This window comes from Oenanthe melanoleuca, chromosome 1, assembly GCF_029582105.1.
Source record: "Oenanthe melanoleuca isolate GR-GAL-2019-014 chromosome 1, OMel1.0, whole genome shotgun sequence".
Lineage (NCBI taxonomy): Eukaryota > Metazoa > Chordata > Aves > Passeriformes > Muscicapidae > Oenanthe > Oenanthe melanoleuca.
In genome coordinates, this window is record NC_079333.1 from 42326913 (window position 1) to 42399001 (window position 72089).

General features: G+C 39.4%; 2 protein-coding genes and 1 long non-coding RNA gene across 6 annotated transcripts in view; 2 read left to right on the forward strand and 1 right to left on the reverse strand.

Moving 5' to 3' along the window:
• Window positions 1-2377: 2377 nt before the first annotated feature.
• On the reverse strand, window positions 2378-39709 carry RDX (radixin). Of its 2 annotated transcripts, XM_056492600.1 has the most exons (14): window positions 39457-39709; window positions 31330-31401; window positions 22606-22689; window positions 17682-17777; window positions 15217-15491; window positions 13946-14029; window positions 13351-13497; window positions 11800-11896; window positions 10997-11160; window positions 10245-10375; window positions 8033-8193; window positions 6991-7083; window positions 5899-6141; window positions 2378-4826 (listed from the first exon to the last, which is right to left on the reverse strand). In XM_056492600.1, the coding sequence occupies exons 2-14, from the start codon at window positions 31339-31341 to the stop codon at window positions 4662-4664; spliced, it is 1752 nt and encodes a 583-aa protein (XP_056348575.1). In that variant the 5' UTR covers window positions 31342-31401; window positions 39457-39709; the 3' UTR covers window positions 2378-4661. The 2 variants fall into 2 exon arrangements, with proteins under 2 accessions (XP_056348575.1, XP_056348585.1); XM_056492610.1 differs by lacking the exons at window positions 15217-15491; window positions 17682-17777; window positions 31330-31401; window positions 39457-39709 and having other exon boundaries at window positions 22606-22664.
• Window positions 39710-55279: 15570 nt separating this feature from the next.
• On the forward strand, window positions 55280-59258 carry LOC130253751 (uncharacterized). 3 transcript variants are annotated; one of them, XR_008840603.1, is made up of 3 exons: window positions 55280-55661; window positions 56225-56339; window positions 56729-59258. It is a non-coding gene; the product is annotated as an uncharacterized LOC130253751 (long non-coding RNA). The 3 variants fall into 3 exon arrangements; XR_008840605.1 differs by having other exon boundaries at window positions 55280-55644; XR_008840604.1 differs by lacking the exon at window positions 55280-55661 and adding an exon at window positions 55931-55981.
• An 8932-nt stretch (window positions 59259-68190) lies between these two features.
• FDX1 (ferredoxin 1) overlaps window positions 68191-72089 on the forward strand; it is a 13657-nt gene continuing 9758 nt past the window's right edge. The window contains exon 1 of the mRNA XM_056492639.1: window positions 68191-68498. Coding sequence (XP_056348614.1) covers window positions 68332-68498 — 167 coding nt within the window. The 5' untranslated portion in view covers window positions 68191-68331. The remainder of the gene's footprint in view (window positions 68499-72089) is intronic.

The window sequence follows — 72089 nt, forward strand, 5'->3', positions numbered from 1 at the left end:
TGCTAATTTTGTTGTTTCCTAAACTATGAGCTATGTGGGCATAATCCGTCTCTTCCTTAGGCACTGCTGCAAGTATTGTGGTCCCTTCTGAAGAAATGTGATAGCTTGGTGAGAAAGCCTTTTGGGCTTGGTGAACCCACTTCATTCACATTGAACAAAACATATACATTTGATATGGCAGCAATCTCTTGGGTGGAAGGAAGTAAAAAAATAAAAAAGCAAAGCAAAGCTTCTTTAACAGCACTCCAAAGTGGCAGTTCATCAACTCAGACAGTAAAGCGAACACAAGCAACAAACTCCATGAATCAAAACAAAACAAGGCAACTGACCTATGCCTTTGGGTCTAGACTCACCTCAATGAAATGGAAAGTGCAACTTGCTCCAGAAAACTGGCTGCTAAATGTGCTAAACGGATTATTGGTCACACACCTGCCACAGGACTACTCTGCAAAGGAGTACTCCACACAAGTAAATAAAGAAGCAATTAAGGGAATCTAGTGCACATTTGCATTTGGGATTTTCTCCCCTCCTTGAGCCCTCTACCATCACACCAGCTCTTTCTTTAAGTTACCCCTTGCTGCTGCCTGGGTCCCCAAACTGGGAAAAGGAGCAGCCAGGCAGAACTCCCCTGCCTGCAGTCCTATTTTGTGGGGAGGAAAGGCACTGGACTGTGCTGCTTGGGAACGGAGCAGTGGGACACAGCCCTTGGCCAGAACCATCTCCTCAGCCACCCAGGCAGCACAGCACTCCCACTGGGAAGCAGCTTCTCTCCACCTACAAACACAAGCAGCAGAATGTGCCCCAAGGGAGTCAAAGAAATCACCACAGTTTGTATGCTGATGCATTGATATGTATTACATTTTCCAGGAAAATCTTATCTCCCAGCCAAGATAAATTAAATTATATGTATGAGATAACTTCTATTAATAAGTGAACTTTGCTCTTTTGTACGGAAGCTTTCAATTTTATGTTTCTATTTTTACTCCAAGTACATTCACAAACACCAGGATCAACTACCTCAGCCCACTTAGATACATCATCTTTGTTAAAATCCCTGATCTTGGGCAGAATATGTAAACAGACATGGAAAATGCTTGTATAAAAGTTCCTCTTCAAAAACAAAAGGTTTTAATTAATTATTATCTATATTTTCTTTAAAGATTTAGAAAATATTTGTGGTACTTTTTCTTCAGAAGTTTGAAATCTCTCATTTAGTACAAACCTTCTTTTTCGCCAGAGGCGCTCAAAGCAAGTAATTTGAAAAACTCTAGAGAACATGCTTTAAGAAAAAAGCAAAAGCACAATAATGCTTTCCAAACTGGTAAAAATGACAGAAAATGTAGGTTTTGATGTGTAGAATGGACTAGTTCAAGAAGACAGTGTATCTTCTTGCACAATGAGGCACTCTGTGTAATAGTCTGCAAATAGTGGCACTATTTTACATCCTTTTCACCTCAAGAGCATATTTCTGAAAAAAAAAAAAAGAAATCTTTCAAAGCACTTACCTCCCCCTTCAAGAACAATATTGGGAAGCTACATACCTATGCAGAAGCTCTCTAACAAGTGAGAAACCTCAGAGCTAAGGCTTCAGCAGGAGGGGCTCCAACAAAGGGAAGTATCAAACTAGAAATATGCACATTTACAAGTACCAAGTTTTAATTCCTCATGGTAATTCTGCCCTATGGAGCAACAGAAATAGACATGTGCTTATACTTATATACATGTGCAAGGCCAAACAAATTCAAGAATGGAATGGCACCTAAGAGGAGGTCTAATTTATGTGAGAACATTTTAGCAAGTTATTTGTACACCTATTTACATGGGACTGTTCCTGCCTTTTTCAAGTGTATTAAAGAAACTAAAAAGGCCATTACCTTTCCACTGCTTAAAACACGTGGCCATGCATGTGTTTGACAGCACTGTCCACTACAAGGCGCAGTAACAAAGACAAAAACCCAACAAACAGATTAAGGTTTCGTAATAATTAAGATATTGAGCTATTAAACTACTAAATTTCATTTAACCTGGGGCTAAGCAATACGTAGGCAGTGATTGAAAGTTCTTACATTACCCACAGAGCTCTTTTATGGCCAAATTACCCTCTGTTCTCAAGAGAGCAAATTTGCTGTGATGATTCACATCCTGTTTTGAATCGACAAACACCAGTGCTTCCTCCTAACTGTATGTGGTAATTTCTTAAGCAAAATACCATTCTTTAGGGATATAATTTGATTTTTTATTTCATTCTGACCAGAATGTGAAACAAAAAGATGATAAAAATTTCTACTCTACTCTGGAAAGAGAGGCTATTGGAGTGTGCTCAGTAAAGCTGTCAGAAAAATAGGGCATTAAATAACAACAATGGACCTCAGAGAAATTAACTGTATCTCTTTATTGTTAACCAATGAATGTTATCCAAAATAGTAGATGTAATTGTAGCTTAATTGTACAACACAAAACATGATGCTAAAGGAAAAAGCATGTGGAAAATTACTTCACCAAGTAATCATTAGATGTATTCTTAGTATTTCTGCACCAGTAAGTGTTCCCAACTGCTGATGACAGCAGCTATTACCACTTTGTTCATTGTGAAAACCTGTATTACAAATGGTTGTTCCTGGTTGTTTGAATTTTAAAAAACCAAAAAAAAAAAAAACCCAAAAAAACAAAAACACACAGCTTTATAAATGGATCTAATCCATTTAGCCCTACCCTACATTTTGTAGAATTATAAATAGCAATCTTTACTGGTGTTTTTTCCCAACACTGAAACTGATGGATCAGTGTTAGTGCACACTTTTCAGGGAAAAATGAAAACTCACTGGAAGCACAGTATTTCACCTGCCATGGCAAACTGTTCAAATACTTCCAAAATTTGCTTAAGCTTCGGTGCATGAAGCCTGTGAAACAAAAACTGTTCTTAAAATGCACTGCAAGTTGAAACACCAACTTCCACCAAGCAGCATTTTGAAGCATGTGCACAGCATCTGCACATCAGTCTTCAGGATCAAGCAGATATGTTTAGCCCCACAAACCAAAAATATATTAACGTATCTTTATTTAATTTTCATGATGTCACCCCACATAGCCAAACTTCTACTCCACAAAATAAAAAAAACAAATTTAGTCAGACTGTTCATGAGAAATTTAGACCTGTTGTGCATGAAAAAAAATGTTTAATAAAATGGCAAATTTTAATAGATAAGTGTAAATTTATGAGTGCATAATATCAAACAGAAAAAAAAGCTGAACCATCCTCAGAGAAGCCTAAGTTCTTCCACTGTCGATATTTACTGGGGTACTCTAACATAGGGAGTAACTGAAGTCCACATTAACTGTGAAGTTATTACTAAAGTTCAATTTCTAAGCAAATTTCTCAAAAGAACAGGTTTCCTTTTCAAGAGGGAAAGGACTTAATAATCTGACATCAGATACAACAATTAAGATACTAGCTTCACTGAAAACTGAAGCTACAAACACTTTCACTCCAATTCTGGGAAGTTTCATTTTGTATTTGAAACCCAAACTGACTGACACATACATTCTACACCCCTCCCAGAATATAGTATACCAGTGACAGGTTACAGCTTTAAAACACACCAGATGCTTTTACAATTTAAACTCAACAGAAGGCAGTTAGACAGTATTTAGCACTATAAATCCATCATAAACTCCAAAATAAAATCCTAGGAGTAAGGGCTCCTAGAAATCTTTCATGTTACTGTGTAGTGACAGTCAATTTAAAAAGTTTTTTTCATGGTGTTTGAAGGACCAGTCATCATGTACATAGTAGTGAGGTAGGATACTGTCCCCTCCCTGGGACTGATGTTTTCATATGCTCCCTTGCCAGAAAGGTCCAGGTCTCCCTACTGCAAATAAAATAATTACAAGCAAATAGCACATTAAGCTTGTTTATTTTTTCCCCTCTTTGCTGCATTGGAACATTTTGCACATCTAAAAGAATCACCTAGGAAAAGCAAAACTTACTCAAGCGCCTATCAGCAGCCATGTGCTGCACCACAGGTAGTGTTCCATTTAAAAACATTTCCTGGAACTACCACCTGCCATCCAGACCTTTGTGAACAGGTAGGCAAAGAAAACCATCAATGATGACAGGACATGAAACACCAAAGAATTTCACATGGGAGAAAAAAAAAAAAACAAAACAAACATAAAACCCCCCAAGACATAACAAGATAAAAACCAACCAAAAGTGAAAGTGAGCAATATCAAACTCTTAATGGAGTAGCTTTGAAAACTAATTTCAAAATTCGTACTTTAATTGTACCTATTCAGTTTAGGTACAGTTCAATTCTTCTATTTCTTATTGTTTAAGCAACATATACACTTGTCAGTCATTATATACTTCACGTCTGTTTCCAAAGGGGGGGGAAAAACCAAATAAACAACGAAACTGAAAACACAACAGGAAAAAAACCTGCTATTAACCTTCATACCCTCCCCACACCCAAAACCTAGGGGTAACAAACTGCCTTACTGTTGAATAGCTTCCCCTAAATTTGTCTTCTAGTCACTGTAGTCAACCTGGTATTAAGTGCTTTGGCAAAGTGGGGTGCAATCCATCAAATCTGCAAAGGCCTGCTTTTTTTCTCTGTTGGTGGTTCAGCTTTAGGAGGAACATATATGCAAAATACCAGCTCTCACATTGCTTCAAACTCATCAATACGCTGCTTTGTATTGCCTTGTCGGATTTGCCGGAGAGTCTTGTACTTATCGCGGCCTGCTTTAACATTCTCTGCATGAAGGACATCATTTTGTGTTTTCTTGGTTTCATCTCTGGCTTGAGCCAACTCTGAACTTAAAGCCTGTTGAATAAAATATTTAAATTTAAGTGCTTTGATGAATGCTTTAACAGTTCTGGAGTTTCTGATAACAACTATTCTGCAATCTGGATAAAAACTTCTTGAATGCCAACCTATGGAATGCTTGTTGTACTCCTCAGTAACTGAAGTTGTGAGGTCTATCAAAAGGAATGCAGAAGGAAAGATAAGGAGAGCATATGATTCTTTTCTTACATGAGTGTAAGCATCAAACTATTAAAAACAAAAAACAAAAAACAAAAACAAAACAAAAAAAAAAAAACCCAAACAAAAAAAACCCAAAAAACAAACAAACAAACAAAAAAAAAAAAAAAAACAAAAAACAAGCCTCATACACCATGAAATCCAAGAAGAAAGTGACCAGCAGCATAAAGCAGGAAAACCACCTAATTTTTCAATTTTTGGTTAACCAAAGGCTTATCTCCCTGATCTGGTCAGTGACTGACCAAGCAAGAATAATACATGTACATGCTACTAAGACAATGCTGCCAGATAAAGTAGCAGCTTTCTTTTTCTTCTGTTTTTTTCCCAAATAAACATTCTGTAACCAGAAAAAGGGCTACCACTACTATAGATTATTATGCTTTGAGGAGTAAGACACAGCCTGGGAGGAATTGCTCAGTTTCAGGGAAATAAGAGCAATCCAAAGTGCATGCAATTTGAGTTTTTGCATTTACAACACCTGTGAGTGGCTACAAAGACTACCAAGCAAGCATCTGTTCATACCACTCAATGAGTTTTGGTATTGAAAAAGGAAAGAATTGTATTTTAACATGCAGAGTTCTGGAAATGATATAATTATTAGAAATGCTTACTGGCTAATGCAACAGCATACTCACACTTTTAAGCTATAAAACAAAATTTTACATCCAATCTTTCTATATATTCCACTTTTAGAACATTATGAATGATATTGGTTGGTAAATTGGTAATAAACCTAATAAATCATAAAGAAGCTGTTCCCTTGGCAGACCATAACGTCAGTGAAATTTCTTACAAAAGAAGGATGAAAACCCAAAGCCTGAATTGTGCTGATACAACTATGAATCTTCATTACCTGGAGCTGTTTCTTAACACGTTCATTTTTCTGTGTTTCTGTTACCCGTTCCTCCTCACTCCTGTGATTCATGACACCATCAGAAGACAGTTCTGCACTGGCTTCAGCATTGTTCTCATCATGTTCATCGTGTTCATTCTCTGTTGGAGGAATAACTGGTGGGGGTGGAGGTGGAGGAGGAGCAGACATGACAGATTTCAATTCTTCTTTGGTCTTTTCCAAGTCCTCTTGGGCTGCAAAAGCCTGAATACAGTAAACAATACTTAGCATCTTTTAAAATAATTTATCAAGAGTCAGAAAAATAAAAATATATATTTGAGATGTTCTCAAGACACACGGGTGTTCTTTTTAAGGGACATGAGTAGCTTACACACTGAAAATTGTCAAATAGAGACACAGAGTAAAAACCAGATATGACTCAAAATAAGCTGTACTAGGGTCCAGCTATTTCTGGAAGTAGACAAGAGAAATGTGAAAGAATAGGGCAATAATACCAATTGTTCTCCAGCTTTCCTAGCCTCCTGAAACTTAAGGTTCAGGGATTTCCCAGATCAAAGGTGATGTCTTCAAATTTCATACCTAACCAGAACTCATGAAAATTTGTTCAAAACCTTTTGGAACCCATGCACAGTAACTATTCACATTGCATAGCTAATTACAGATTTTATGAAGAAATACTACTTTGCTTTAAATTTTTGTCCAGCTGCATTTCACATGCCTTTGTTAAACTGTTCTGGTTCATCTTTCCATCACATCTCATGATTTTATACACGTCCGTCCTGAGGTGTTTTCCTCTCTAACACAAAGCTCCAATCTATTTCATCATCACACAAAAGGATGCCATTTCTAGTCTTTGACCACATCTTTGTGATGAGAATTTCCCCCCCTTCATGACTATGTAATATCAAGAAATGAGTTAAACAGAAGCATAAGCTGGCTTTCAGTAGACTAGAGGACAAAAACCTTTAAGAAAAACTTTTCTGAAGCCTAAGGGAAAGAGAAATTTGACCCCATGGACTTCTAGTGAGATTTCCACACTCATTTCCCTTAGTTTCTTTGAAGTTCTGACTTCACACAGAATGGGCTCATTACTTTGTGCTGCCATTCTGAAGCTTCCTCTTCTTTCTTTTTCTTGGCCTCCTCTAGAAGTGCAATCTTGGCTGTGAATTCAGCAATTTCTGCTGCCTGAAACAAACAGAAGAAGAAAGTAGAAGTTTTAATTTGGTATCAGCCTGACTTTGCAGTGGAAGAAAGCAGAGCCTTTGCTATGATCCAGCCTGAAAAGGGTTAGTTACCATCCATCACTTGTCTGTGAAAAACAGAAATTTTAAGCATACATGACAGAGGGCACACTTGGCTAACCGAAGTAAGTCCAGAAAAAAAAAATTATCTTCTGCACTTCCAAAGCTTGCTGGAAAACAGCAAGCTGTTGATATAAGCTAGCATTTCAGGCTGTTTCAGTATCATACAACTTCAATGGTCCCACCACTAAGATTATGGCTCTGGATCATAATCTCAGTACTAATAAGGTAAATCTTGTCATCAGAATTATATACTAACTTTACGGAAGATCAAAAGCTCATTTACAGTTGAGAAATCATGTCTTCTGTTTTCATGCCTTACTTGATTATTATGCACAAATCTTGAATTATAAGTAGTCTAAGACAGAATGTGAGAAGACACTGCAAATACTGGCAATGGAAGGGGAAAAGCAACAAAAATACCCCAACAAACCACAGTGTCACTAACTTCCCCCTACCACCATCAAGCTTCAGAACAGACCTGCCTCAGAGAACAGGCTTCCCAGTGGGCTGCAGAAGGAAGCTACTCTTGTTCTCAGCTGGATAAACCTGAGACTATTAGAAAGAGAATGTAATGAGTGTTGCCAGTCTGAAAGGCGGCTGTCATCTTTTAATCACCTACAGATCCAGAGTTTTATTTTTGTCTTGCAAGGTAGTGGCAAGTCTAATTCAGTTTTCTAAAACAGTTCCCACAACACTATCTAACAGTATCTCAAGTACTTTTGTTTTTCAATGTACTTCTTCATTTGACATAAACAAGGGTAAAGGCTAAGTCTTCAACTGTCTTTTCCAATTTTAACCCTATTTTGAGGAAAAAAACCAAAGTTTCTTACTAGCTGCTCCTGGTTCTTCATTTGGTCAGCTGCCTGTTTGGCTAGAGCAGCTTTGGCTACTTCAGCTGCTCGACGCTCTTTTTCCAAGCGTTCTGCTTCCTCTTTTGCACGCTTCCGTTCTTGATCCAGTTCTAGAGCTCTTCGAGTCTGTTCCTCTAACTCTGCCAAGAACAAAGTTTGCAGACAAGGTATCACTACCTAGCTCTTCCTCATATGCATCACAGATACCAGCTGTAATATGACCAAAATGAAGTAGCCTAGAACAATAATGAAGATTTACAAGACCATCTCAAGCTAAGAAAAGCTGTTGAGCATGTTACCCAGAGCTCTGCTCCATATCTGGTTCCCCCGCCACTTTAAGACACTCATTGGGTATACTCCATCTCACCTGACATTTCTGACAGCCTAGTGTTTCAGAAAAGTGTCACCTCACTGATAAAACTAAACATCCAAATACATACATGCACATGCTCCTACTATGAGGGTATTTTATGTACACTAAATCACTCTCTTAAAAAGAGCAAAAAAACCTCTTTATGGAAATGTCTGACAGATTCCTTAATTGTAGCTGAAAATTTAGGCACATGCCTCTAGCAAAATGACTTAAGACCCAATGGAAGGGTTTGTACATCAGCAGAGGAAAACTTTAAATCAAGGGAGAGATAATAGCCGCCTGCATAGCAAAATATTGAAATCTAAAGGGCAGAACCCCTAGAGAAATAGGAAGAAGCAATAATCTAGGTGTACTGCAAGGTTAGATTTGCACATAATTATTCTCTCCCCTGATGAGAAAAGGTAACTATGAAAAAAGTCTTTCTAAAGCTCTTTGCTGACTCTAATGATAAAATTTCCACTATGTTCTTTGCTAGGCACTATCATGGACTGCTTCATAAAAAACCTAAACAACTACTCATTTTTTCCAATAATCCATTTGCCTTCACCATATGCTTTAATACTATAAAAGCACCTCCCCAGGTATGCTGACACATGCTTCATCTTTGCACTTCTAGTTTTAAGTAGTAATGAAACCATTATTCTCCAGTTGACTTCCCAGACCTATTACAACTTCAGTTATAAAATTAAAGTAACAGCATCACAAGTATGTGGGGCTCTACAAATGCAGTGTCCAGAAATTAAATAAAACACAAAACTATTTAAAAACACTACTCAAACAAATCCTCCCATAAAGATGGAGAACACAAAACTAACACAGACCATTTATGTCCTTGTCCAGGTATGCATAGAAGGCTAAAAAGACCAACACCACATTAACATTTTGTATTTCATCAGAAATTAGGATACATTGCTCACAAAATGTGAGAAAATGTGTATTGTGTAAACCTCCAGAATCACCCTGACATCATTTAGACCTGGGTGAAATAGCTCTCCCTAAACAATTCCATGGCACAGTCAGTGTGTTAATTGTATGTATCCAACCTTTTCTGCATAGAAAGACTGAAAAATGTAGGGGTAGAGCTGGAGAGCATTCCAGGCATATGTAATTTATTTGCATAGAGTTGATCAGTGATTCTCTTTATGATTTTTGAAGACAAGAGTAAAGGAAAGAAAGGAGCAACAAAACTTTTATGAATGTGAGCCAAACCTGAAGTAGGGAAAAAAAAAAAAACAAACCAACATGGAGAGGAGGGACTGAGAAGTCATGGAAATAGGGACTCTACAGGGTGATTTAAACACAGAAAACTGATCTGTGGTGAAACTATGTTTTGTCACTCATGTCTGACAAGACTTTACTTTTCAGTCTTTCAAATCTTACAAGGGAATAGGAAATGAGGAAAGAACAAGGAATTTCCAAATGAAAAGCTAAATTTAAAAAATCCTAGAGAAAGTACTTCAAATCTCTCCCTCTAATTTCCCTGCTCCCTTCAACTCCAGGTGTTCAGCACTTTAAGCATTCCATAATTCTGAGTTGAACTGCATATATGCATTAAATTTCTTCTTACTAAATCAAAACTTTTGCTATATTAGAAATTGGTTTTATATTAAGATACAGACAAAAGCATGCACATTATCATTATACTGAAAAATAGTATCTCTCATATCAAATAAAACCCACTAAATTCTTGTCACTATTAATAAAAGAAACTTAGGCTCCCCCCCACAAAGTAACAAAACACACTGACATACAAAAAGAATTGTAGAACTGAATTACCCAGTTAAACTGTCACTAGATTTAAGAAATCTATGACCTCACCTTTCTGAGCTTTCATTGTTTGCTCCTCAATTTGTCTTAAGCGCTCCATTAATTCCTCCTTTTCACGCTCTATTCTTTCCTTTTCCTTTTCTGCTATCTCCCTTTTTTTCTTCTCATTTTCTAACTGTGCCCTGAAAAAAAAAAAAATAGTAAAAGGTTTTTTTTACTCTCCAGTATATTAAATGCTACTCTTTGGATGCAGGTAGCAAATTTTTCAGTTTACTCAGCTAGCAGGGAAGGACAATTTTAAAGTCTTCTAATTCAGTTTCTGCTTCAAAACACCATAGAGAAAAACAATTTATGAAGAGAAATGATAATCAACCTTGGTTATGGTTCAGCCAGGTAAATCCACAATTATATCTGCGTTTTAGGCATGATGTTTCATCTGGGTTAGAAATGGCAACAGTATTTTTTAAATACACAAAAGGTAAGCCAGGACATTCTTCACGGAACTTGCTTTAAGGGTTCACCCGGAGAGTATAAAATTCTCTAGGAATCAAGCAACAGAGGGGTAAGACTTGCATAAAATACATAATGGGGAACAACAGTACAGCTTCCATTACATTGCTGCAAGCTCATAAAGAGTAATGTTTTTATATTAAGACAGGGCTGCCATGCCAGTTCACAAACCTGCTTATATAGTGCAGAAAGAAAAACAGTTCTCTCTTTTCTAGAATTCTAAGATACACGATATTCTATGACTTCTTAAAAAGGTAGAATTTCTTTCTGTTTCATGGAAGTTTGTTAATTACCTTTCCAATTGTTTCTGATGTTTCTCTTCTCTAGCTTGGGCCTTCATCTGTTGCACTTCAATTGTGTCAGGTTTCCTCCGCCTCATGTACAATTCATGATTTCCCATACACAGTGCCAAAATTCGCTTGTTAATTCTCAGACGGGGTGCATAAAAAACAAAATCCTAGGAAAAAAGTAATTCCAGTATATCCATTAACCTAAAAAAAACACACTTATGACAAGATTCAAAGCATTACTGCATTCTGGCATTGGTTAAATGAGCACTTAACAAGTATTTTGATATTTTGAGCAAGCGAACATCATAATCTATAAATCTAGTTACACCAGAAACTTGTAAGATAAATTCAAAATTGCACCTAGAATACTCCAAAATTAGTTGGTTTATATAAAATTGTTTAAAAATGTAAAAAATGTGATTATTTTCTACTCTATTCTGAAATAATTTGACCTAGAAAGTCTCATGAACTGTGTTGTTGTAATGAAAAAAAAGGAAAAAAAAAGAAAGAAAAACAAAGGAGGAAAGCAGTAGAGAATTTAGCATGTTAGGCTGTCTTTGCAACACATCACAAAGTATTAGTTGACTTTAAACCCCCCAAGAATTTAGAGGTATCAAACACAATGAAAAGAGAGAAAATAAACATACCATATTTCAAAATGAACATTTTCTTTTGCTTACTGACTATTCTATTAGTAAAAGTAATAAATGTTACCAGTATTCATTCAGGCCTTTATGCCAGAGCAAGCCCCTGCAAGCTTAAAATCCCTTCATATAGCAAGTGATACTACTGTACACAGTACTTACAGGGGCCTTTTTGTCAATTGGCTTTATGACAAATTTTTTGTCATTAAAAGAGATGTTTCTTATTTCGCTCCAAGGAAAACCAATCTTGGGTGTCAGCCTTCAAAGAGAAGTTCTCATTAGAAGCAGCAAGGATGTGCACTGCATATATGCATGAATTCAATAAGGATTATGTCTGTACCATTCTCACTATTACACTTAGCTACATTTAGAATATTACATTTACAACATTATGTTTTAATGTCAACATTCAACAGTTCAAGCATATTTTGGCATATTTTTCTTTTTACAAATATTCCATCAAATTAATTACATTTTTATAAATTACACAAAATTGTAACAAAAGATATTTTGATTTGTGACTTATTCTACTAGTTTACCTAGATGCTAAACATCATGATCATGTAGTCATTCTTTATATGGCATTGGTAACTGTATTTTCACTTGAAAAAGTAACTATTTAAATGTGAGAAATTGACATTTCAAATACTGAAATTAAAGTAACTTTCAGTCATGCTGTATCTCTGTCTAGCTCAGATTTGTGTTCTCACATTTTCAGAATTCAAGTTAAATTTATTTCCCTTGCATCTTAAGCAAAATAAATTCAGAAATTGTTATAATGTTATGCATCAATTGTATAGCAGTAAATATTTTTCTGTCAACACAGAAGCTTTTTCAATTCATATTCTCTTAATTATAAATATCAGAAAATACTTAAGTATTTGATTGCTAACTATCAGGAGACAGGAAATGCCAAAAATTGCTTCATAGCTCAATCTGATCTGAACATTTTGAATATTTCCTGCTTTCAGGAGTTATATTGCCATCTAATGGCAATTAAGGCTTACAGAATTTTGTTGCAGAGTATATACATCTAAAGTTGACTGCTCCCATCTGCAGTTTGACATATCATGTGTAACTTCAAATCACTGTGAACAGTCTGTTGACATCAGATACTCCTAACAAGTGCTAGTAAAGAAAGAAAAGAGTAACTCTGTTGTTCTATTTCTAAATGCTTTGTATTTGCTACATTTCAGCTTTTCCCTCTTCAGGTAGAACAGATTATTTGATCTCTTTATCAGGACACATAAATGATCTATTTTCTTTGGTGCCTAAAAGGTTTCATTTTTAAATATCTGAAGTTTTTCATGCTCCAACATCTATAACCCTTGTCATGGCTCTTAATAAAAGTTTCTCATTAAATACATTGCTCAGCTTTAAAATATCCTTTTCATCCTGACCAAAGGGAATGTTGTGAGTGAAAGGTACAGGAAGAAACCATATAAAGATGGTCTAGCTGTAGTAATCTATACAAAACAATACATATTTAAACTTCCATAGAACTGCTCTTCCTTTCCCTTCTTTTGCATCCCTAATGTTTAAAATTCAAACATTTTGGCAGTTAACATCTCTCTCTCTTATTCTACCTCTTACATACATTAGAAGGTGAACTTGTTTTGCCAGATCTTACTGAACACACAGTAAGGTGGGGGGTGTGCAATCTCAGATAGCAACTCCTAGGACAGCACTGCAAAATGAGTATTTCCCACTTACTTATCATCGTGCTCATAAATATTCAGACCCAAAGCATCAACTCCTAGCCACAATTCAGTTCCTTTTTTATTCTTTATTTCAAAATAGTTGACTCCATACATTTCCAAGTCTTGTGCTATCTTAAGGTATTCCATCATAGAATCTTCCCTGATGAAGAAGAAAAATTGGTATAGTTTAGACAACAAATCATAAGTACATTGTAAGAATAAGGGAACTGCAGAATAAACAGCTGGGGTAAAATTTAGTTATGAATTAAATCGCTCTCTCAAATAGTTTGACTCAGATACTTTGAAGAGTTCTACACCCTAACATCCAAATACTGTCCAATCATTGCACTTTATCTTTCTGCCCCATGAGCTAAGGAAATACTAAAGGTATTTCAGAGGCAGGCAACTGTGGACAATGGTAGTTGACAGCCTTACCAGAAATCATGTAGGTAAAACCAACCACCCAACTGGAAACTCAATTCTCAAGGAAGTCTTTCAGAACTACCTACCCTGGTCAGAATAAAAGAAAGCCACTTTCCAAACAAATACCTCCCAAAATACATCCTGATAAAAATGAAAGGTGCAATGAACATTTTTTACATAATTACCTTAACATTCCCCTGTGCTCTTCATGCCAGTTCTGTATTCTTTCTTCCCACTGTTCTTTTGTCAGTTTGTGCTGTTCTAACACACTGTGAATAGAAATTGTTGCTATTAAATGACACTGACAACAAACTTTACCACTTTTGTTGCACAGCACAACATATGCTTTAACAGAATACCCTTAAAAGATGACTTCCTATATACTGCTCATATTTACAGCACAGAAACAGAAACTTTGTATTTCAACAAATTCCCTTCTAAGATAGTGTGAAAGTGTCCTCTTTTTTCTTGCTATTCTATATTCTTTGTAATATAAAAGTCACGCCATTGCATACCTCAGCTAAGTCATAAAATGTAACGTTTACAACAGCTGAAAATGGACACCTATAGAATCGTCTGGTAACAATGCTGCAAATTCATCTCTAGTTGTGCAAAGATATATTCAAGCCTTCATTCTGCTGTCATTTGAAAGAAAAGGTAAGTCTTTACAACGAGTTAGCAGACAACCTTTGTGAGAGGTTTCTTTGTGCTTTTCTATTTTTCCTTTATGAATAAAATCAATAGGGAAGCAGCTTCAGAAAGCCATTTGATGATTAATCTACAAGAGGCTGCAATTACATTTTGAGGATGGAATTACATTTTGGCCTACTAGAACTTTCAATGTAGTAATGCAGTAAGAAATCAAAAGTATATGATAACTTTATTATGCTTTCATTCCATGTACCCAGCATTTCAAGTGTTTCTGGAGAAACTGTTTTAAAGGACAATTAAAAAATCATCTGAGCATTTGTCTACTGAAAAGGAACACCTTAAGTACATGAATTTGTGTTGTACTCAAGCACTGCAATATATTTTATTTGTAGTATGCTTACTTTCAGGAAATTATTATCATTTAAGTGTACAAAAACATGAACACTGAAGAAAATGAGAGAGTCAAATGAATTTTAGTTATGTCTATATTGAATATTTTGATTTTAATTTAGCAAAAGCAGGCCTCCAATAACGTTACCTGATTTTGGAGTACTTTGGAAATGTGTACAACTAAATCTGTGCAGTTGTTTGTGGACAGGACAGGAAATACATCTCAAGAAACCTGCAGCTGTGACGCTTCCTTGTTATTTAAAATCTAAATTAGCATCCCTGACTTTTACTAGCAAAAAGAGGAATTCTAAGAAAGCCACCATTAAATGCATGTTATCATTTAATATTTTACTTATAAAAATATGCTACAGTTACGTTTATGTGCAGCAATTGGTGCAAAACTCATCTCACTCACCGCTGGGGGAGAAGCCTGTCATTGGCTAGGTAGCCCAGTTTATGGATCTCCTTACTGTAATCTCCATACTTGGACTGGACAGCATAAGAAGCCAGAAGAACTGCAGTTTCTGGTGGGCAATATATTTCATCATTTAAGATTGACTCTTTGACTTGCAGGAAGAAAAGTCTCTGAGTTATTTCCTGAATTAATTCTTCAGATACATCCTCTGGAAAAAACTTGGCCCTGAACTTAAACTGCAAAGGATTTTCTTTCCGTACATCTTGCTGTGTTACCTGAGGGAGAGGAATAAAGAGAAAAAAAGAGCACTAAATAGTAAATTAAATGTGATTTATATATGTGATTCATATAACTCTCTAGCTCCTCTTCACTGAAACCCAGAGCTTCCTGACAAGCCCTCTGTGGAACTCACTGAAAGGTTCACATGGTGCAAACAAGTACGGCAATTTGAATAAACCAGACAATTTTGAAATATTACTAAAATGTTGATTAAGAATTTTTTTTTTTCTTTTTGGTAGGCTTCTGTGAATTTTCATTTATCACAATAAAGGCCTGGAAACTAAAAAGTTGCAATAGACATTAAAAATATCAATACTTTATCCATGGATGATTTGCAGGAAGTAATAAACTAGGTAAAGAACAATGGTTCTTTAGCAAGAACTACACCATATTTCTTTAATTTGAGTGTGAAGTTGGATTCTTTTAAAAGTCTTTTGACTATTGGAATAAATATATGTGCTTTTTCCCAGTGCAAAAGTCTTAATTCCTTTAATCCCATTACTTTTCTTGAATGGATAAGCTTTAAAACTGATTTCTGCAAAGAAATCAGATATGGTTTTCAGATTTCTTCTACTTCAGATTTCAACAAACACTCATTTTTATGTAGAATTGTATTTCATTTGTGCTCAGCTTGCAGCACCAATTATGGTCAAAGCAAAAACATTCAAAATCAAACTAATTTTAACAAAAAATAGTAATTGTTAAAATGTACATTCATAGTGAAATAATTCTCATACATCCCAGTTCACACAATGTGTAATAAAGTGCTTGAACTGGGATGTATGTTTTATGTGCACTATTAGTCCCACTAAAACCTCTGTTATGCATTAAATGATGTATCTGTTTGCTCGACTCGTAGGAAGTCTCAAAGAATATAATAAATGTAATAAATACAATAAATATAATAAATACAACCTTTTAAACACCTAAGACAGCATAAGCACGTACATACTCAACATTTGAGATGTCAGTTTTAAAAGTTTTGCTCACTTTTCATTATTGTCATGCATTATTTACAGATGCAGCATTTCATCTCACCAGTGAAAAATTAGTTGTGCTCACCATAATAAAATCCTATTTGCACATCTATTCTTTACCAGGTTTTATCTGCATATACTGAAAATACGTAAATGGTAATTCAAAAGTGAGAGACAGTTAATTTCATGCATTTCAAAATAAAATGTTACCAGGTTTTTTTAAGAAAAGATAAATAACTGTCTTTGTAAAGTTTAAAAAATGAGCACACCCTCAGCTGCTTCTGAACTGAACCAGAAACTTAACTTGCTAAAGGTTTTCATAGAGCAACGTCTTCTGTATTTTTCACAACTGATGCAATAAATCCCATAGTCTCCAACCACTTGAGACAAGCCATTATAGTTAAAGTATCTGTAGCACTACAATGTTAATAGTGAATAAAACAAGCACATTAAATTGTAGGACACAGATTTAGTTGTTAGCAGGCTTAACTCACTGGATTTACCACAGATTAAGTAAGTGTAGACAGTGGGACTTGCTCCTAAAACTCTCCCAATTTGCCTCAATATTGAAGATAAGAAAGGTATTCTTGATTAGGTTGAACTAAAAAACAAGTATCTCCATTCTAAACAGTGACAAATAATCTGACAGCCAATAATAAAATAAGGAGTGACCATTCCAATTCATAAATACAATTTAAAGTAAAATGACCAAGTTCCCAGTAACTAGGAGATACAAGGTACTCAATGCCATTTGGAAAAGAAAAATAATTATCCTACAATCTACCTATTAGATACCTAAAGTTTAGAAGCTGGTTATTTTGCCTTGTTTAAAGATTCATAGCTGTATGCATACAAATTCCTGAAGCTCAAATATTTCCCATACACGTGCCCAAACTGTAAAACAATAATTATATTAAGTTTTGCTACATAATAGAAATTAAAATGGGACAATCATATTAATTCAAGTTTTCCTAATGCATGCATGCATTCCACAGTATTGGAAACTCTCTTTAAATTAAATATTGATGCAGCTTTGCATATTCTTTATAATTAATCTTAGCTTAACACTATTTTGTCATTTAAAGCACATGAAAAGCAAATTTTCAACTAAATTTGAAGCCAGCTATACCACACTTAAGATATTAAATCAGAAAAGCTTATAAAATATATTCAAACTGTACACTTGGCTAAATATCTGGGAATTTTTACCTTTTTATTTAGCTTCAACCAAGTTGAGTAGCCTTTGCTGTCCACATACTGCAGTCCAAAAAACCAGACTTCACGAAGACCAACAGTTTTCACCACCTAAAGATAAATGAGCCATAATCATCAGTAATCACTACAATACTTTTTTTTTTTTTTTTTTAACTGGTATTGTGTAGCTTAATAAAGCCACATAAACCATTTCAAACTGAAATGTAATCTAGTCTTGCAAGAATAAAAAATTATAAAATAGTAGCAAAACATCCAATTCAGGGAACCCCCAGAGTTCTAAATAAACTCAAACACTCCAAGCTACCAACTGGAGCGTGCAGCTCACTGTGTACATCAGCACCTGAGGAACAGAAGGTAGTAACAGGACCCTGAGGTTATAAAGTACACCTGGGAAGTGACCTGCAGCACTATGGAGAAGTGACTACACTTCAACAGAAGACAACCAGTGAAGCAATAATAAAGAGTAACATTTGTGGACAAGTACGATGCGATGAGGATGAACTGCCTCCTTCAAATAGTTCTGCCATCTTCTAAGAGTTAATGATAAAAGGGGTAAGGATGATCTACCTAATTAAACATATATGACTTTCTTTTCAGATCAGGTCTGTCACCAAAAGCTACTAAAGAAGCAAAATTGTCCTCAAATGGAGAGAAGGTTGTTTTATGGATAGACTGCTTAAAAAGACAGACAAAAAAATACAAGCTGTTTTCATAACAGAATTATAATTTAACCACTAGAGAAGTCCCCCAGGACTTTAAAAAAAAGGATGAAACTGATGTGACAAAAATCTGCTGTAAAAAACCTTCCATAAATATTTGTGAATAACAGTAATACCTTAAAGATCTGTGAATAACCGCAATAAAAGATCATATTTAATAAAAGCAAAACACTGTACATAAAAGATATCAATTTAAATTATGTGAACAAAGTTCTAGTAATGCAAAAAGTCAAGAAAGTTATTACATTACTATACACATGTATAGTATTCATAAAGCTCTAATTTTACATAAGACTGGTCACAACTTATAGAAAAGAATGCTGCAGCACTGGAAATGTTTCAGAAATGTTGAAAAGAATGATCAGTGACTTGGAACATTTTCTGCAGAGCTAAGACAAGAACTACGGCTACTGACAGAAATAAGGAAAGATATGACACAGGTCTATAAAACTTGCATGGCATGTAGAAGGAAATAGGGAATGATTGGTCATTATTTCTTATAACATAAGAATTAAGAGAATCAACAGAAATCATGACATAGCAGGCTCAAAGCAAAGAAAAAGAAGGACTTTTATAACAGAGTATAATGAAACTCTGGAACAATTTTACAAGTCTTTTGCACAGCAAAAGCATGTGTGGATTTAATAAGCAATTAATCAGAAAGGTCCAGCGAAGATTATTAAATGACTGTAAACTCTGGCTCCAAAGATCATGTACGGTAGTACTTACATATGTCCTCAGGTTGGAACATGGTGCCAAGCTGCTTTACTGAAGGCTGTTTTATGGAAGCATTCAGATGCATGTGAAGTAAATAGAATTTTACACATAGATCCTCCTCCATTTTAAAGTAGTACTATCGGGTTGCAAAATTAAGATTTTGAAAATTAGAAAATGTCATAAGACAATTATGCAAACTTACTTCTGCTGCCTTGCATATTTGCATAACCACTTATCAACCATTCAACTGTGTACCTTTTTTCCTCCTTTATCATTTCACCTTCAAACTCCAAAGCACAAAATGGACAAAGCTTGTGGATCCAACCTGATTGATGCCTTGAGTGAGCACAGTTATTTCCTCTAGAATTCCCACATCATTTCCTTTAGATCATAAGAAATGCTAAGAAAAAGTGTATCTTACTAGTATGGTCCCAAGCAGCATTAAATTTGGAGCCCCACTGCAGGAATTCAAGGTTTGCTGTTTCTTTTGGCACATATCTCCTATATAATGCTGACCAAACTACTTATAGCTTTATCAGATGACTGAGAATGCTCTTTACTTAGCAGCTGTCCAAGCTGAGCCCCTGTACCTTATCAGCTCTCTGAGCTGCAAAGAACTGCAGATGCTCAACCACTCTGCCCGTAAGGCATAAGGAGACATGTGCCTATGCTCACGTCAAAACATTCTGCTCTCATCCCAATAACTACAGCCCCTGAGATGCACATGATTTAAATACAGACAACCTGGGTACAGCAGTGCAGAGCTACACAAGTTTGCAAAATCAACACTAAAACCAGCAGAATCCACAAATAAGGAAAAATGCATTGCCTACACTGCCTTTCAGCTCAAAGGAAAGAGCTGAGAAACTTTGTAACAAGATAACACATGCATATGCTTGAAATGAAAAGTAGAGAATGAACAACTTAGGACTCTGATTCTGGCTCAAAACTTCTATTAAGTAACTTCAGACAAGTGTTCATCACATCTGGAAAACAGATTTATCCACCACCACATCCTACAACTTGCCTATTATTTATTGTCTATTTACAGGCAATAAAAATTTCTTGGAGAAGAAAAGCAACCTGTATGTTTGGGCAAATCACAACATCCACATAAGACAACCTAACAAAGATTTCATACAGTCACCTTCCACAAGATTGTAAGGAAGGCTTTGGAGACATCTGGAAAGGACAGTGGGGTACAACACCAAATACAAGAGACAACTCTCACATTCCTTCTGAATGGCAGCTGGAATGAACTAAAAAGCTACTAATGCACAGTGTAATAAAACAATTTCCCCACAATTACCACCAGTGTGTGGAAACATAACCCTCACAGGGTTCTTCCTCTCCCAAGAAAGCTATAGATGCTTAACTGGCTGACTACAGGAGGACAGATCCCCTCTTGCCTACTCTGACCACTGACAGGATAGACAGAGGGACCAATGGTAAGTATGTTAGAACACCTTCTGAAATACATGGTAAAAAAAAAGAGAAAAAAAAAGCCTTTGCAATAAAGAAGAAGTTTACTGAATTTGACAATGGAAGAGAAAGCCACAGATTTCAAATGCTGAATTCTTGTCTAGCTAGCAGATGAAGACGACGAGAACGCACATATGGAAGGGGAAACAAATCAACAACTCCAGAAAATGCCAATTAAAAGCTTAAAAGAACACTGGCTGGTAAAAGGTTGAAAGGTTGTTCACCAAAAATGTAGAGAAGCACTAGGTAACAGCTGAATTCATGGAGAGGTTATTTTCTGCAAACAATAACCAACCCGTTTGTCATGTTCACCACTTCTGCACAAACTCTGAAGGTCAAACCTTTCAGTAACAGCGCTATTCAATTCCCTTTCTACAGAGAAACAGGATAACTTTTTGTCTGAAAATTTCATGCTGGTTTCACAACACAGCTCAGCTCTTGATGTTACACTTTGGAACTCACATGAATTTAAGATCAGGCTAAAAATGTTTCTCAAACACAACTGTTCTGGTTGATTTTTTTCCATTTAAAACTCCAGAGGTAAGAGTTGGTGAGATACTATAAACCACACAGAGAACTGAGGAACAAAGAAGAGAGCATGACAACAAATTCAGAACTGTATCTTTGTTCCCTGTTTGTGAATGCCCCAATTTGGATGAGCCTGATTACCTGAGCACAAGACATTACATAGCAGAATGTCACCCCACCCAACAGTGCACAGCAGAAGATAGCAAAGGCTGGCAGAACACAAGTAACAGCTTGAGCCTTCTACACCACAGAATACCATACTTTTATTTGATGGTGATGATGCTGGTTGGACAAAAAGCAAGACAGCCTCTTTTTTCAAGAAGTCTTTTTAAGTGTTATGAAGCTTATTCCTTCATAGGGGCTGAAGATACACTGCTACTGATGCTAGACAACAGGGCAGGCAGGCAGTGTTTAGAATCAGTCATTTCAAACAAAAACTGCAAAGGCAATTTCATTTATCCAAAAGTTCAGTATTAAAACAACTAGTATTCTCTTATTTTCAATTTATATAATAAGGCATTTCATTGACTCTAAAAGATCAACTAAAAGTTTAAAGACATTTTTCAATGTGTTGCTTTCTCTTAGTACTCATCATATACTTCAAGCATCTATAGTGGAATGGACAGAAACAACTACTAGCCTTAATTGTTGATCTACTTAAACTATTTTTGAATAGTAATTTCAGATATTTCCACATTTCCTAAATAAAGGCATGCATCTTGGCTCTAGATAAAACATTTATTGGTATCTTGGAAAACGACACAACATATTGACAAGATTCTATTCTTAAGGTTTCCTACACCACCCCACAATACAGGTCAAAAAGTCATCAGAACCTCGAAATAAGTACCATCACATGAATGCAAGAACAATCCTGTTGAAGGAATCATTCACTTGGTCCATTTGACTGATATACAACACACAACATCAAGTGACAGCGTGCAGTTCTGATACATTTGCAATCCATAAGCACATTAAGGTCATAATTTTCAACTATTCTTTTTTCCTTTCATTTTTTTTAAACATAAATTCCAAACTGGTTAATAGGAAAACAGTATTTAGTTCTAGCATTGGGAAGTGAAAAACCATCTTACAGTGTCTATTGATGTAAAGCAATTGTGTTAGCTTTCATTAATGAACTTACTGTTACATACATATTTCTAAAATATGCACTTCTAACAACCATATTGCAGTAGCAACTATAATATTAGACTTAAAACCCAGAGTTAATTTCAAAGTAGCTCCATACACCATTTATCTGAAGCCTCACTGGTAACAAATTTAGAGAGTTGTATTTAAATTCAATATATTCCATGAGAAGTAATGAGGAAATACACACTAACTCATAGCATAGCTTATATAACATAAGGAAAAACAATTTGTACATGAGAACTACTACTTTTTCAGACTATGCCATACCACAATACTCTTATGTGCTTTTACTCATATATACATAGAGACATGTAAGTTACCTGATCAAAGAGCTGCTTGCCTGTTGTATTGGGCTGGATGGCAAATTCCAACTCTGCATCCATTGTGGTTACTCTGACATTGATCTACAGAACACAAGGAAATATTTAAATCATACTGTAACAGTGTGATGCTTTATATCTTGTGATTAGCCTGTAAGAAATAATAAGTTCAACAATTCTAATGGTTTTGTGTACACACAGAACATAGCAGTAAGAACAACAGAAAATCCAAATCTAAAAATTCTCATCTTTACTTAGTGTAAAAGCATAATCAGGATAGTATTTACCAGTAGGTTGGAAGCTTAAATTAGAGAACAAAGCTCAACATTAATTTAATGGGAAAGCTGACATCACTACTGAACAGATGAAGAACATTGGGACATTCAGCTACTGGGCACTATCTTTTAGAAGGCTTCCCAAATGCATGCAAAAGAAAAAGTTCTTTGTCACGTATATCTATCTCACTTTAAGGCATTTATGCCTAGCAATATAAAAAGACATGCAGCCCCCTGCTTGCCATTTCTAAAATCAAGCAGTTTGGTGGTGGAAGTATTTAGGACTAGAGCTTGTACATTTCAGGACAGACTAGAAGCAGGTTTTCATCAATGGAAAGAAAAACTACAGAAATTAGCTGTCCTTAGTGCCAACCTCCTTCTACTCCCTTACTACAGGGGTAAAAAATCACCACCATTCAATGAACCTCCTTCTCCTGAAAGGGAGGACCATTTTCCAGATGACTCTGACAATCACTGGGTTCATTTGTTATAAAACAAGAAGTAAATACTGCAGGAGATAATTGGAAGTCTTACTTGGAAGTACAATCTTTTTCAATTTCTCTTCAGCTGGTGCATATAGAAGTGAGAATTTTCATGAAACAGAACGAAGTATTAAATGCACAGCACTGTTTTCTCAGTGTTAGAATGGTCCTCCACTCCTACTACCAGGCTATCACATTTTATTCATCTTTAGTGCACAGGAATATATAAGTGTCAAAGGTCAAATATACCGCTTTATAAATGCAAAAAAAACAAAACTCACACAGATATATTCTAATTTCTCTCCACTGTAAAAAAGGAAACAGGAATAAATTAAGACTTGTATTACAGGTTCTTACACTACTTGATCTATGCATGTGTGAACCATTTCCATTAACTATTTCCCTAATTCTGCCACCAGGTGGAATACTTTGAGAAGTGATTGTCTGGAAAGAAAGACAAAACATGTAAGGGAGATCTAAGGTGGGGAAGAGAAAACTGCAGAGCAGTGTCCACATGCAACAGATGAAGCCTGATCACTGCTCCCTTCAGCATCAAGGTAAACATGAGGGAGATATACAAGTTGAGTAGCAGGAGCCTGAGGATGTCTAGGTTATAGACTTGCAAACAAGAACGATAGAGGGGGCTTAGCCAACTTTACTGTGTGTGCAAACACTGATAAAGAACAGGAGTTGAGGACTTTGTAGTAAAAGATAGTTTAGTTTTATCACAAAAAAAAATTAAGATAGAAAGTGTGTGTCAAAAAGAAGGAAAAATATGTTTTCTGCAGATTCTCTCAGTCTGTATATTTCAGGAGAAAAAAAAAAAAAACCTTACAGAACATAATTCCTCTAACAAAATAAGTCCTTTTAAATGGTAGGTCTAACTCATTGCCAGTTGCACAGTTTAAGCATGAGGGATTGCCCTTTAATTACAAAAACTTATTTCTTTAAAACAGTTTTTCTATTTAAAAAAAAATGAAGCCTCCTTTAGGGCAGTCACAAGTATGCAAGTTACAAAGAAGAAGGCCAAAAAATAATTTTATTAAATGCCAAAGTGGTCTCTTATATAACAGCACCATTGCCAAAACAAGAAGTGTCACACAAGAGCTACAAAGCACAGCAAGTTCAAAATGAATTGCAGCAGCAGGCAGCAGAAACTTCTTACATAAATATCCTTACAACAAATGTCATCTACAAATGCAAGAAATACTACCTGAGAGCTTGTTCTCCACAAGAACTAGAATACCCAAACAGTAAAATAATAGCTGTAATACAATACAGCTCTAAATTCTGTCTGCTTCTGGATGTTACTACCCCAAAAAATCTGAGTGCTCTAAAAGTACAGAGCTTCTACACCTGCAATAGATACAGACAAATATTAAGAGCACCTGGCCATTTATACACATTACTGTAACTGCTTAAGCCTGTAGCATTTCTGTTTATCTTTGAACTTTCAATTAACAGATCACTCAGCAGATAATATTCACACATTCAATTCTAATAAGAAAGCTGCAAATTAAAATGATGGCAATGTTAAAATGTTACCTTTTGTGATAATTCACATCAGAAGAAGAAGAATTCTTAGGACTTCATCATTCATAAGAAGAGACAAAGTTAACATTAGACATTAATTTTTTTTCCAAAGGAATTTGGACTGACTTTGAATATCGGCATACAGATAACCAGGCTTCTACAAACTTGTAACATTGTTTTACACCTTCAATTATTTCTGGGCACGAACGTTACTTTTGTCAAAACCTTAAGACCCCAAAGGTCTACTTATCTAATTCATATCCTGATAACAGGGCACCCTCTGAACAAAAATCAAACCTCTGGCATCAGTTGCATTGTTTGCAAAATAAAGCTATCAAACTACATTAACAAGACTCATGGGCAAAGTTTCCACATCATCAATATGGCAGCAAATTGAGAAAACACAGGCAGAGAAAAAAGGTCCAGGAATTTCAGCAGTGTTCTGCCACTCATGTAACCTCTGCTGGGTATCCAGCTACTTTGAAGCAATTCTCTTCACATGACATTGGTGATAGGGGAAATGAACTGAACCACAAATTACGAGGACAGGCACTAATCTGAACCAACTTCACCACACAAGTATGGAAACAGGAAGGAGCTCTCACAATACTGACAAGAGAAATGCATAAAGGTTTCCTGTAGCAAGTACTGGAAGGCTACCACTACACATACCACAGGATCCATTCAGTGCCTGCTTTTCAAAGTTGCCCTCACCAGGATCCCACATCTTTGTAACAGAATCTGACAGCTCTCTTCTTCACATTAGTTCAGTCAATTACTATCTCAAGTTTGCACGTTAAACAGAATCACAGAATAGTTTGGCTTGGAAGGGACCATTTAAATCCCCTGCAATGAGCACAGACACCTTCCCCTACATCAGGCTGCCCAGAGACCCATCCAACTTGACAAACATTTCCAAGGATGGGGCATCTTCCATCTCTGTGGGCAATTGCTACTTTCACCTCCTGCAGCATAAAAATTTTCTTACTTATATGTAGTTTGAATCTATATCCTTTTAGTTTGAAACCATTACCGTTGTCTTGTTGCAACAGATCCTGATAAAATGTTTGTACCCACCTTTCTTATAAGCTCCCTTTAAGTACTGGAAGGTCACAATAAGGTCTCCCCACATCTTTCTCTCCCCCAGGCAGAAAAACCCCAACTCTCTCAGCCTTTCCTCAATAAGGACGAATGCTCCATTCTGAGAATCATTTTTGTAATCCTCCTCTAGACCTGTTTCAACATCTTCATGCCCTCCCTGTGCTGGCCCCAGAGCTGATGCAGCACTGCAGGTGGGGTCTCACAGAGCAGAAGGGCAGAATCCCCTCCCTGGCCCTGCTGCCACCACTGGATGCAGCCCAGGACACGTTTGGCTTTCTGGGCTGAGTGCACATTGACAGCTCATGGCCAGCCTCTCACCCACCAGCACCCCCAGTCCTTCTCACAGGGCTGCTCCCATCTGCTCATCCCCCAGCCTGTGCTGACACCAGGGCATGCCCCAGCCAAGGTGCAGTACCTTGTACTTGGTCTTGTTGAACCTGCTGAGGTTCACACTGTCCCACTTCTCAAGCTTGTCCAGGTCCTTGGCATCAGCAGCAGGCTGAGTTTATCTGTATTTTACCAGACTTGCTTCAGAATGATTAAACACAGCCAAAGGAAAGGGAAGAACACACACTAAAGAACTATGCGCTGATTATTCTTTGCCAAGGGAGCAACTGATGCTTTGATAACAAATGCTGCTAATGGATTATGAGGATATTTGCCACAGCTCACAAAATACTATTTCTAGAAAAATATTCTACAGCAAATTATCTATTAAATAATTTATCAAAACAAATAAAGAGTACAGTCAATGAACATATCTGGAATAACAAACATCAATGTGCACTTATTAAAAAGCACGCACTTCATAAGGGAATTATATTTTTATTGCATTCTTTCACCTTTAGGAACTTGAAAAAGTATTTCTACATCTTCTTGTAGTATCTAACTTGAACCCTCCACAATTTATGGGACTATTACACATCACCACATTAACCTTTGACCCTCTCCTCAAACAGATACAGTCCATGAAACATACACAAAACCTGGCTGTAAGCTTAATAAACTAAAACTTACTACTACTGTACTTCAGCCACCCTTTGCAGATATTAGTTATTGCACTTCAGCTTTCATCAGAACTCCCAAACTGAGTAGGTACCAATACTGAGAAAAAAAGCCACTGAAAATAACATGGAAATGGTTTCCAGAGGTTTTGCTTTGGTTTAATAAATGCTATACAAATTAGTCATCTGCAAAAGCCACAAAAAACAGTCTGATTCATAAGAAAACTGCATAAGGCAAAAAAGGCTTGTTTAATCTCAAGTTTGCATATTAAATTGTGTTAGGAATAGCAGAGTATTAGTCCCGCTGCTTTACAGACTGCACATATACACACAGCACTCTCTCCATACCAACATCAAAGTAGATATAGGAAGAGGTGAAAGAAAAAACTTTATTAAGTTGGTAAGGTAAAAAGGTAAGGATTAAACAGCATTAGGAACAAAAGGCAACAGAAAAATGCCAAACAGATTTTGCTAACAGATAAATCAAAAGAAAGCAGTCCTGTAAGCTGACATCAGTTATCTATCTATACTACAGAAATAAATCATAAATTCAAGCCATAATTCAAGTACTGCATTACACAAACTCAAAGATTTTCCTGTGTAACAACACCACTGTAGTAAAAAAACTTACACACATTTTAAATTCAACCACCTTATAGAAATTAGTTTGATCCTGCAAATATTAGAATTTTAAACCACCATATTATTCCAGAATTTATTTGCTCCTCTGAATACACAGAATCATAAAATATTGAATAAACCTAAAAAAAAAAAAAAATTTTTAGTCTTAGTAACTTTGACTCTTCCCCAGTGTAATGCTTTCTTTCATGCCTTGCAGTCTTGTACAAAAGTGCTGCAAATTACCACCAAAACCAAATGGTAATTTAACTCCTTCTACACCCTATAAATGTAATATTACAGTCAATTAAATCTAATCTTCTTAGCATATGAAATGATTAACAGTTATGTAACCCATGATGTCTAATTTTAGCTTCTATGTTTCTATCTTTGGTGCAGATCTGTGAGAAAGCCATACAGCTGAGAAACATTTTGTGCCTCTTCTTTTAGGAAGAAAGTGCTGAAAATAAGAGTCAACAAATATTCTGTTCTTCAGCAAGCTGAGAACTAAGCATACTAAGAACAGCATTTGCGACAGCTCAAATTTTGATTACAGCAGTAAAGATGTAATTAAACAAAGAAGTCATCAGTTTTGTTCAGATGGATTGCAACATGCTAAATGAAACTAAAATTCATACTGCTAGATAGAACTGAGAATAGCAAGTCAATTTTAAAAACAAACTATTTGATTTTAGAAGTAGATGCTGAGTAACAGCTGAAAAAACTGGAAAGCGACTTTGTCACAAGCCCAGCCAAAGTGAAGGAATAGACTTTCTATTGAAGCAATCATAAAAGAAAATGTTTCATCACATATATTTTTCAGTCACGTATTACTTGTATATCTCAGGACAATATACTAAAGTTGCTTTTACCCTTTCAAAACAGCCTTTTCACTCAAGCTATTTAACCTACTAGCCCCTCTAAGAAAAAAATCCAAAACACATGACATTTTACTACCATGCATAAGAATCAGTCACAGCGGCAAGAAATTTATTTCAGACTGAGACTTCCAGGAAAAATGAAAGATGTTTGCTATAAAATTCCAATACGCCAAGATTTGCTACTGGTCTTCACTTATTTAATTTTTCTGAAATACTACGTAATTTTTCAACCTGAAACCAAAAAAAGTGAGCCTAAAATATATTTAATTGCCTTTTCTGTGGTTGAATGGGTACTGATTTAATTTAAATTGATCTATGGCTTATTTATTTGTTATTTTCTCAATTTTTATCCCAGAAACACATGAAGAATTGATTGTTGTACTGCACAGGTTTACATATTTACAAGACTACCAGACTTTTCTGAAAACTATCAGTTGGATCATTACAGCAGAGTCTGAAAAAAGAAAACTTAAATAGGTCACAGAAACACAGAAGTGAGAGAAAAATAACGCTGTCAAAAATCTCACTGCTTATGTTAACCAGGTTTTCTTAGCTCTTACCCATGATTATTTCATTAGTTTTCAGGTTAAATGATTTCCAGCAATAAAGCTACAGAACACTGACTGTCTTATTGCAACAGATGTCAAAAATAAGCAATAAGGAGTTAAAGCATAAATAGTTACTGGACCTTTGGTTATTGTGGATTGCCCATAAAGACAATTCCCAAGAGCTCCAGTAAATATCCATAGCAAGAGACCTCCTACTGTCCAGTATTATCAAATCTGAGCAGAACAGCAAGACTCTTCAAAGAACATCTGATTCATTAAACATAACTGTAGCTAGGCTTTTACAGCCTCCAAAGAAGAACTAATTAGGAGGGAAAAAAAAAAAAAAAAAAGAGGGGAGGGGGGAGGAAGAGAGCTCCAAAGCCATCTATCATTTACAAATTAGACAGAACAAAATCTGAGGTTTGATTTTTATAGGTAATACTACTTAACCTTTTGCAAGTGTGCTACTTCTTCATTCAGTGATTATCAACTATAATTAGCAACCTGCAGTTTACAGGAAGACATTGAGAAATGTAATCAATTGAATTTCATTTATAATGGCTCCTTTCATTTGGCTTCCTTCTAGGATTTCACATGCACCGACACCATCAAGAGACACATGAAATCTTTTTATAAAAATTCCCTTATTAAAAAAAAAAAAAAAAAATCTTTGGCACAAGGCCAGCTTCTTTGCCAAGATCTGGTAGCTAATATCCATTATCAGGGTGGATTGTGCACTCTTTCAACACACTGCAATCTCAGCTCTAAGGATAATGCTTTCCTCGTGAACAATCCTAAAATTCTCATTTCCTTCAATTTTCTCTGGTCCTTAAAATAGAGGGAACCCTGCCTGCCTAAATTTCATGGTTCCAGTTCCAGAATTCAAAAGAAGTTACCTCACCCAGGCTTTTTTTTTTTCCTTTCACCATGTCTGTGGCTCCACTGCTTTCCAGCTGCATGGATCTGAAGGCCTCAGAAACTGCATGAGCTCACAGTGACTTTTTGCCTCATTCTTAAAACAAAGTTTTTCAGTTGAGAAGCTCCATCAAAGGCAGTGCTTAATTCTCACAGCCAGCGCTCAATCAGGTCAGAAAATAGTATGCTGCTAATTCATTTTCCTGCCCTTCATAGTGCAGCTTTCTGTCACCAATGAGCAGGATACAAACAGCTACTTCCAGCTGGAAAAAGTGCTAAGATACTGCCCCTAATTCACTGGCAGGAAAAGAAGAAATTACAGAAACAAGGTAAGGCCAGTTGGTCATGACCAACTGCAAAGCTCAGAACAGAACTTCAAGCCCTTAGTCCCATGCCCATATTATTCACTGAGCTGTACCAATTCCAAACCCACAGAGATTATTTACAGGGGTAATTTCTCATTAATAGCAAAAATCTTTTATACACCTAGATATAGGGATGTATGTGTGTATACACATGCACATTCACACATTTATTCTTAGCAATAGACCTGCCCTGCTCCTAATCTGCTACCAAAATGAAACATCAGTAAACAAAGAAAGCCTTAAGGCTCTTGTATAAACCAACTGAGTTGAGCAGAAATAATCTGACAATTCAGTACCCCTTCTGAATGCTTTGCTCACTGGATACAAGTGGAAGAGACAAGCAAAAGTCATTTAACATGACAGATGAAATCCTAAGCTAGCAATATAACATTAAAAGAAAAAGAATCAACCTACTGAATAACTTTCTCCTCAAAGACTTCTAGAATTATTATCAAAACAGAAGTTGGAGACCTTTTTTTCCCCTGGGTAGAAAGTGGATGAACCTTAGCTGAAGTGAGAGGAGCAGGAGATCAACACTGCTTATTTCCTCCCTTCAAAACTTACTTTCTATGTGATACCCTCTACCATGGTAAAACCACTAACTTAGTGCAGACACTTCACACATGTTCTGTCTTCCCCTGCCAAATCCTGCAGCAAATCCTTCCACTGATTCTCACAGACAGTCAGGCTCAAATTATGCCTCCAATAACTACTGTAAGTCAGCTCATCTCAAAGTCAACAATTCCTGAAAAGTCATTCCTCCTGCCAGCCATATGGACTCCAAGTACTGCTCCCAGTTGCAATTGTCCTCTATGCAACTTGCAGTACCAAGCTTTCTTGAGTTCTTTCTACATGTTGATACTAAACTCAACTTCAATTGTACATGATCAAATCTTACAAAATCTAGAAAGGGCAGAGTCAAAACAACTAGAACAGTTATAAGATTATCTCTAAAAACAAAAACCTTCCTAGATTTTAGATGAATATAAACCTGCTACTTACTGGTTTCGGCATTTTTCTTGTTTTCTGTAGTCTCCTGTCCACTTATATCTTCCAAAAACTCTTTGCCCCCTTCTGCCAAAAACAAAATTAAAAGGGTTGTTTTTAAATTAATCAAAACTTAATCATAGTAAATAGTATAAATTCCTATGCAAGTAAGCAAGTGCTCTACATACACAAAATACACTTCTCAGTGGGTGACATATAGGAAGAGCAACTAATTTAGACAGTGCCAGAATCTACAGGTCTCTAAGCAGTAACATCCTTCCTAGTTGTTGTAGAACATTTATGCAGTAATGTTATGATAAAGATACAATGGTTCCCCAAGTGCTACAAATTCTCTTAAAGATTCTGTTACCATACATTCTCTACTATTAAAAACCTCTAACATTATTTACAAGAAATATAATGAAGACAAAAAAAAAAAAAAAAAAAGAAAAAGAAAGTCCTTTAACAATTTTAAAGCATTAAAACTGTATTTCCTGGCTATAAAATACTTTGTTTCTCTCAGCAAAGGAATGATAGTAATTTTTCCCAAATGAAAAGAAATGCAAGTACACCAACAGTGTGCTTAAAACAACAGAGCTTTTTTTCTTTTTAAGCAGAAAGCTATAAATTATGTCTACATGGTAATGAAAGTATTCACTATTGTATTCTGTTCAAAAAAAGTTTTTATGCCTTGAAAAATATGTTTGCAATGTTATTGGTAGGTATCATCCCACCTCCTTTTCAATTCCATCTAATTCAGAAAGAGCAAGCAGCTAGTCACCTTCCTGCAAGCACTTACAGTAATGACATCCACAAATCAGACTACTGCTGGTTTGCAAGGAGCATCAAAGACTGCATTGCCTTCAAAAATAGTATTAACTGGAATTACACTCAGACTAAGAAAAATGTGTATGACATGCTAGTCAGAATAATCTGAGATTTCAGTATTATAACTCCACAGCTGTAACAGATGAATAAAATCATCAGAAATGATTAAAAGAAAAATAAAAAGAGAAAAACATAACACTTGAGAGCAATACAGTTATCAAAAACAAGCTTTTATATAACTGATCTTTCATAAAGAAAAATAAAAAAGTATTTTTATATAAAAAATACAAAATAAGTTAATTTTCCTTGCTTCTTGGCAATAAAAATACAGTAAATATTAGAAACATTTGCTCAGCAATTTAAGGTGCACTAGTTCTTTATTTTTTACTTCTTAAACTGTAGAGATGTGTGTGAAAAGAGAGACTTAAAAAAACAAAGGATGAAAACAATTTTAAAAGCATAAATGTTATTGGCTGGTGAAGAAAACAAATGTTAAGACTAAAGATTGCAGAAAGAGAGATCTAATGCATAGTTCAGATATGGAACAAAACTGTGTTTAACAGAAAATCAGCCTAAAAACATTAAAACACCATCTTCAAGTTCCATTCATTATTATATAACTAATCCAGCCCAACTCTAGAGGTGTAACACTATGCCTAACATAGAGACAATTACATTCCAACTTATTTTTTTTAATTACAGAAGATACTCTCGAGAACTGGACAGTATCAGTCGTGTCCCAAATGCAGGCTCACTACCTGACGTGCAGTGCCAATTTACACACTGAGCCAAGGCATTTCCATTTCTTTACTCAGATCTGCACAGAGCAGATCATTGAGTGGGAACCCACCAAAGGCTGGCACCCTGATCATCCAAACTTTACACCTTTCATACTTTTCAGCAAACAAAGAAATCATGGTTTATTGGCTATGGGTTCCATGGCTCTCTCCTTGATCAACATGCTACCTTCTAAGGTTCAATGATTCTCTCGCTTTTCCTGCCAATCATGCCACATGCTCAGCCATTCCCCTCCGGAGTCATGGGCTTAGGGAGTCAGTGGGCACCGAATTGTGGTCACAGTCACCCCCTGCCAGAATCACCTTTTCTCCACTTGGAGCTGATTCAGCACAGTTGCTGAGTTGGCTTTGTTTGTTTCTTCCTTAACTTGGGAGTTCTGCCAAATGTCCTTGTGGCTCCTGAATTCTGCCTTCCCTGTGCCCTCTATCAATGGAACATCCTTCTTCCCAAACTTTGCTAACTTTCCCCTGGGTCTGAGATGGTTGAAGAGTGTCAAGCCCTAAATCGTAACAAGGAAATTCGACTGACAAGTCATTTATCTTTCTAACACCTGGACATCAGCAGTAAGACTACTGTTCTAAGATACTGTTAAATACATTCTTGAACATTATGAATACACTCTTCCTTTATTCCTCTCCCCTGCTTTTAACCACAAAAGCTTCCTGGGAGGAAAACAGAATTGGCTTTTGATAAACTCTGGCTTTTGACAGAAATTCAACAGCATGTTTCCCTTTCAGAGAAGGGACTGCCTCTTCTCCCTTCTTTCCCTAATGAACGCCTTGGAAAAATATAAGAGAATAACAGAAACCAAAACAAGCTTGGCTCTAATATGTGCTAACAGTTAGCAGGATTCTGAGCTGTAGTAATCCCTGTGCTCACCTCTGGCAGCAGAGGCTCAACGCTTGAGAAACTGAAGGCAGATTGAAGCCCTAGAGTTACACTCAGTTAATTAACAATGCAAAAGCTAAATTAGATTCTCATCCACCATTTTGTAAGCGTGCCAACTCAACAGTACCAAAAGGAACAGAAAGTAGTACAGCTACTTTCCTGTGCCTTTAGTTACACAGCACTGAAAAGAAGGGGTATGGTAAGATGACTGACTGATAAGGGAGTCCAGTCTCCAGGAGAGCAATGAAGTACATGGCACAGGACCAAGATCAAATAATTCCTTTCTGAGGTCTAAGAGACAACACGTCTAGCAATTTCTTCAATGACTGCCATACCTTCATACATTTTATCATACAAATTCATTCATAAACATGTCCCAGATTTTTGCTTTGGGATTTACTCATACATTTTGTTATAATCCTATCAACAAACCATAAATTATTTATTTGAAAACTTACTTTAAAACCTTAAGGTAACTTTTAAAATCAGAAACATGACTACAGAGTTTTACAGATTAATCCTATGTCATCAAACCACAATTGAGAGACACATTTCCAAGAGAAAGTTATCAGCAAAAAGCAAGAATCCTTTTAGGTAAAACTCAATAAAAATGAAGTCTCACTGTTAGTTCCACAGATTCCACAGGCCTGAGAAATTATCACAGTATATGAGCAATAGGGAAAAAAAAAAAAATCTATGCAAAACAAACAGTACCCCATGTATTTTTGTTGAAGTGTTTGCTCGTAATATCTTCTACTAAATTTTAAAAAATTTTATGATTTCTTAAAAAAAAATTAGCCAAATATAAATTTATAGCCAACTATGCTGAACTTATTTCCAATATTTTCATTTTATATATAATACAAAAAATAGCCTGTGTTAGCCTGACTATGCTTTCATACTTAAAACCTTGTGCAATTTTGAAACAGTACATTCACACAAATACATTGTAACTATTATACATACATACATATATATATATATATGTATTTGTGTATATATATATATATATACAAATAAAGAAGTTCACAGGTCTTAAAACTGCAAATATTGACATCAAATAAGCACTGAATAAAAATCAAAAATCACCCTATCTTTCCCAATTATTGGCAGCAGCTAACATTAAAAACAAAAACATGAGGGAAACATTGGGCCAAAACAAACCAAAAATTGCAGCCAGGCAAAATATTGAGTATCTCCACTGTTATTACTGGAGTGTCTGCTCACTTTTGCTACTAATGCCAGTTCAGATACATTTATATTTAGCAGATGCAAAATTTTTAACTTTGAAGCAACTAATTACTTATACTTACTTTTATCTTAACACTCATAGGAAATGGCACTGCAAATACTGAAAAAAATCAAACCAACAGCAAATAAGACCCCAGTCAACTGGGATTGGGAATGATATTCCTTTTGATTCCTGCATTCTGAAACCAGCTTGTGACCTACTAGGCATAAAGGCTCATCACTTCAGCATTTAAAATCCTAAAGGAAGGACTCTTCCAAGTCAGGATTAACAGGATGGTGACTTTGCAGACTTTCAACTGCTACAACACTCAGGACCTTCAGGATTGTATGCAGTAATCTGGACTCTGGACCAAAACAACAAAAGTATCAGCACGCTCCACATCCCAAACAGATAAAGTCACCCAGAACATCAAGAGCCCTCTTGAAATTAAAAGCCCTGATTTCAATTCGTTTCACTACAAGGCAGTTGAGATTTTTAAATCAGTGTCATCCATGTTTCTAGTTATGCCATTGAAAGCAACAAATAAAGCAATTGTTGAGAGATGACAATGAAAGCTTTCTTCAGAAAATTATGGTGCATAAAATGCCTAATGCCAAAATTCTGTCAAATAATTTATGCAGCAGCTGTTTTCAAAAGAAACATTCATACGCACAGCCATGGGTCTGAGGTCAGGTGAGGATGGGATAACAGGCAGAAGGCTCCAGCAGGATGCTTGGCTGATAGAGAAGCAACACTCAAAAGTAGGATCCCTAAATGACATCTTTGGGCCTTCTCTCAGAAGCATCCCTCCAGCAGCATTACTCCTAAGCTTGAGCAAGAAGTTCACCATTATTTCCCTAAATATGGATAGATGTCAGGGACCACACAGCTTTACCTACAGCAATGTAACCAACCTGTTTATTAACAGAAACTTATTCAAAATTAATATACTTTTCTTTTCGAAGTCTTATTCTATTCCATTTTCTTGGTACCTAAAGGTTTTAGATTTTTGTGGGGGAAGCAATAGGCAACTCGCAGGCCATTGGACCTGATTGACTGGTCTCAGATTTCTACAAAATTGTCTCTCTACTCCAAAGCAGTCTGTGAATGTCTGCAGGGCAATCATCTTTCACACTAACAGCTCCCTAATGACACACTTGCTGCAATCCAATAAAGAAGTTCATTTGCCACAGACTTTACTTCTGCATACATCTTCTTCAGACGGACAGAGCAGCCGCCTACACAGTTGTCTGCAATATAAGCAAACCAGGGCAGGAACTAAAACAAGCCATTTATCTCACAGAAGGGAAAAAAAAAAGTGAGGGGGGGAAACTCCACCAAAACGAAATTGTATATCTAATATGCAAAAACTGAGATTTGACCAGTGCTAGACATCACATGCAGAGTTTTACACGCCAACGTTTGTTTTTTTTATGTACTGTATCTTTCCCTTCTTAAAACCACCATTTCCCCCAACCCTCCCTTCTCTGAAACATCCAAAATAGGCTGGCTGTCTCTGAAAAATAACTGCAATAGAACTAGTACAACTTTTGTATTCAATGTATCTATAGGAAAATACATTTTGAAGAGTGAAGTACCTCTTCTAAACGGGACTTCCTGTGAACTTCAGAAGTAAAATGAAATCCTGGCAGTTGCCAACACAGTATTCAATTAAAAGCAACTTCATACTAGTCATTTGTGCACTACTTGCAGTTTTGCCAGATAATAAACTGGTTTTAGACATGCTACACGATTAACATACACTTAATATTTACTGATTTAGTAACCTTAACTTCAAGTACCCACAAATGCACTACAGGAAATAATTCATAGCTTCTGAAGAGTCTAACAATTATAGAATGGCCAATCTTACCATGTACATTGGATGCACCATCAAAAATGGAAATTATGAATACAAATTGATAGAAGTAGTGTTGCTTCCAAGAGCAATAATCCTTTCTCTAATCATGCAGTTACCAAAGAAATAGGACATGTACCCAGAATTTGGGGTATATCACATCTAAAAGTCAAGTATTCTATTTTCTGAATGATGCTGTTAAGTCTCTTACAACTAGTTCCATAAAATAAAGAAACCTATGAACTAGCCACTCATCATTCTCCATATAACCTAGCTAGAGCTGTTAAATTGCAATGTTCTCACGTAAAGATTATTAACTGCCTTTTTGGGCAGTCATATTTCTTTTTCTTTGTACTACATGACTTGAAGGTTTCAAGGATTCAATGATTAATAAATACCTAAAGCAGAAAGGAAAAAAAAATTTTTAAATCCAAAGTACAACTAAGTATTAGCATATTGGTAAAGTTAGCCAACAAATGCAGTTCTTCAGTATTGAAAGGAAGGAGTTTACCAAGGCTCCTTCAGCTCTGGAGTAACCTTGCTGAGCATGCGAGACACACTGGCAGGTGCTTTAATGGATCAGTATCTTTCTACAATCAGTTCTTTCTCCAGAAGACTGTATAAAGTTTTGTTTACATTTACAAACTTGAAAATCCTCCCTTTCCTCTACTCCCGCAGCCTTCTAACGCAATAGAAAGCGATAGGAAGGCTTTGATGTATTTAACACATCCAACAGAAAGACGTAATGACTTCAACAACTTTCCTCTTCACCTCTGCCAACAGAGGCACCCTTCTCAAAAAGCAGAGTGAGGCTGCTGAAGAAGAAAGGCTGTTCACCCATCCTGGCAAAGGCTAAAGGGACTTTGCCAGGAACTGCCTTCTCACGTCATAACATCTACATGTCTAACCCTCCTGGTTTTGCAGCTCGTAGGTGGATCTAAATCCTCACTCTCTTTATGGCTTTACCCAATTTTCTGTGAAACAACCTTTTTCTGGCAGTACTATTACCCTCAAGCCCTGCAATGCTCTCTGCTGCAATGGAAGAAACAGTATGGGCAGAACTCCTTTTGTCATCTCTACACACACTTTTACACCTTTTCTTTGAGTCAGCACTCAATGAAAACTCTCTGGACAGCTACAGACATGTCACACCATGTCATTTTTTCATGCATTTTTCTAAAGCTGTTTCGCTTTTGCTCTCCAATTTCCCAACCTAATAGAACAACTGTGTCACTTCAGAACAAAGCTTGGAATCACGCCACTGCCTTGCAATTGCCATTTGCTGGGAGGCTGCTTATCTGGGAACATTGCACTGACCCGCAGTTTATTTTTCTCACAGTCCCTCTTATGCTAAATCAATAGATCAACAGAGACAAGTTTATAATCCAATAAACAGTTACTACTTGCCCCATCTTTATTGATTAAAAAACAACTTCACAGTAGCCATAATGTTACTGTACACCGACTCCAGATCTTCCCTGGAGCACACGTTGCCCAGCAGCGCTGTGCCAACGCACGGAGAGCTGACAGCAACAACCGCATTCCCACAATCTTCTCCATGTGCCAGGGGCTCTGCAGGCACACGCATCCCCAAAAACACTCCCCTGGCACAGACACGGCCACAGGCACCTCCGATGGAAACTAACCAGAGGGACACGCAGGGATACACCTGAAGCCTGACACGAACCCAGACACAGAGCCAGAACTACGTAAAACTCAGAAATGCCACTCCCGCAACTCAGTCTAAAATAAACAGGAATATTTTTAAAAGCTAGTACCAGAAAGAGGAACACGAAATACTTGTCTAGGGTGTTACACAGACTGGAAAAGACAGCTTAATAGCACCTTACAACTAAAGTGATTAGCTGTGTTGGCATGGAGTCCAAGGAGTTGGGGTTTTTTCGTGTTCAGATTTAGAAACTGACAAAAGACAAGCAAATTCCACAAAGTTGAAACTAAAGCCCCTTATCTGCGCTAAACTTTAAGCGACGAGGTTAATTACAAATGCCCACGACTTGTACAAAACATTAATCCATTCAAAAAAACAATGCACAAAGGCTCATTCAGGGCCGCTGCGCCCATTACGTCGCTCAATACTTAAGGACTCTTAAAAACGCGCATTTGTCGAAAACAATAGACAGCAACAGATGCTCCACAGCACTTGTTTATGAAGTAATTCCTTATTATTCTCCCACACCGCCGCACTCAGCTGGCCCGACCCGACTGCCACATGTCTGCTACGGTGTAACCTCCCGAGCCGCGCCGCTCGGGGACATGAATAATGCAGCGGAGGCTGCGCGGGCACGCCGGGGGCGCGCTCCCGGGGCTCCCCGACGGAGCGGGCCGAGCCGGGGGCGGCCAGCCGGCTCCCGCTCCCGCTCCCGGCCGGAGGCGGTGCCCCGCACACGAGCCGCGCTCCCGCCGCCGCAACAAGTCTCCCGGTGCCGTGCCCGCCGTCCGGGCGGGCTCACGCCTCGGGCTGCCGCCCCCGCGCTGCCCTCCCCCGGCAGCCACCCGCGCCTCAGCGCCCCCGTCTCACCTGGGACTCCGCTCCCTCCGCGGCGCCGAGCGGAGGGGGGGGACGAGCCCCCGGGGCAGGGTGCTTGGGGCGCGGCGCTCTCCGCTCCTGCGGGGCGGTGTGTCCCCCCCCGCCGCCCCCACGCAGCGGGGCAGGAGGCGCTGCGGGGCCGCCCCGCGCTGCTCGCCGGGGACGCGGCGCGGAGCGCGGCGGGCGCTGTGACAGCTCCGCAATATGGCGGCCGCCGCCGCCGTTCGGATTTTCCCCCCTATCAGATGTGGCTCCTGCGCGCGCACTGCGCACGCGCGGCGCGGGCGGGCGGGCATGCGCGGCGCGCGGCGCGAAGCCGCTGCCCGGAGGGGCGCGGGGGTGGCGGCCGCGAGGGGCTCCCGTGAGGGGCGGGGAAGGCTCGGGCACCGCGAGGGGGGCGCGGCTCCTGGCGGGGGAGGGGGACGGAGCTCCGTGAGGGGGCGGCGGCGAGCGCTCGCCTTCTGAGGCGGGGGCCCCTCCGTACGGAGTTCCGCGCCCCTCTGCCCGCCGCGGTGGCGCTCGGGGGCCCCGCGCAGCCCGCCCGAGCGCAGCCGTGCCCGCGTTACGGGAGCCTGTGGCAACTGCGCCGGCGGCAGCGCTGCCCTCCGGGAACCCCCTGCTCGCTTGAGCGAGGAGGGCATGAGGAGAAGCAGCTCTCCGGTTAGCGCGGGCGGGCGGGGAAGGAAAACCTCCAAAAAGGCTTGAGCCAGGGAGGGGGAGTTGGCGGCGTGATGATTTTTGTTGTTTTTTGGTGGTTTTTTTCCCGTCCGAAGCCCCGCCAGGCACGGTGCCGCCTTTTTGGCAGGCGTGTGCTCCGGGGCGCGGTGGGAGGCCGGGTGTCTGGCCAGATAGAGCGGCTCGGAGCTGGCCGCGCCAGCAGCCCCGGCGTGAGCGGTGAGCCAGGGGCTGGGAAGGGTCGAGCTGGGATGGCTCCTGAGAACAGGGATGCCTTCAGGGAAAGAGCGTGGAATGCAGCCCGAGTGGAGAGCGCTGATCCTCTTTCTCCGCTCCGTTCTCTTTTCATCGCTCAGTCGCGTGAAACAGTCACGCTGATGGATGGGTTCACACTTCTTATTTATTTATTTATTTAGTCCCAATGGGAATGTAGACCAAAATAGCATTAAGGAGAATCCTTCTGAAGGACAGAAAGGTTGAGGCAATCCCAGCCCCCACCGTGCTTTCTCAGTTTATTTTTGTTTGCAAGGAAGTGAAGGTGCTGCCTGAGCTCGGTGGCAGCCCAACAGCAAAGCTCGGTGCAAAGGGATCCACTCGAGCTACCGACTCTGAGTCATGCAGCTGCTATTAATACACCGCGCCCTCTGGATGTCTGATAAAGAGAGGTGGGGGGAAGAGCTGTGAGGAATTTTCAATTGAAAGCTGCTTCAAAAAGAATTTAAAAAAAAAACATTCTAGGGTGAATTGAAGATGGAGAGAAGGGGAAGAGGAGGAAAGCAGCCTGGTGAACAAGGAATAGTCTCCCAGAGAATTTGTGGGAGCCTCACTGATTAAATATTTTTAAATTTTTTTGACAAATTTTAAAGAACATTCTGATAAGGTAAATGACCACATAATACAAACTGTTATAAAATTAAATTGCGTTATTGATAGAATCTAGGACATAATTACTTTTTCTGGAGACATTTAGTTTAATTTGTGATATTGTTATGCATTTTGTTGTATATTTCAAACAGGCATTTATCTTAAGAGTCATTATCACAGAATCTGAATATCTCGGTCTATTTAAAGGGATATTCAATTTCCTCACACTGGCTAAAATTTCATTTCCAGCTTTGTGCCATTTTGCTTCAAGGAAAAAGTGACGGTGGCTAATTCCTTCTAGTCTCTGTTGTTCTTCATTGTGAAGAACATCCTTGTGTGAAACAGTATTTTGCAGTACATTAAACTTCTAAGGCATCTTGCCGTGTCTGCAGATACACAGTTTCACGGACCACTCACCATTAGTGTACATTGTACTGGTCCCTGTTCAGATGACCTTTACCTGCAGGTCAGAGCAAGGGAAATGAAACAAACAAAATGCAGAAAAAGAAGCCTTGTTTCATGCAGTCAAATAAATAAATTGACTATGATTCACTGCAATGCACAGATAAAATGTGTTTACTTTAGTTGACCAAAGTAAAGGCTTGCTTTCTTCTCAAATAGTCCTTTCTGAACTGGCTCAAATATAGGATTATCACACTAGGGCTCGGTTTCATTACTGGTGTTGATAGCATTTGAAAGCCAGTTCCTTTCAGTTTGTGCATTATCACTGCAGGATATGCTTTATCTCTTATCCTGTTACATGAAGAATATTATTGCTCAGAACTGTCAAGGTAAATAATAGTCTTATCTTCCTTGTCAACAGTATAATGTGGTATTCTTCTCACCTTGCTGCCTTAACAAGGTGTAAAATTGCAGTTTGTCTGATAAAACAGGGCAGTAAAAACAGAAGTGTAGTTAGAGATCATATTCTTTGTACCCATGAAACTGAAACTACAGAAAGAACTACAGGCAATAAAGAGAACTTTCAGATACGCCTATCAACTTAAATTACTCAGTTCTTTAAGAGGTAGGTTATAAAGATAAAGCTAATGATAAGAATGCCATAATTGCAAGACATAAAAGTTTATCTTTCAGCAGTAATGCCAAAACCCAGCTCTTCATTAAAAAACAGATTTTAAACTTCTATTGCCTGATCTGAGAAATCAATCCTAGAATCCTTTTAGAAAGTAAAGATTTTTGGGCCAAGGTTTCTCTTCTACAGTGCACCTGCAAAAGCATAAAGCGTCAGTCAGTGAATATCCAGTTGTGTTTTAGAATCTACTTTTATTAAAGCCAATTGTACAGTTCAAGGGACATTTAGTAGACAAGGCATTTTGGAAAGGAGACATAATAAAAAAACACCTTGAGAAATTCCTGATTTTCTTTTTTTTAATTTTCAGATGGTATGCAAAAACACCTTGACATTACCTAATTCAATTAATATTTATGCCATCAGCCTGGATAGAAGTGTAGTGCTGCCCATACCATGCCCCTAACGTGAAGGGTTCTACGTGGACTCAGCCTACATGCCTGGAAGGCAGCCATTCTGGGAATAATTATACATATGACTCAACACGAATACTCAGCTATTAATATGTTTACAGAAGCAGACCTGACATTGTCTAAAATTATTGCAGGGTAATTTTACTCTTGCTAATTGCATGGTCTAAAACCAAATTGCTTCTTCTTTTGTTAGTTTTTGAATAACAATAAAAGGATATATTACCTCAAAGGACACTAATAGTAATTATTTTCCAGAAAAGTATGTTAGATTGCCCTTTAAAGCCTTTGCTAGAAACAAATGGAATTTGAAGTATTCTGTGGTCATCAGATGAATCCAGTTCACAGATATTTTAAATATTTGGTGAAATTACAATAAATGTCTAAAGTAATAGTTTTTATGTCTCTTGTTAAATTTGTCTGTCATTTAAAATTAAATATATCTAATTCCAAAAATTATTTTTCATGCATGATATTAACATACCAGATTTCAATAAAAATAAAAGAGTTCCAGTAGCAACACTGAGAATTCCAAGTTGCCTTCATCACACGCATATGTACAGTCTTAGCTTTGATCAAGTTCAAAAGGCAAAATATGGTATGATCCCGGGGAATTTGTGTTTTTCCTCTCTGAAATACCATAGATGTGTGAAGCTTATTTAGGTGTCATCTAGGGCCAAGATTCTGCATTTGGGCAGCACCTCCAGAACCCTCAGCTCCAGTGAAGTCCAGGAGTTCATGTCCAGGATAACCTCTGCACGAGTGTTGTAATGAGAGAAGACAGACCAAGAGTGCAAAAAGTTAAATGGAAGGGGATCCTCCCTCTTCAGAGACACACAGTGAACAGAAAGGATAAACCAGCAGCTGAAAGCCTGGACGGAACACCTGAACAGCAGTGGGCAGGGTAATGTGCTACTGAGCTGCTCAGTTGGCAGCTGCTCCCCTGTCAGGCCGTGCTTCCCCCCACTGATTTAAAAACCCGCTGAGGAGACAGCCTCTAACATGGACTGTGGAGCCTGGCCGGTCAGCACACACCCTTCCCAGTGAAAATCCAAAGGGTCGTTTGCAAAAGCTTTGTCCTGCAGCCCAATCAGTTCCTGCCACCGTGAGATTTAAGAACACTGTTTCTCTTGCTGAGAGTGCCCCCCAGAAGCCTAAGACCTGGGTGAGTAAGAAGCCCAAAGGCTTCATCACTGATGGTCTGTCACACATGGTGACTTCTTCCAGTGACAGGTTTTTGGCTTTTTCCTGATATTTAGTCTCTGGTACCACAGCAACGACACCATAGTGGTGTCCACCTATCTCAGAGTCAAATCTTAATACCTTTTCTCTCAAGGCAGGGAGTAGCAAAATCACTTGTAGAGGATTGTGATTATTTCAGTGCCAAATATGGATCTCCACAATTCATTCTAAATGAATCAGTATTTGTATCTTTTGGTAACAATTTGTTCATTTAGTTTTTGTGCACAGTGTGTATCATGCAGCACTTACATTCCATCTATTATTTCAGTCACCTTCATAATGTTATAATTTTTTTTTTTTTTGCAACTCGGTAATTGCACAAGAGACAGGTTAGCAAATAAAGCTGCTTGCAGTTAAGGTTGGAGCAAGCTGTCTGATTTCTTGTATGTCACTGCTCTTGTGTTGTGTGACCCAAGCACGCCTTCACTGATACATAAGGTTGGCATCTAACAGCTGACACTTAGCTGCAGTTCCTGCTTGTGTCCACTTAATATTTTTATCTCATTCATAGTTATAATTATTATGACAAGTACAAGTTGTTCTGCAGTGACAGCACTGTTTTTTTAGTGGCAGCGTTTATTTAGTTAGAATGTGGCAGTAGCTGCATCATGTTCATAGCATGATAACCATATTCACTTCAGTAAAATAATGTTATAACAAAATAAAATAGTATATAAGGTACTGAGCAGTTAGAGGCACCAATCCAAACTTTGATGAAGAATGTATTTCTGCAGGCAAAAAAAAAAAAAAAAAAAAAAAAAAAAAAAAAAAAAAAAAAAAAAAAATTAATATGACTACTAGGGAATTGGATGCAAGTGTTTGAAAACTTGAAAAATGTAAATACCTGTTAGAGCCAAAGCAAATGCTTTTGGGTATTGTGTTGTTGTTGGACTTGTGTTTTGTAGGTTTTTTTTGTTTGTTTCTCCTAAGGTGGATGTACACTGTTCTGAGAGACAGCCATACACTTTGTGAATAAATAAAATCATAATAAAATGTAGAGCTTTTTATTATGAATCCATCACTGGACTATTTGTAGGACTTGGTCCCTTCTAATTTTACTGCATTTTCTTGCTTTTTTATTGATAAGCAGAAATAAGCAAAACCATAGAAGGAGTGTTACAACTTTTCAGGCAAAATATATATTCTCAGCATTTTGTCATCTCCTAGTTATAAAAAAATATAGATGTCAAAACTTCAAAATAGAAGTATGTATTTCTTCACAAATCCAACCTTTTTTAAATACAGGAATTTTCTGGAATACTTATATGTGTTGAGGGGGGAGGTGAGGGGAAGAGTGAAAATTGAAATAGGTTTGTGTTTTTCTGGATATGGGACATTTTTGATGGCATGCCAATAGCATCACAAAAAATGAAAAAATGCCTGAAGGAAACACTCCATTGCCTCTTTAAAGGAGATGTTCCACAACAGTCTCCTCAATCAATTTTTGCCAAAGTTGTTTTCAGCTAAACCTTAATCATGAAACTGCTTTAAAAAATAGCAAAAAAACGCAAAAAAAAGTCTCAGCATTAACATTATGTAAAGAGTAGCAAGAGACTGAATACAATTCCTCTCTTTAAATGTTCTTTGCCTCCATTGAAATCACAGACTTATTTCAGAGTTAATCTGCCAGTACTGAGTCCAAGGTTTTAAGTCCACAGTCATTCTAAACTTCTGAAGGAGTTTAGGAACAAGAAGGCTGAGCTGATATTAGCAAAAGCATGTGTCATTAAAACCAGCTACACAGCTATTTCTGAAGCAGATATCCCCATAGATTTATTTTTTCCATCTCACAAGCATAAAAAGTGAGGATTGTATCAAGGCACTTCTTTTGCTGAACCAGAATACTACAAAGCTTTATCATCAGCACACCTACAAAGATGTAATTTGCAGGCATGAAGGTAATTTAGCCTTAAGAAGGCACAAGCTTTTGCAGCAGCAATGTTGCAATTGAAACTTATCAGATCAAATCACCCTTTACTGAAGTTCATCAAAGAGAAACAAGGCAGGGAAAAGAGAAAGGTAAGATAATGTTAGGGTGCTAAGATCTTCAATGTGCTCTGTCTCCCAGTATATCTTTAAAGGCTGCTGCTTTTTCATTTCACTGTGTATGAAGAAGGTCTGAAAGATTTATTAAGAGTCTTTATTTGCCCTAGAAAAAAAAAAACTAAAAGATGCAGTCTTTGACTACCTTTAAGGATACTTCAAAGGCAGTTGAAGAACCAGGTGGGCTACAATATAAATACCAAAAAACATGACATATGATTAAACTGAAATGGGAAATTAGTCCCCTTAAGAATTTAAATTCTGTTAATGGTTTTCTGTTACCTGATGAACAGAGATTGAAAATGTGGTACACAAGGGCAGATTTGATACTGCAGGTTTCGTTACATTTTTTCCATCTGAAAATTCAAAATTTTGTTACATCCCAAACTTGAATTCTGGGAATAGGTTGAACATCTGTCTGCTGCCTGCATCTCTATATCCCACTATTCATCTTCTGAGTTTAATTAGATGAGATGGAGCAAAGATGTCTGGTTTGCTCACTTTTTGTTTCTTTTAAAGCAAAATATGTTCCTTGCACCCACTTAACAGATCAAGACGAGAATTACTCTCGTCGCCCTGCTGATTGCTCATCATCTTCTACACATGGTGTTTCTTCTACATGGAGCCAGCCAAAATCATTGAGGCTTTGCATGAAAATAAAGGTTTAGTACCTTGAAGATCTGCTCTTTCTTGTTTCTTTACATAATTTCCTATTATTTAAGTATAGTTGAGATTTTTCTTCCCTTCATTGCTTCAGTGGTGCCTGCAAATTTCATTTCTGTTGTCAATCTACACAAAAATGGGGAAATTTGCTCAGTGATTGTGTAGAGGCAGCACAATGTCAAGTTTGCACAAGGTAGAGAACATAAAAAACTAGTAGTGCACATTATATGTTAAAAATGCTGTTTCCAGAAAAAGACAGAACTATCAATGTAGACAGTACAGTACTTGGTTATGATCAAGAAAATGTTTAAGATTAATATATGTATAAATGATACAATCTCAGCTGAAATGTATACAACTCTGGTTGTTGCAGTCTAGAAGGCTACAGGATTAGGAGACATTTGGATACAGAATTGGCATGGAAAAAAGGCCTGTAACTGAATTAGAACATTTTGCCTAAGAAACTGAATAAATAAGAAGAGATTCAAATATGCAGGCCTGAGGCTTAGGAGAGGACAAAACAAACGAAAAAAAAACCCTTGAAAAAACAAAGCCAACCCTTCTCTGAGCACTGTAGAGGAATGGAAAACTAAGAGGGGGTGAGTGTTCCATTTGCATCCTGTGGATAAAAAAGGAGATGAGCAGAAAGGAACAGTCTTGAAACCTTCTTTTGGAAGGATGTGCTTTGTTGTGTTTCCATTAACAATTCAGACACTGTAAAAAACCTGATATAAATTTGGAATTGTGATGTAATTGCAGTAATGTGTGAAAAGCCTGGGCAAATGTGCTCAGGGCTAGCAGTCATCTGAATCTAAAACCTCCCTTTAAGCCTGGGGTTGCAGCAGCTCCTAGAAGGGAAGATTCTGTAAAAAACAATATTCCTGGGGCAACAAGGATTATTTGTGTCTTTATGTGTTATCTCCTATGAAAAAGCAAAAAACCACTAACAAGTGACTAACAGAAAGCAACAGCCATCAGGATGGTGAGTAGGAAAGGACAGCAGAAGACTGGGATCAACCAACCCAAATTACATGGTGTTGCTTCAACACACAATAGCCTGGATTGAGGCTGGTGGTCCATACACCAGATTTGAGGTATAGTGCCAATGAACAAAGCATTACCTAAGGGAGTCAGTAGCTGTCACCTGCCCTAAGAAATCAGGGGATCACTCTAAGTTATGACTTGTCTTTTAGGGAAAGTGTAATTGCTATCCCATTTCCCTTTACTTTCCTCCTTTCTAAGTTCTATTTTATTAGGCGGTTGGTGAATAGGAAATACAGTATGTTAAAGTCAGTTTTTAGTAAATATTCCCTTATAGATTCTTCTTCAAGGTGTAGCAAACCGATTGCAAACACAAAAATAGCATAGAGAACATAGTTTGAGTGCTTTCATTTTCTCAGTCCTGTAGTACAAGAGGAGGCAGGCTGTGTAGCTGACAACTTTGAGTGTTGTCTTTTCATCAAATAACAAAATAGACTGTGAAACTCGCTGCTCCAGGATGTTAGGAAAGTCAAAACAACACAGCAGGAGCCTAAGAGGGAGAACAATATTCTCTTGTCCTGGATTATTGTATTTTTGGGTATTCTTGTTATTTACATAAGAGGTACTAAAAGAAAAAAGCAGCTTGAAACACAAAGTTTAAACAAGTTAGTAGCTAGGATGAAGTCTCCATCACCCCAATTCTGTCGAAAATATGCTTGAGTTTGCTTTGGTTTTGCATCTTCTCAAAAGCACTGGGAATCAACAACAGTTGCAGATACACAGCTGGGCTAAATGAACATAATGCTGTATGGCAAGTTATATGCTTCAATGAGCTCAACATTTTCTTAGAAATAAAACTAGGCTTAGCCCACAGAGAGAGCATTTGAGTGATCAAACTATACATGCCTCAAGGAAAACCAGAGGAATGAATCTCTGAGGTTTAATTCTGTAAAGCAAAGTTTCAAAGAGACTGCTGAAGAGCAAGTAATTGCTCCAAACTCTCTTTTTCTGAAAGGTCATTTATTAGTTCCCTTTAGAAGCATATACCCTTTAGGGGAATGTAAGAAATACATGTTACACAACTGTTCAGAAAATCCTTCATCGCTGTAGGAAGTCAGTTCTTTTAGGCTACTTAGGCTTTTGGGAAATTCATTTATGCAGAGATCCATTTCAGATGTTACTATACAACTATTGGGGCTTGGAAAACCCTATTCACAAATGCAACAGACCATGAAAATGATGAGATGGATTTCTTTTTATAACTCTTCTAATAAATTTAAACTTTTAAGTTAAACTGCAACAACCAACTGTTAAGATCCTCGAAAGTGCTACCATTCTCTGTGGAAGGGTTTGTTGTGGCTCCACTCAATATCCTTTTTAGTTGACTGTATTTGCAAAGGCTCATTTTGATATTCGTTCTCCCACATACCCAAAATCTGATGGCAGTAGTCCTGCTTTACAACTGAATGGAAGATGAGAGTCTGGCTCTCACTGTAACCTGCTTATCTTTCAATTAGCAGCATAGTCACAATATTACTGTGCCAATGGTAGCAGAGCAGAACACAAAATTTTTGCTTACGTGTCTTTTTCATTAGTAGCTGTGTGATAAAACTTAAACACCACATCCTGCAAAATATAGCAAGGAAGGCTGTTTTGTTAAGGTGGTTTTACAAGCAAAATCAAGATATGCCTGCAGTCTGCATAAGGACTTTTAATCCAGATATTGTGAGTAAAACCAGCAGCAGTACTGTCACATGCACATGTGGGCACATTCTCTGCCCACTCCACTTCTGATGAAAGGCTGCTGAAATTTCTTCATCAGAAGTAAAGCCTTCAGAGCAATCAAAGCTTTAGAGACAGTTCAGGCCTTCTTCAAAATGTTAGTATAATGAGATGCCATTTGCTTTGCATTACATTTTCAAAATCCCTGGAAGAGATTTTTAATTGCCAACGCTTTCTTTCATCAGTTTAAGATATTCAATGTGCTCATTTGCATCTTAATATATTCAGATATATCAGTTACAGAAATATTTGTGTAGTACCTAATGTTATCTATTACTTAAAAGCTCACTACATTCCATTGCAGTGGGATAAAATACAGAGTAAAGTTAGTCTCAAAAGAACTATAAGTCTTATTAGTAGTACTGATCATTTTAGTCAAAGAACTGCTCATATGCATTTTGGTTTGCAGAAATGGTGATATAAATTTTTCCAGATTCAGTGAAATCTAAACCACTGGACTGGTATTTTTCCTACAAAATAGGCAAAGCCAGAAAGAAATCTGTGGAGAAAAAAGAATAATTCAGCAAATCAAGGGAAGATTAATTAAAATATACTGTTTATCCTGCATTTAGCTGTGACTGTTATATGTCTTTACACAGGATGTCAGAGCTATAGAAAAAATCTGGGAAAAGAACAGAGGATTTTCCCTACATTCTTTTCCTTGTGAAGTGGAGGCAGATAAACTTAAGACATTGATCCTGCAGGGAAGGATGTGGGTAATTCTGGTTCCATATTTGGTCTGGGTGCCTGTATCTCAGCTGCCTTTTGAGGGATGCTCAAAAGATGAGAGAGAGCCTCAGAGAAGCTCAGAAGCTGGTTCTCAGTGAGTACAGCTCAGCCTTGGCCACCTCTCTGCATGAGCAGAGAGACAGGATGCCCAAGGGCTGCCTGTGAGCATTTCTGCAGGTGTCACATGGGCTGACATCTCCACCAGGGACAGGTGCATCTTGATGCAGGTTGTGTTTCAGAGTGGTGCTGGAGGCTGAGTGCTGTTCTAATTGCTAAACTCTGTTTACTTCTACAAAAATATGATACTCTCAGATAAAAGCATAGAATTCTGTGGCCCTGTGTTTGAATTGAAGTATTTTAGCTTCAGTACAATTTGAGTGTTTGTAGTAAAACAGATGTAAAAATGCAAGTATTTTTCCTGTAGCTGTTGTGTGAGAACCTGCTCTTTCATGCAGTGAGACTGGTCTTTTTAATGCAGCTGTTCAAATGTTCACATGCCAGGAACTTCCATCTTCCACAGCTCTAAACTATTAACCTAGAATAGGTAGATACAAAAGGAAACAAATTCAGTCCAATTAATTGGATGTCCCAGCTGGAAAATGGTAGAGAAACAAGAAGGCCTGCAAGGACTGCAATAACGGGGGCCAGGAAACAGCCCACACACTCCTACCATCCCTCAGTAAACAAACAGTAATTTCTGGAAAAGCATTTGCATCTACATTATATAATGGCATAGTTCAAATTTCTCCTTAGCAAGACAGCAGTCTACAAACAAAAGCTGGCAAGTGCAAAAAACACCCGTCCTGAAATCTCAAGTGCAACTCAGTGAGACCAAGATGTTACAAGGAAACTTTGACAGACATTTGCTTTTAAGGTTACTAAAAAAAGTATCACAGTTTATACTCAGCGGGTATAAAAGCTGGAGCTAGATGTTAATTTACTTGTCTTGTCCTTGCGCAGGCCTCGCATCGGGACTGTAAGCCGAGCTCAGAGCTGGTGCAGCGCAGCAGGACTCTGCTCACTTCACAGCTGTGCCTGTTTAAATCACAGAATCCGGCCTGCTGTAAGGCTGGAGATCTGGGTGGTCCTGTTACCCCTGTTTCCATGCGGAAAACAGAAGTGTAGAGAAGAGTGACAGGGCAGGGTGCTCCCTCAGCAGTCTGGAACCACAGCGTACCTCTATGGGTCGCTAACTCCAGCCTGGTGCCCGCTCTTTGGCCAGGAGCCCTCGGGGCAGCGCGGGAGAAACTGCTGCACGCTGTGTAATGCCAGCACAGCGCTCTGCCCTGAAATAAGAGCTGCCAGTGGAGCACATTGGCAGCATTGTTTTATTGCTGCTTTGCTGCTGAGGTTGCTGAACGGCCACGAAAGCGCCCGGTGCTGCTGCCGCACTGTTCCAGCAGACGGCTGCACGCTGCATCTCTGGAGAGCAGGAGCACTCATGTCAATGCTGAAGAACTGGAAATATCAGCAGAGCTCTCTCTATGCAGCTGGACTAGTGCCAGCTAAGCTTGCACAATTTAAAAGTCAAACAGGATTTCTACAGATTTCTAGTGTGTTGGCTGGGCTAAACCCACATAGAAGCTGGTCCCAGAGAAGCAGAGTGAGCCCTTGGCTCCTCACCCCAGCCCTGCTGGCCCACACCACCAGCTGGCTTTGAATCATTTTATTCATTTCCCGTGCTTAAAGGTTCTTGACTGCACGCAGGAATCTTGGATTACAAAGGGACATAGGCTACATCTCAACTGTTTTAAGTCCTGCCAAGAAAAAAGGGGACTTGGGTCAAGCCCAAGCTAGCCAAGCACAGAATTGTCAAACCAAGGCTTTCAATAAATCACTTTCCAGAAAGTCATGAGGCTGGCATTAAAAAACAAAACTCATGAGAACTTACTAATAGTTTGGGTTTCTCTTTATTTCTTTTCCACATTCTTATATTCAGGTTTCTCTTCAAGCCTGGGAAGAGAACTTGATTAGGTTTAGATTTTCAATTCCTAGCTAATTACCAGATTTTGAAATGACATAAAGAAGTATTTCACTACAGTATTTTAAAAATCACAAAATCTAGCAACTTTGAAAACACTACGATCATACTCCTGATGTGCTATACACACTTCTAGGATCAGAGAGAAGGACCCTGGTTTGTAATTCCAGTTACACTGTCAGAGGAGGAGCATAACTGATGAAGTTACTACAGCCTGTATTCCCATGAAGTCCCAAATGTGCAAGTACTTACTGGTAAGCTTCCAGCTGGTTTTGCAACCTCTTTTATATAGTTAAGATGTAACTATATGATCATTCACATCCATAAATGTTTGCAGCATCACATGGTGTGATTCTTGGGGCAGTCCTGTGGAGGGCAAGGATCAGTGATCCTTATGGGTCCCTTCTAAATCAGGGTATTCTATATGATTCAATAATTCTAACCTTGTCCTTCTCCACATGTACATTAGATACATAGAAGTATTTAATTTGGCCTCTCACACAAATGCTGGTCTATACTTTAAGAAGCTGAGCCCCAGTATTGCTTTATACACTGATCAGCATTTTTATTTTTGTCATATCGCTCATGACTTCCAATGTCTGTGAACAACAGCAACAAAGTTTATTTGAAATTATAGCCTTTGACCAGATAACTTTTTGACGTATGTGCATTTCATTCAGCCTCTTTCCGGCTCTCCACATTTCCTACCTCTGGCTGTAAAAATCTGATGAACACTTTTGCTCCTATTTGCTGCTGGTACATACCACATGTCCAGGACTGAATGAGACAGAGCCTGAGTTTGCTGTGCCTCCTGGTGGATACACAACCCCCTCACTCACTCACTCAGGGCACTCACTACCTCTGAGCATCACTCTTTCTCTAAGAATATTATACTAAAGCCTTTTTCATGTGTAACTGAGCTGCTTCCCCTTACAAACCAATAGACTGCCACAAAGAGGAAATTAATTCCTTAATAGAGGTTTGTACAAAGAGGTATTTTTCAAAGGTAGAAATAGAAAAGATCAGCATGCAGGACCTTATACATCACTCATTCACTTGCTACCAACACCACAGTAGGACTTGTAGGATCTAGAGCAAATGACATCATTCCTTGAAGGAGAGATTTTACTTACACTTTGTTGCACATGCTCTTACAAAACAACTATATGGACTTCTGGGAAGAGAGTGGAAATATGCTACTGAGAATTCATAACAGCATTATCCAGAGAAGAGAAGTGGATACCAGCAGACAAGAGGAGTGCATTTCAGGCTGTAATTCACTGCCAATGCCAACCTTGGGCAGTTGGAAATGCTTTTTTATTTAAATGGAGACTCTAATTACTATCCTGATCATGATTTGTGACATTGGTAGTAGTGAAAAAGATTGGCCTGGCCCAAATTTACTAGGGAAATTGTTATGGATTTTGTCCTGTCCTGTCCTCCAGTAAGAACAAATTCAACTTCAGGGTGTTATTATACATATGAAAATTAGGAAAGCATCAGACCAAAAGAAAAGTCTGTTTTATGTTAGACCAAAGGTCCCTCAAGCCCCATATTTTGTCTGCAGCAACTGTAAAAAAGAAACTGGGAAAGAAATTAAGAATGAAGCAAGCGTTGGTTTCCCAGAATAGCTTCCCATCTATCAACAATATGCAGGTGAAGGATTTTCGACTTGAGCTGGACATGTTGCTTTTGTGTTTCATAGTGGTTTTCCCTTCCATGATGTTGTTTTGTTGCATTTTGAACAAGTTTCAAGGTCCCCTTTTGATGGAGACAAATAACCACAATGGAAATGTAGCTCTAGTTCGGTGCTGACAAATTCTGCTTTGTCTTGAAAATTTCACATTATACTGTCCATGTACTTTTTCAGCTTATCATAGGAAGCAACTGTTGCTATGAAGTGTTATGCATAACATGAAGAATTTCAGAAATTCAAAAGAGTAAGAAGAGTTTTTGTATGGAAAAACTCATGCATCTTTCTATTGATACATGGAAAAGACTTAATAACTTGTGAGAAATTAGTTATAAAGTAGATATGCATTTATTCAGTGCTGAGGTGCATGGGGGATAGCTCTTCTTAAAGCATGCGCCCCAAAACTTCAAACTATTGCTCTTTATTCCCTAAAAGCCTAGGATTACACAGTATACCTAATACATATTCATGTCCTAGCCTTGCCTAATGTCATTTACCTTCACTTTATATTAAAATGAACCAAACCTCCTTTTGCATTTGCACCTCCCCAATGCTGGGGTTGTCGGGGGTCTCTGACCGAGGCTTCCAAACTCTTCATCACACTTGAACTTTTCAACTTTGTCTCTGGAGCATGTATCTTAGCCTCTTGGGCCTTGAGATTAGTTCTTGCTGGTTTAGGGTTTTGGATTTATCACTTGTCACTGGTAGCCTTGAACCCCTCACCCTGTTTGCAAGTTCTGGCTCCGTTTATTTTTCAAGCACAGTAAATGTCAGGCATACCTCATTGTCTTGGTTAGCTAATTTTGATAAACTATTCCTTAATCCTCAATTCCCCATCTCACTATTAAAAAGTTGCAAGATTTCCAGGCAACTAAATTTAAAATCCCCTACTCAGAGGTGCAAATTCTCACGCAGATTTCACAGTCCATTATGTATGTCAGAACCATGGCTTTGAAGCAATGGATTATTTAGAGTTTAGTAGAATTTCTTGTCAGAAATTCACCTTCCTGTCATAAGATAGACACAACTCCTCAGCTTTCCTCTGTGAGTGGGTAACAAACACCAGGATCTCTGGCTTATTCCTAGAGTGCCACCTCTTTGAAGGACAAAACTCCAAACATTTCTGTTTCCAGCTGTATTTCAGGTGCTATAGAGAAACCAGCAAAGGTAGAGCATTTGCAAACAGAACACTTTCCTGCTCTTCTGCACCACCAGCTCCTCACCTGAGACACAAATTTTAGAAAAGGTAAGATTTTAGCTAAAGAAAGGTTTGTTGGAATTAATTAGAGCAGATAGAAAGGTAGGCTTTGCTGGAACTAATTAAGAGTTAGTAGTGAGTTAAAATAAGCCGGATTTGAGATGGTTATCCCAAATTTAAATAACTAATTGCTTGTCATTTTATGTTTGTTTAGCTGTGTTTGTTGTGAGAAACGGAGAAAGTGATAAATAGACCTAAAGAAATACAAACAATTGCAAATCTTTCACATCTGGAAACCCATTCCAAAGTCACAGCGGGAGGAAATTTGAGTTCTCCCAGAGCTCATTTGTATTGCCTTCTATGGGAGGGGTTACAAGTTCAGAACGAGGAAGACTCGCCTTACTTCCTCTTTTTACGACCCCTCCCCATAAAAAGGAACTCTGACGCAATTCGGGGAGCAAACTACGCACGCTTAATAGCCTTTCAAGGTGATTACCATAGGAAGCGGGGATTGGGAGATGTTAGTGTTATGAATATATAAATATTTAAACCCTTTGTAGATAAATACACTCTGGAATTGCTTGTAACTTTGCAGTGCGTTTTAGGGAACTACCCCACGCAGCTGGGATAAACATCCACGTTCTTACTCTAAACTGTTAGAGAGTCTTTCGTCCGTCATAGCTGGATATCGATGTTAGATGGATATCCATATTTAATAAATCATTTGGTTCCGGTTTTATTTGCGGTTTAGAAGCGGCACGGTGTTTTGCAGCTGGAGGCATCGGCCGCAAGTTTTGGTGGCCGGGTGGTCCCATCTCGGACCGCGGGGTACGGTAAAAACCAAGGTTTGTGCTTGAGAGTGCGGGCTGAGTTTTGGGTTTGCGGTTTCGTGTGTTCGGGCTGTGAATTAGCGGCACGCCGCGTGTGTTTTAGTTTGTAAGGACTTGTGCTTTGGTTTGTGTGTTTTTGGGAGCGCGTTGGCGGTGTATTGTATGTGTTTTGAGTTTATGTGTGGTTAGGTTGTGGAGAGCTTTGAAATTTGCGCTTAGTTAGCGGAGGGATACATGCCGGGGCGGGCGGAGGAACCGCAGCGCTTCCATTCCGCTCGGATTTTGTGAACTAGGGTGTGTGTGTAAACAGCGGGGTTCGAACGGCGAATGACCGAGTGAGAGCGGCAGCTGTGTGTGTTTAAGCTGTTTGTTTTGTGTTTAGAAGGAGAGAAAGGCGCGGGGCTCTGCAACTAGGCCCGGCACAGGCCCGGCTTTGAGCTGCGTCTTTCTGTCCCAGCTCAACCCCGAAAGGTTTTGATTGTGTGTGTTTGTTTTAACTGCGAGAAAACACAGTTAGTTGTTTGTGAGGCTTTAAGATTGCTGAGGTGTGGGGCGGTATTCTGACAAAGTGTTGGTAGTCCCTAGCCGCGGAGGAGTGAGGCGGGTTCGTGAGCTCGGAGCTGCCCCCATCCCGGAGGGATTCGTGTTGTGCCTCGGCCCAACTCCGCCGGATTTGTGAATATTCAGCACAAGGTACAACGCGGGTTTGGTTTGGTTTACCAGCCATTTCTAACCAGCAATTTAAAGGGGGAGAAAACGTAGTTTTGTGTTGTTATTTTGTGTAAGTGTTTTGAGTGAAGTGATTGATTGTGTTGCGTGAGTTCCTTTAGATGTGAAGGAGCTTTTCCCCAGTTGTGTGGTGTGTGTAGTGAGCATTTTAGGTGAATATTGCCATTTCATGTTGAAAAGGTGTAACTCCATGGGGTTTTTGCCAGCGATTTGCGCTTTGAGCCTCATTTTTGAGGCAACACTGCCATCCTGTGTCAAAAGTTACAATTCCATAGCCTAGTTGGTTTGGTTCACTGTTAACCCTTTTCCCTGTAGTTACTATTACCTTTTCCCTTTTTATTTTTTCTTGATAGGAATAGAAGATACAGGGAGCGGGAACCCAGCTCGAAGGAACTTCCCTGTCCAAGAGGGAGCTGTGACTGCCACCCGCTGGTTGTGTTCTGTTGTGGAGCTTGCCAAGAGTTTTGGGTCAGATGAGTATTTGGGTGGAGGATACCTAGAAGGGGAATTTGTGATCTTTGCCGTACAGAGGAACAAAAGGCTACCCAGATAGCTATACGGATTTTATTGGTGCCTGGTCAAGAGGCACACACATTAGAGAACGGGATTTCAGGAGCCCTACAGAAACCAGCAGACATCCTTAGGGTTGAGTGTGCTCAGTACCTTTATAGCATATTACTAGCAGGTGAAGTTTTGGAGTTGGGACAAGATTAAAAAGCGTTGGCAGAAGAGGAAGTCTCAGCGTGGGAGCAAGCGAGAGCAAACAGATTCCTAACGTTAGCCCCTTGGGATGTATCTTGGCACACTGGAAAGAGCTGGTGGGCTATGGTGGCACAGAAACCAAGAAGGAGCTTGTTAAGTTTTGCACGCGATTGTGGCCACTTTATAGACTTGAAGAGGGGGTGAAATGACCATCAGCTGGGACGGTTGACTATGAAACTTTATTACAGTTAATGCTTTTTCTTAGGCGTGAACAGAAGCGGCAGGAGGCTACTTATGCTGATATGTTTTTCACCCTTCAGAAACACCCTGAGTGGCAAAGGGATTGTGGGATTAGGCCACCCTCTGACCCCTTCGTACTGACTCTGGAAAAGGATTATAAAGCTAACCAGGGAAAGCTCAAGCGGTGTTGTAGTGCATGTTCAATAAACCAAAGATGCATACATCCTGACAAGGCATACCAAACAGAGGCTTCCCCACCAACTCCCAAACCACAAGAGCCAACCCGACTGTACCCGCCGTTACCTCCCAGTGATTGTGGGGAGGAAGGGCCCTCCCCACAGGGTCCTATAGCATCAAGGACCCAGAAACAAACTAGAGAGGTCATACAAGCACCTCTGTGGGAAGCAGTAACCCCTAAAGGGACGATAATGCTGATTAGAGTTCCCTTTTCTACGCAGGATCTGGAGGCCTGGGAAAAGATTGCTAAGAGGTATCAGTGATCCAACAGGTGTTGCTAGGAGATTGAGGTTTATGATTAAACAGCATAATCCCGATTGGGATGACATGCAGGTACTGCTTGATGCTTTAACAGAGACAGAGAAGCAAATGGTTTTGAAAGTAGCTAAGGACCTGGCCAAGGATGTTTGTAGAAGAACACAGGAGCACATTAAGGATGTACTTCCCCTTCAGGATCCACGTTGGGACCGTAAGCCGGAGGGATTAGGTCAGCTAAGCAGATACCAAGAATTGATAGTGAAGGGGCTGGAAAGAGCCATCCCTAGGCCATCCCTAGGCCATCCCTGTATGCTATTAAACAGGGTCCCTCTCAAACACCTACTGAATTTCTAGATCAGTTGCGAGAGGCAATGCGTTTGCATACCGCCTTGGATCCTCAATCTGATGAAGGAACACTATACTTGGTGAACTTGTTTGTAGGGCAGTCTACAGGAGACATCAGGAGAGAGCTTCAGAAGATCCAGGGCCCAGCAAGCCGGGACTTAGAGACTTTGCTGGATGAAGCATGGAGAGTTTTCAGCAGTCGGGAAGAGAGATATAAACAGGGCATAAGGAAATTAGTAGTAAGAGTGAGGGAGGAAGAAAAGGGAAAACGTGGGCAAGGACCACCCTGACTGGGAAAAGACGAATGTGCATTTTGCAAGGAATTTGGACACTGGAAGAACCAGTGTCCAGAACGAAGGAGAGATGACAAACAGAGAAGAGATGATCGAGGAGAAAGGTGGTTGCTTATGTAAAGGAGAACTGAAGAGGACCCTGGGGGACCCTCTGGTTGTAGTCAAACTAGGGAGCAAAGAGGAAGAGATAGAATTTTTCGTAGACACAGGGGCAACATATTTGGTGTTCAATAAGGCTCTAATACCTATAAAAAATTATTGCATTATGGTAAGGGGGGCAACTGGCCAATCTGAAAGAGCCAATTTTTGCAAACCACTGAAGTATAAATTGGGGAAACAGTGAGGAATTAATTGATTTTTGTACATGCCTAAAATGCTCCATCTGCACTTTTGGGCAGGGATCTGCAAGAGCAGCTGGAAGCAAAAGTAATACTTAAAAATGGGGAAATTAGTTTGGAGGTAAAAGTTGAACAATATGTGGAATTGTTGAGCTTAATGCTAGTAACCAAAGAAATTAGAGCTGCAAACGAAAAAGAAAATATTAAGAAAATAATGGATCAGGTATTTTCTGGGGTGTGGGCCTACTGGTAGAATGCTCTACCAGTACAAATACAGCTTAAAGAAGGAAAACAACCAGTAAGGGTCAAACAATATCCCTTGAAAAAGGAAGACAGAGAAGGGATCAGTCCAATTATCAAGAACGTTTTGCAGATAGGACTATTAAAAGAGTGTCAACCTGATCTTAATACTCCTATTTTGCCTGTGAAAAAGCTTGATGGGTCATACAGGTTAGTACAAGATTTAAGGGCTTGTACCCAGTGGTTGCAAATCCTTACACCTTGTTAGCTCATTTAACACCTGAATTAACCTGGTTTATCATTTTTGATTTGAAGGATGTTTTCTTTTGCCTCCCTCTCCACGAGGCCAGCCAGAAAATTTTTGCATTTGAATGGAAGAAACCAAAACTGGATGTAAAACTCAGCTCACATTGTGTGTACTACCCCAGGAGTTCAAGAACTCCCTCACCATATTTGGAGAGCAGCTTGCAAAGGATTTGGAGTCTTGGGAACCCCCACCAGGAGAAGGATAGCTGCCTCAGTATGTGGATGACCTCTTAATAGCCACCCAGACCCAGGAGGCATGTGTGGATTGGACGGTGAGCCTCCTAAACACTTTTTATCCCAAAAGAAAGCCCAGATGGTGAAACAGTTATTTACCTGGGCTTTGAAGTAAGTGCTGGACAAAGGACCTTAGGGCAAGACCACAAGGAAGCAATATGCCAAACCCCGAAACCCCAGACAGTAAAAGAACTGAGAACCTTTCTAGGCATGATGGGCTGGTGCAGATTGTGTATTTATAATTATGGATTGTTCATTAAACCCCTGTATGCTTTAATCATGGAAGTGAGCAGGGATCTTCAATGGACAACAAAAGCAACATGAGCCTTCAACCAACTAAAGAAGGCTCTTAGGTCAGCTCCAGCCCTGGGACTTCCAGATGTGAATAAACCATTCTTTCTGTTTTCTCACAAAAAGCAGGGGATTGCCTTGGGAATACTAGCACAGAACTTGGGTCTGTACTGGAGGGCAGTTGCCTGCCTCTCCAAACAGCTGGACACGGCAGCCAAGGGGTGGCCAGGGTGCCTCAGAGCTGTTGCAGCAGTAGCAGTGAACATCCAAGAGGCATGCAAATTCACCCCAGGCCAGAAGATGACCGTGCTAGTATCACACAGTGTCTGCAGTCCTGGAGGTGAAAGGGAGACATTGACTCTCCCCACAGAGATTCTTGAAGTACCAGGCTATACTGGTAGAACAAGATGATACTGAGATCGTAGTAACTAACATTGTGAAGCCAGCTTCCTTCCTCAGTGGGAGTGTGGGAGAACCAGTGATCCACGACTGCCAGGAGACCATTGAAGCCACCTACTCCAGTCACCAGATCTGAAGGACATCCCTCTCGAGGATGCTGAGAGCTGGTTCACTGATGGGAGCACCTATATCATCAGTGGTAAAGATATGCTGGGCATGCAGTTACCACAAGCAGAGAGGTAATAGAGTCTGGACCATTGCCAACAAACACCTCTGCACAGAAGGCTGAAATAATTGCCTTAATCCGGGCCTTAGAGCTGGCAAAAGACAAAGAAATTAACATTTATACAGACTCAAGGTATGCATTTGGGGTGGTTCACCCACATGGAGGTATTTGGAAAGAGAGAGTACTGTTGAACTCACAAGGGAAGAATATTAAACATACACAAGAAATACTAAAACTGTTAGATGCAGTTCAGTTACCTGAAAAGGTAGCTATTATCCATATCAAGGCACACCAAAGATAAGCTCTGAATTGGAAGAGAGAAACTTGCTGGCGGACAGAGAGGCAAAAGATGCAGCCAAAGGTGAGGCACATGATGAGACAGTTGAGGCAACATTGATTCCAGATGGAAAAACTTCTATGGAAGGTAAGCCAGAATATAACAAAAAGGACAGGAAACTTATTAAGGTAGAAAATGCAAGTTATAATCAGGAGGGGTGGGGTAACAGAAGAAGGAAAACTTGTGCTACCCTTCTATTTATTGTGGTCATTAGTGCAGAAAGAACATGAGAAAACACACTGGGGAATAGACACCCTGTATATGAAAGATAGGATCATGGCTAGAAAATTACAGGGCACAAGTACAGGTAACTTGTCAGTGTGGTCTTTGCCTCTGAACTAATCCTAAGAACATTCCAAAGCCTAAAGTTGGACAGATTGGGAAAGGTTGTGGACCTGGGCAGCAATGGCAAATTGATTTTACAGAATTACCCAGGAAAGGGGGGTATTGTTACCTGTTGGTGTTAACAGATAGGGTGGCCAGAAGCTTTCCCTACCAGGACAGCTAAGGCACGAAGTGACCAAAGCACTATTGCAAGAAACAATACCACATTTTAAAGTTCCAGCTGCCATGTCTTCAGATAGAGGGACACACTTGATTTCAAAAACTGTGCAGCAAATTAGCCACCACCTGAGGATAGATTGGGAATTGCATACCCCATATCATCCTCAATCCAGTGGCCAGGTGGAAAAGAAGAACCATTTGATCAAAGAACAAATTGTAAGACTGGGGCAAGAAGCAAATTTTTCCTGGCCCCATGCTCTTCCATTTGCATTAGTGTGAATTCAAAAAAAACCAAGAGCAAAAGAGAAAATAAGCCCTTTTGAAATGTTGTATAGGAGACCAAATGTGGTTCAAGAGGAAGCAAAGCCCATTCAAGTAGGAGAAGAAATTCTACACAGATATATGGTGGCCCTGAATAAACAACTTAGAGAATTGAAAAATATGTGGCTGGGGCCCAAAACAGAGAATTAGATTGGTCAGTACATCCATGTACCATCGATGGGCGAGTACATGATGTACAACCTGGGGATTATGTATATGTTAAATATTTTGCAGAGAAGACCCTGGAACCACAGTGGGAAGGACCATTCTAGGTGCTCCTCACCACTTTCACTGTGGTCAGGGTTAACAAACAGAAGGCTTGGATCTATCACTCCTGAGTGAAGAAGGCCCTGAAGGAATTTGGAGAGTCACACCAAGTGACGAAGAGCTGAAGCTGAAATTCACTCGGAATAACCAGTAATGGACTTATAGTTATCATGGACATAATGCGAAAGCTTATTGCCACAACTATAATAGGAATCAAAAAAATACCACGTGGGTATAATGTAACTAGGATATTTAAAAGCTTATGATCCCTGCTCTGGTAGGTCTTTGAGTAAAATGCTAAGAGTCACGAATGCAAGTATGTGGGAAGGGAAAAATATTTGGGGATGTGAATATGCATTCATATCAGATGGGTTCCATGAGGCTCACCATCTACCTATGAACTCATCCAAGTTGGTCCTGAATGCTGTGACAAATGCTCAACCACATGTCCTGAGTTTAGACTCAAAATTGAGGGGTGTGCAGCAAAAGGGTTTAATCTTGACTATAACACCACCCAGGTATGCACTGAGTTTCATAAGGATAAGGCCAAGACAACCCCACCAGTGTCAAAGAAGGCTGTAACAACCCAAACTTCAGTTATTTTAGAAGAGAACATTTTACTACTCCCACAATTACTAAAATTGGGCCACATGCTATTAAGAAAACAGGAATTCAGAGGCTGTTGATTAACCCAGAATGGTTTCTAAAACGAATAGAAATGGGAATTCAAGTAAATGCTTCTGCCATCTGGCCAGTATGTGCCTCATTTTTCAAAACTTATTTTATGGATTGGACCACTTGGCTTCAAAACTGTATGCCCTCTAATTTTAGGAAAAAAGAGAGATTTTACTGTGTTATTAGGGACAGGGTTGGGAGTTTTAAATACAATGGATTTGGAAGTGTTAATGAACAAATTGACCACAACGGGGAGCGATTTGGTTACATTACAGCAGCCTTTGCAATCCTCTTTGTTGGCGCTAGGTAGCAATCATTGGAAATTGTCCAAAATATTACCAGAATGGGAAAACACAGAAGAGCAGGACCATGAAGTGATAATTAATGTGCTAGGCACAGCTAGTGAAAACATCTCCTTGGCTCTTGGGTGTACTCAAGCACAAATGTGGATTCAGTCAGTGGCTGCTGCCTTTATCAGGGAACGGGGAGAAGGAACATTCCCTGCTGAAATTAGTAAAAGTGTTTGGGGTGATGCCTCTGATATAGAGCGAGAGATTCAGTCTTGGTGGGTTAGTCAGTTTCACCTATGACCCTGTAATGAATGTGGTGACAGCCTTTGTTTTAACTATACACAATGCATCAGTGAGCTTGATACATCCAATAGTCACTCTAGGACTAAATCATGAGGACACTATATTGTATCCCTCTGAATATAGAATGTGGGCATGAGAAATTGAAGGGAAGTGGTAAACCATTAACCTAGAGCCCTGTTCTATGAGGAAACAGTTAGGATACATACGAGAGGGGACTTTGGAAGATGATAAAGATATTTGTTTGGACATGAACCAAAGCATTTGTCACTTTGAAATGCATCTATCTAATCAACCAGATTACTCCATTTGTGTATACAGAACCAGTTTGTGTGTGTTTCAGGATAGCATGTCCCACGATAACGATAGACAATCTAATAGTGAATGAAACTCTATGTGTTTGTAATTTTGTTAAAATTGAAGGATGTGACTTTTTCTATCAGGCACCTGTAATATCACATCAGTATATAAAGGCAAACCTAGTTGCTGTGCAGAAAATACTGCCTGTGTCTATAGGAATGAATTTTACCCTAGTCGCTCAGTTGTTGAAACATCACAAATTGAATGAAATTTTAAAAGAAATTCAAGATGCAGGGAAAAAGACTTTAATCACGATACACCATGATATGGAGACCATAAAAAGGATTTTAAAACTGTTTGAAGAACACTTGTCTCGACATTGGTGGGATGTGCTTTTTGGATGGCCACCAACAGCAACCAGTGCCTTGATTCACCCTATCATTGTGCTGCTTATTTCAGCTAGCATAAGTTTGGTCCTGTCTATTGCTGTACTTGTTTGGAATTGGAGGATGCTACCAATGGCAGCCTTAGCATCACTGTTGAAGGTGTACAGCTTGATCTTGAGAGACACTGGCTGTACGGCTTGGATAGACGAAAAATAATCTGTATACTGAGTAAAAGAATTTACTCATTTCAAAGAAGAAATGGGGAATGCGACACAAATTTTAGAAAAGTTAAGATTTTAGCTAAAGATACGTTTGCTGGAATTAATTAGAGCAGATAGATAGGCTTTGCTGGAAATAGTTAAGAGTTAGTTAAAAGAAGCTAGATTTGAGATGGTTATCCCAAATTTAAATAACTAATTGCTTGTCATTTTATGTTTGTTTAGCCGTGTTTGTAATGAGAAACTCTGGAATTGCTTGTAGCTTTGTAGTGCACATTAAGGGGCTACCCCACGCAGCTGCCCGATGTCAAATTAAACATACACTTTCTGACTCTAAACTGTTAGAGAGTCTTTTGTCCATCATAGTTGGATATCAATATTAGATCAATATCCATATTTAATAAATCACACCAACAAAGTGCCAAAATTCCCAGATCTCTCTTTAGCTACAGACTCATTTGGCAGCTACAGACACTCTCATGGTACTTGGATTACCATGGATTACTTGGATTACCTCTCCTTCACAATCCTGCCTTTTCTCAAGCATGGGTTACTTCAGACCTCACCGCTCTTTCAAGTTCAGTGTTCCTGCTCTGAGGGTAACAGAGCCTGTGTCCCACTCACTCAGCTACAGATGGAAACTCCATGGGTTTATGACTGGATGGATTCTTTCATGTCTCTGAATCTCCCTGAATATTTTAACTGAAAGGGATAATTTGACACAATTTTACTTCCAAGAAAATCCTGGTTAAAACATGTGTTCACAGAGAACTTAATAGCAACCAGAAAAGCTACTGGTATATGGAAGTCTGATTACTTGGTGGATTTTTTTATTTTAAAAATATCTAAAAAAATAAAGTTGGATTTCTATTTTGTAAATAATCAATCATGCCATGTTTCTTTTAGATAGAAAAAACAGGACTCAGAGAGACCCTCTGTAGTAATTTATACATATTATCTGCTGATAATGATACACATATTTAATGTTTGTATCATCCTGAATTTTGGAATTTTATGTCCAAAAAAAGAATATGTGGTACCTTTGCTCAGCAGCATAAAACAATCCAAGCTGGGACTGCTTTTCTCCCAGGATACATCTTGTTCTGCACAGTGGGTCTCCAGGCTGGTTGATGGGAGTGAAATGCCTGGAAACTGCTTGCTTTCTTCTTTTCCTTTTCTGTTGTTTTGGTTTTTTTTCCTTGTTAGTTTCTGCAGAAATCACCTGTATGAATCCACCCTACACCTGACTCATATATCCTGTAACAGCAAAAGAGAGGGACAGATAGGGAGAAGAAGGACCATGTCAGCTTCAAGTGAGATATCCCAGGTCCAACTCACAAAGCTGGACAAGAAAAGGAAAGATGAAGCTGAGGACAGAAGGTTGTAACAACACCCATGTGCTAATTCTCTTGCTGAAACTGTTTGCCATCTAGTGGTTGGTTGGCCTCCTATAAATACAATCTTAAAAATAGTAAAGAATTGGAGGATATATTTACAAAAAAAACAGCAACAAAAATCTTCCCCATTGTGCAAGAACCTATAGTAAAAACAAAACAAACAAACAAAAACAACCAAACAACAAAAAACCAAACAAGAAATGATGAAGTGCCTCTTGCAAAGTGTTTACCATTAGAATGAATATCCCACAGAGACAAGGAACAGAAACTTGCACACAACCAAGGTGAGATTCAAAGAGATGATAGGTACACACAGTTTGTAATTTTTCTCTTTTATTTTACTCTGCTACTCTTATTTTCATACAGCAGTCCTGACCTAAATTGCCCCACCATTTTCTTTAAGCTTGCCCACCCAAATTGTATATTATATAGAAATTAAATTAGGTGGTCTCTGTGTTTAGGGGTGGTGGATGTCAGGGAGCAGCAAGATTTGGCTGCTTTGCAACAGAAGGTGTGCCAGAAATTAAGCACAATACCAAGGCAGGTGAAAGCAGTCACTTCATCACCAAGGAGCCAGGCCGTGGAACAGCAGCCCAGGGCCAAGATTAGGTTGAGAGACAGTGGTCAGGGTCAGGCACAGCCCACGTGGTCACCCAGCAGGGCTGCAGTGGCAAGGGAGGTCCAAGGCCAAGCCAGGATGCCAGGTCAGCAGGTCTGGATGAGGGCCAGACTCGTGGAGATGCGAGCTGGTGCAAACAGAGCTGCTGCACAGCTGCCCTGTGGCACACCTGAGGGCCAGCACAAAGCCACAGGTTAGAAGTGACTCTCCAGGGACAGACAGGCCCCTGCTGCTGGCTTTTTTCACAGCTTCTCTTATCAGTGAAGAAACTGACCTTGGACTCTGCCAACTAAATTCTGCAGAGGGGTAACGTGCTCAGGGCCACGGCAGTCTGAGGGCTAGAACAGAGCTATGGAACATATCCAGCACAAGGGAAGTGGGTTCATGGAATCCGCCTTTTCTGTTAGAATGGCACATGAGTGCAAACCCCACGGGAAAGTAGATTGCAGCTAACTTCAAAAACCTTATTCTGTTCAGTTTGGGCAAGCCAAGGACTCTTGCTGTTAATGATAGCTTCACTAACGAGAAGCAGCAAAGGATATCTGGATTATTAACTAATCACACTGATTTAAAGCTACTGATTTAATTTGTACATGAAAAAAAGATCAAACACAATCCTAGGATGTATCAGGGTCATACTGTTAGGGACACTCAGACTCAATTTGAAAATTGATAAATAATTAGGCTTTCTCCACTTGCAAAGAATGAAATTTTGGGACTTTTTCAGAAAACTTTAGGAATGGATAAATACTTCTTTATTTAGTTGCTTGAGTTGAATGTGACAGCAAAATTTTACATTGTAAGGTACAGAGGGTCCCTTTCAGGCTTATTTCCTGCACTAACCATTAATTTACCATGAGCAGCCATCTGGTTGAAGTCAAACAAGATTATGATGTGCTCTTTTGGCTTTACAATATTAGACATCCACCTGGAACTGTACATATTTAGCTGTATACTGCCTTAAGATTATGCATATATAACCCCATGCTGTAGTGACAGCATTGAAATAATCAGCATTATTCATGGCCACATTCTCTTGCGGTGCAAAAGAGTAAAACCCAATGAAAATTAGATCAGTGTGGTTTATGGATCACTTGTTTTATGGACAGAGAGTTTGGAGGCCCTTGACAATTCCACGAGGATATTTCCACCAGAACCTACTCTTCTCCTTAAAGAAAATACAGAAGTTCAAGTTATATAGTATATTATCTCCCTCTTCAATCTTATTCTGATGCAACAAAATTATAAGGCATCAAGAATAATCTTTGCAACGTCAAGTGTATGAGGTATCATTCCCTCCTCTTTTTCCCCATTCATTTCCATTCCCATTTGAAAGAAATATTTCAAAGTAATTGTTACATTTTTTTCCTTATTCACTCAGAACTCTCCAGTTAGGGTGTGGTAGAATGAAGAGACTCTAAATAACCATCTGATCAAAACTACCAGAGAGAAGTTAAGCCTGCATGTGCAGTCTGTGATTGCTCAGGAAATTTCAAAATTTCCTGTGGCACATGCTGGCACTTCAGCCATGCACCATGAATGTTCACCTCCTGCTATGGAGCAGCACTGCACTCCATTTGCTGATGCCCGTGTTTTAGAGTTGGGATCGTCTGTCCTAAGAAACAGTGATGAGGAACTGGGAGCTTCTCCCTGGTGCTGCCAGGACAGCATAGGCGGGCGGCTCAGACTCCCCCGCTGCCAGCTCCTCTTCTCCGGGAGTTCCGCATTATAACAAGCTTTTTCAAGGGAGTTCCAAGTAGCATCGACCCCTTACCCAGCCTTGATCTGGAGCCCACTCCCTCACAGGCCAGGCCTGCCAAAGGGGCATTTGGGAAGTAGCGACGGCCCTTTGGGTGACTCCTCCACCGCGTGTCAGCGCCGAGTCCTTGCTGTGACAGGAAATCCCTCGTGTACCCAGCGGGGCAGAGGGTCGGCACACGCTGTCCCAGGAAGCGCAGAGGCAGCGCTTGGGGCTGGGGGCGGCACGGGAGAGCCGAGGGCGCTGAGGGTTCTGAGGGTATCTGAGGGCAGCGGCGGGGGCGGCCCTCGCGCCGCTCCGCCCCTCCGCGCTCCGCCGCGCACTTTGCGTAACCCCGCGGTCACGCCGGCGGGGGCGGGCCGCGCGCTGCGTAAACGGCTGCGGGAATCGCCGCCGCGCGCGCTGCAGGCGTAAGCGGCGGGACTTTACCCCCGCCCCGCCGCCGCCGAGCCTCAGCGCTCCCGTCCCGCCGCCATGGCCGCCCCGGGGCCGGCGCGGCTCCTCCGGGCCGCCGCCGCTTCCTCCCGCCGCTGGCTCTTCTCCACCTCGCCGGCAGCCGGGCCGAGGCCGGGCTGCGGCAGCGCTGCCGCTGCCGGGAGGGCAGCACGGCCGTTCAGCCTCTCTGCCCGGGCGGTGCTCAGGTAAGGGGGTCACGGCCGTGAGGCGCCAGGCGGGCTCCGCGGCGGCGGCCCGAAGGAGCCGGGCCGGGCCGGGGCTCGGCGCTGCGGGCAGCCGGGGCCAGCGGCTGCCTGTGGCACGGGCCGCCGGGCCGGGCTGGCGCGGGATGACCTTCCCGCGGTGCCCCTGCCGGGTCCCGGCCCCTCCGCCCCTCGCCGGCTGTGGCGGGGCACCGGAGCGCTCTCGGCTCCGCTGCACCGGGCTGCGCCCCGGAGCGCTGTGCCGGCGCTGCGCTTGGCTCGGGCGAGGCCCCGCGCCGGCCCCCAGCGCCGGGGCGGTGTGACCTGGAACCCCGGTGAATTGGCTTGCAGCGTTATTGAACGCTAAACCTGCGTTCCGGTGCTCAGACTGCTTTTCTGAGAGGTTATGACCTTACTGAAGTTGCACTTATTTTTCTTTTTTTCTGTTGTTTGGTTTTGTTGGGTTTTTTTGTCTTTTTTTTTTTTTTTTTTTTTTTTTTTCCCCCGTAATAGTCTGGCTGGGTATGTGGTAGAAGTACAGTAGATATCAAAGAGATCCTAATACTTAAAGTGTCTTCTGCCTTTGGTATAGTGTTTCTGTACTGAAGAGCCCTTTTGCATCTTTCTTCATGGAACAACTGGACATGACAATGCCATGATTTAGTTGACATAGTCATGTTTGGTAATAGCTTGGACTTGATCTTCTCAGAGGTCTTTTCCAGCCTAACTGATTCTGTGGTCTGATCTAAATATGCAGAGCTCCTCCTCACCAGTATGTATGAGCAGGTATTTCAGAATGCATTGCATCTGTAGGTGTTTAATACTACACAGTCCACAGCTGTGGTTTTGGTGCTTATTACAGTTAGTCACAGATTGTTTATGCACAGCCCTCTGGCATGTAGTCTGTGAATTCGAAGACAGGTCAGAGTCTACAGCTAACTTTCAGTATTTAAAATGTAGAAGTTTTTAAAAGCTTGGATGTACTTGGTTGTCAGAGAAGTTTCCCAGACTTGGAACAGGACCCACAATCAGCAGCCCAGCATCAGGGGTGTAGCCTGGCCTGTTTCCAGAAGATTGGAATAGTGCCCTTGACATCAAAGCTGGCTCAGTAGTTTGCTTTTAAACTCTCCTGTAGGTGATCTTTGACTTTGTTCCAGCAGAAACTTTTAATATGGAGAGAGACACTTAACTTTTCTAGCCTATGACTTCCGCAGGAGATGAATAAGTTGCTAGTCAGGTCTTTTCTCTGAGTGATCCTGCTGGTAATCAGTTGATTTTGAGATCCCTGATTTGTAGTTTTTAATTAAAAAAATAAAGATGTGACATATTGACAATTTTTTTAAAAGGTAAATAATTGAAAAAGACTCCCCTATAAGGGAAGGCATTTCCTTACCTAATGTAAAGAAATTTCCTAATAATGTGAGAGCTGCAATCCCCTCATGTCTGTCACAAACAGGCTGACTACAGAATGGAATTTATTTGCATTCGTTTTGCAAGCGCACCAGCAAAAAAGCTTGTGCAAAAAGTGTTTCCAATGTTGTTTATATACTCAGTGTCATAACCTGGCTGAGTTGAGAGAAAGGGAAAATTCTTGTATATTATTGTTTTCTCCATTTATGTGTAAGTTACTTTCTGGGCATAGTTGGGACCTAGTTCCTGACCTTTATATAATCAGGCAGTGTTATTTCATTGTTTATGTATGTAAAATTAGCTGTATTTGTGTCAGGGTTTCAGTGGAGCATCAGGCATTGTGTTTTCATTTCTGTTTCCTCCTTTCTCTTGCTCCTTATTTATCCCTTAGCCTTCCTTTTAATTTCATGGTGAACAGTAGTTATTTCAGAATTCTTTTATACCAGTCTGGTTATCTGTACAATGTTTTTGGTGCATAGCATATTAGTTGCATGCTTTAAAGATTAGTCCAGATTTATAACTTCTGTTGATTAAGGCCTGTATAATAGTTTAATTCATGGAACTCCTTAGTTAATTAGGGCTGTTAGATTTGCTGTTTATTAAAAGATCTGAGAATTACAGAGCTGGCTCACCATGTGTAGTATCAGGTTATTATGTTTTGTGTGGAGGATTGTAGGAGGTGATTCTTAACTTGGAAGTAATAGCTGAAGATTCAAAAGGATAATTCTTTTAAGGGGAAGAAATAGTTGTCGAGATTTTTGCAGTATTTGCTATTGTTTGCATGAGAGGGACAACAAACAGCACTTACAGTTCTCTCGTGCTCCTCTGTGCCTTTGCAGTGTGCCTGATTTAGGGTATCCTTGTGAAGCTTGATAAAAAATGCTCATAGTACTGTGGCAACCATATGAAGAAATTAATTGTATTTTACATCTGGTGAAAAGCATTTATCTGAGCATGGATTGGGATATTTATGCTCCATGCAGATAACACAAAATAAATTGTGTTTTTGCTGATAATCCTGAGGCTATTCATACTTGCATAGACCTGGCTGTGTTAATTGCTTGTAACTGGTTTGCAGCATGTTGATATTTGGATAGTTTTTTTCTTGGTGCAAACAGTGTCTGGGTGGATAAAACCTCTATTTGAAGTTTATAAAGCCTAAATATTGTTTCGTGCAGGTGAGATTTTTTTTTTTTTTAATGGTATCCCCCAGTCATTGCGAAGATTGGCTCAGTGTGTGTTTTGAGTATCTGACTAGTCTGATTAGTAAATACACACACATCTGAAAGTATTTTCACCAAGTAAAATATCAGAGATTTTTTCTTTTAAATATTTTGGTTAAGTGAAGAGTGATAGAACATGGCAAGAGCAAAAAAAAAATCCCAAAACAAAAAAAAACCACAAACCAACCAAACCCCCAGAAACAGATCTACTAAAATACTTAAGAAAGCTATATCTAACTCTAACTATCAGAGTGCTTTAGGTCCTGCCAAAAGATTAATTACTGTGTCAGTTTTTAACAAAGTCAGTGACCTGGAGGTGATACTTCCATCTGTCCCCTTGCATGACTGCATGCACAGCCATGGTGCAGGTCCTCAACTGGCTGAAGCAAATATCAAATTGCCCCTACTGACAAGGGCATCCCACTGCTGTTTCCTTGTTTTTGTTGTGGGCAGTGGCACTTTTGTCAGTTTTGCTTTCTGGTCCAGTTGGGTCTACTTTGTTTTTGTGGTTGATTTTCATCCACATTAGCAAAAAGTGTTGACTTGTAGTACTGGTGCAAGGATGATGGCAGGCTGATTTGGAGTGGGGATCTGAACCCACATTTTGATATTGTAAAGAGATTTGTTCAATCTGATCATGAAACCCAGATTGTGTCATTGCAGCATGAAGTTGCAGTAACACGGCCATTCTACACTGGTGTAAATTTCATCCAAGGGCCAGATCTGCCTCTGCTGGTTCTGACATCTGTGGGGTTATTGACGTTGGCTTTCAGCCAGTGCATTCCCGGACCGAGGTTACTGCAGGACAGTGTGAGCGTTGGAGAGAGGAGGAACAAAGGAGCAGGGGTGGGACTGTTCCTCTCCTGGCACTATGCTGCTTAATCAGATTCAAGTGTAACCACAGGTGAAGACAGTTTCAAGTGTGTTTTGGAAACTGGGAGGGAGTTGACTTGTCGTTTAC

Bases quoted from the DNA above. Each gene is read 5' to 3' on its own strand.
- RDX (XM_056492600.1), bottom strand. The intron at 13,498-13,945 runs GTAATTATGTAA...CTTCTTCATCAG, and splicing joins GAGCACAGGGGAATGTTAAG to GGAAGATTCTATGATGGAAT. The intron at 10,376-10,996 runs GTAATTAACAAA...TTTTTTTTTCAG, and splicing joins CATCAGAAACAATTGGAAAG to GGCACAGTTAGAAAATGAGA.